The sequence below is a fragment of the Sus scrofa genome, chromosome 16, assembly GCF_000003025.6.
Source record: "Sus scrofa isolate TJ Tabasco breed Duroc chromosome 16, Sscrofa11.1, whole genome shotgun sequence".
Taxonomy (NCBI): Eukaryota; Metazoa; Chordata; class Mammalia; order Artiodactyla; family Suidae; genus Sus; species Sus scrofa.
In genome coordinates, this window is record NC_010458.4 from 16564980 (window position 1) to 16637068 (window position 72089).

Below are 72089 nucleotides of genomic sequence, written 5' to 3' on the forward strand. Positions count from 1 at the left end.
AAATCCCATACACTCTATCTATAGATTCAAAGCAATATCAAAATCTCAGTGACATTTTTTATAGAAATAGGAAAAAAAAATGATTTTAAAACTCATATAAAACACAAGAGTCCGGAGTTCCCGTTGTGGCGCAGTGGTTAACGAATCCGACTAGGAACCATGAGGTTGCGGGTTCAGTTCCTGCCCTTGCTCAGTGGGTTAACGATCTGGCGTTGCCATGAGCTGTGGTGTAGGTTGCAGACGCGGCTCGGATCCCGCGTTGCTGTGGCTCTGGCGTAGGCTGGCAGCTACAGCTCCGATTGGACCCCTAGCCTGGGAATCTCCATATGCCACGGGAGTGGCGCAAAGAAACAGCAAAAAGACAAAAAAAAAAAAAAAAAAAAAAAAAAAACAAGAGTCCAAGTACCCAAAGCAAGCTTGATAAACTACAAAGCTGGAGGCATCACATCCTGATTTAAGATATGTATTACAAAGGAATAGTACTTACTACCACTGCATTGGTATAAAGACAGACCAAATGGATTAAATTAGAGACTTAAAGATAAACCCACGCATATACAGTCAACGGATCTTCAATAAAATTTCCAAAAATGCACATTGGGAAAAGATAAATTCTTCAAAAAATTGTATTGGGAAAATTGTTTACACACATGCAAAATAATGAATTTGGACAAAATTTACAACATACACAAAAATCAACACAAAAGGGATTATATACCTAAACATAAGACCTAAAACTGTTAAATTCCTATGGAAACACATAGGGGGAAAGCTTCATGACATTGGTCTTAGCAGTGTACACAGATATGACAACAAATGTGGAGGCAATAAAAGAAAAATTGACAAGAATTCATTAAGAAAATTTTGCATTTCAAAAGAAATAATCAACACAGTGGAAAGTGAAACTATGGAATGGGAATAAATATTTGCACATCATATGTCAGATAAGGAATTAATTTCCAAATACATAAAGATTTTCTACAACTCAATGGTAAACAAACAAATAAAAACTAATCTCAATTTTAAAATGGGATAAAGATGACAAAAGACATGGAGGAATTGAGTGCATATCACTAAGTGAAAGAAGCCAATCTGAAAGGCTAAAAACTGTATGATTCCAATTTCATGACATTCTGTAAAAGGTAAACCTATGGAGACAATGAAAAGATTCATGGTTTGTGGGGGTTGGGAGTATATAAGCCTAGCAGAGGATTTTTACAGCAGTGAAAATATTCTGTGTGATATTATAATGATGGATATATGCCATATATATTTGTCTAAATCTGTAGAATGTACAACACCAAGAATGAGTCCTAAAGTAAACAATAGACTTTAAGTGAATATGATATATCACTGTAGATTTATCCTAGGTAAAAACCATACCATTCTTGTGCATGATGTTAATAATGGGAAAGACTGTGCAGATATAGGATAAGGAATATATGAAAAATCTCTGTACTTTCTTCTCAATTTTGTTATAAACCTAAAACTCCCCTAAAAAAAGAAAATCTTAAAATGTGGTAAAGTCTCGAAGAAACATTTTTCCAAAAAAAAAAAAAAAAGACTTATATGTGACCAACTAGTAGTATGTGAAAAGATGCTCAATATTACTGGTCATCAAGGAAATCCATAACTAAACGATAGTGAGATATTATTTCACACTTGTTAGAATGACTGATATGGAAAAAAAAAAAGACAGCAGTTGTCAGTGAGGGTTTGGAAAAAAAGGAACCCTTATACACTGTTAGTGGGAATGCAAATTGGTATAGCCACTATGAAAACCAGTACACAGGTTCATCAAAAAATTAAAAATAGAGCTACTAACAATAGGATCCAGCAATCTCATACAGGTATTAATCTAAAATGATTGAAAGCAGGATCTCAAAGAAATTTTTAGAACCTCAACATTCATTGCAGCACTATTTATAGTAGCCAAGCTGTGGAAACAAACTAAATATCCATTGATGGATGAATGGATAAAGAAAATGTAGTCTTTATGTACAGTAGAATAATATTCAGCCTTAAGAAGGAACCCTTGCATTATAACAACATGGATGACCTTTGAAAACAGAAGTCCAATGAAATAAACCAGTCACAGAAGGACAAATACTATATGATTCCACTTTTATGAGGTATCTAAAATAGTCAGAAATCAAAGAGTCAGAGGGTAGAATAGTATTTTCCAGGAGCTGAGAGAGGGTGGGAGAAGGGGAGGAAAGGGAAATTGCTAGTCACTGTATATACGGTTTCAATTATGCAAGATGGATTTGTTCTAAAGATCTCCTGTGCTTATGGTTAACACTACTGTATTGTACATTTAAAAACTTAAGAGAGTGAATCTCATGTTAAGTGTTCTTACTATAATAAATTTTTTTTCAAAAATCTCTGCTGAAATATTTGTGTAAATTTGCTTCTCTGAAATGTTTCATAAAATGATATAAAATGATAAAATCCTCTTTACCAGTCACTATATTTTAGGGCTATTAAAGCACTTTTACTCTCAACTGGAATCTAACAGGAAAGTTTCTGCTTCAATTTTCCGTTTTGCAAAGTCACACTATTCAACAAGTTTCCTCAGGAGCATCTTTAATCATTTTACTGCCCTCTTCGAAGTTTTACAATAGCTTTTCATTGCCTATCAATAAAAGGAAAATTTTCTTATCCTAGAATTCAGAAACATCTATAATGTCTTAAAATCTGTCATAACTATAGCCGGATCATCTACCAAACAATCAGACGCTCAACTTGAGCCTATAAAGAAGGGGAGGATGCTGAGAGCAGGTAGAACTAAAATCAGGGATGCCATAATTAAACACTGGTCTCTCCAAGCCAAAATATATTTTTTCTAACTTAGTGTCCATGTCTTGATCTGTGTCAGTGGCGATAGCCAGTGGTGGCAGGTAGGGCATGTTAGCAATTGTCATATCCAACATGAAAGCAGAAGTGACAAGGAGACAGACAGCCAGTAAGTAGAGCTTCCATTAATGGTGAGAAGATTCTTCCTAGAACTAAGTAAGTGGCAAGATCCAAGACAAGAAAGTCGCTGTGTGATGGCAGGGATATGCAGTGTTATTTAGAAATAGGCATGGCATGGAGCAGTGGGGATGCCAAATTCTATGGACTGAGAATCCTCTGTGATTATAATTAATAACTTCAGCTAAGCAAACAGGAGCTTGCCCAGGACTCATGTGATTAATTCTGCAAACTGGCATTCTTAGTCACCCATCCTAGCTCACAGCCACTATTTTGCTCAAAATGCATAAGATTAAGGATATTCATCAGTGGCTGATGAAGAAAATAATAGTACCTACAGCAAATTTATGCTTTTGTTCTCCTGTAACCAAGCTAAAATGAGGGGTCTGAGGAGGGGATCTTAGGGTAAAAGTGAACAAGGCTTTTAAAATTCAGGGGTCTTTCTTTCATCAAAATGATTATTCAGGTGAGTAAAGTGCATTTCATCATATGCAGATTTTGTTCCTACCTATGTTTCAGTAGATCTCTTGGTGGGGATTATATACATTATTGGAAGAACACAGGCATAATCACGTGGCTCATTTCTTCGATGTAAAGAAAGTAGAGACTCTCATACTGAGTGAAGTAAGTCAGAAAGAGAAAAACAAATACCATATGATATCACTTATATCTGGAATCTAATATAGGGCACAAATGAACCTTTCCACAGAAAAGAAAATCATGGACATGGAAAACAGACTTGTGGTTCCAAGGGGGAGGGAGGGGGGTGGATTGGGAGCTTGGCTTTAATGGATGCAAACTATTGCCTTTGGAATAGATTAGCAATGGATCCTGCTGTGTAGCACTGGGAAGTATGTCTAGTCACTTATGATGGAGCATGATAATATGAGAAAATAGAATGTGTACAGGTATATGTAACTGGGTTACCATGCTGTACAGTAGAAAAAAAAATTGTATTAGGGAAATAACAATTTTAAAAAAATAAAAAATAAAAATAAAGAAAGAAAGAAAGTAAAGCAAGTTAATTTACAAAAAAATCAGCCTTAAAATTCAATCAAATTTTTACTAGAATCATCAGGTCAATGTACGAAATTAAAAGAGCAGCCAAAAGAAGTATGTCATCTTTTGTTTTACTTTTTTTCTATTTTTGTTTTTTATTAAATTCTGTCATGTTAAAGAGAGGAGCAATAAGCACTATCTGCAGGGATAAATAATGATTTTTTTTTTTTACTGACTCTATGATATTGAAGATACATTGCAAAATGAAGAACAGGAAATAATTTCCTTCTTGTAACAGTTTTAACTTTTGGGCTCAGAACCTAAATTCCTATAGGCATTTGCCATGCAGGTAATAAAAATAGTGGGGGGGGTCTCAATGCCAAATCATAATCACTATTTCTATTTCATTAAATGCAAATATAAGCGTATTGTTTACACAACTATATGTGGTAGGGGGTTAAATTTTAAATTGAAAATCTCAGCAAAACACATTTGAAAATTAAAATTCTCAATTACTTTTGTTTTAATTCTATAATACTTCCATTAGCAACAGAAATGTTTTTTTTTCTATTTACATTAGTCAGATCTTGTATTTTGTGCTGTACAGATTTAGACTCAGATCTTTTAGGGGGTAGTAGCAATGTATACTTTAATCAAGGCTTAAAATTGAAAGTAATAAGACCTTCATATAGTGGAGCTATTTAGGAGCATGGGATAAAACCCTGCATAATATTTTTTAAAGTTATTTTTAGAATCCTGGCAAGTAAACATCATCACAGGAAGTTGTCAGAGTCCTTTATTATCACAATAAATACCATTTGTAGTGTTTCATTTACCTAATCAATATTTATTGAGAGAGGCAAACTGATCAATATTATTCATAAACAGTTTGTAAAATTCTGATTTGAACCCCCATGCTTTAAAAAATATAGTTCAAATGATTCTTCCATTCACCAAATCAATGCTGAGCACATATTCTGTACCAAACATTATTCCAGACAGTCACTGAAGGTACCTGATAAAGATGAAAAGTTCCTGATCTCATAGAACTTAAATTCTCATAAAGAAACAAAAATTATAAATGTGAAAGGTAACGGAGGGTCTTTTCAAGAAAGTAATTATTAGGCTAATGAATAAATGACAAAAAAGAACTGGTTACATGAATATTTAAGAGAACAGAATTTAAAGATGAAGAGATACTATAGTTGGTTCTTGATTCCTATGTTAGAATAGGAAGAATCAAAATTTCATAATGAGGTTCTCAATTTACAGTTAACGCCAGGAGAGAGTAAATCATAGCAGACCAATGTAGAAAGTGTTTATAAGGGATGTCATCTCAAACACAGAGTTCAATCTACTCTTTGCTGGTGAATCAAAGTGAGATTCTCCCTTGAATAATATTAGTATGACAGAATTTTAAGAACATTCCTAAATGCTGTTAACACATCTGATACTAGCGCACAATAATTTCCTCCACAGTCTGGAACAGATGGAACAATATATTATGGCCATTTTTCTTAAGTGAATTATGCTAAGGGCACAGCATACTCTTTAGAAGATGATTCACAGGTGTATTACCAGAAAAACAAAGCTAATTTTTTATTAGGAGTTATCTTTATTTATGGTTAATTCATATGTCTCCATAGAGTATACATTTTTAGCCAAATGAGGCAAATTAAGTTCTAATCGGATTTTCACTATCTATCCTTAATTTTGTTTCTCTGGAGAAAGTAGTAAAATCTACCAAAGTAACTGGTTATTTGCTGAAAGTCTCTCAGTGTTTATCACATATATTTGTCAGTAGACACTATACGCCTAGTAAGCTACCCCTGTTTGATCTGCTGAAGAGTCCTACTCCATTTGGATGATAAAACTTCCTACTTTTAGATGAAGGGAAGGAGGTAACGGAAAATGTCTTGATATTGTTTAGAATTGCACTATAATGTTCCCCATGTAGAAACTTCCCTGGAAAGTGTTATTTTGCTGAGGGTCAATGTTCATTCTACTGATGTGCACTGAGACATGAAGACCCCGAGCTTGTAAACTGCACTAACTGAAGGAAAGGTAATGGCACTAGGAGTGACATCGCTCGTTGAAAAGTAAAATGAGGCTTTCACATATGGTGGGTAAAATTTCCATGGGGAAAACTTTATCAAGTCCTGTTCAAACAAGATATAAACCAAAGGTAAGGGAATCAATTAGAATCTTGGGGATGATCCTTAACCACTGTAATATGGTTCTCTTTTATCAGCAGCATATGTAAAAATGTTTTCATATATGTAAAGTTTAGAGAAGATACATCATAAAAAATATACTATCACTCATTCTTATGGTTCATCGTTCAAGTGCAATCTTCTTTCTCTTTAGAGTGTTAAAGGCGTCAAGTCCCCTTCAAGGAGATTAAACCCAAAAGCCTCCGGCTATGTCTCATTGTAATGCCCCTTTCCCCACCTTGACCATCAGGGCTGCTCACTCCTTGCTAGAGAAGGAATGTTGCCCAGTCCTCACTCTGCCACTATACAACCTGTTTCCCATGCAAATAAGGTATCCTGCCCCAAACCAATCAGAGCATCAAATTGGGTCTCCATTCAGGTCCACATGCATGGTGGGGTGTAGAGACTATTGCATAATGAGTCAGGCCCCTCCTTTTAACCTGCGTGCTTGTGAGTCCTCTCTCTCTCTCTCTCTCTGAAAATGTACTTTTGCTTTAATAAATTTGTAAAACATCTGCCATTCCAATGCTTTACTACAGCGAGATGGGGACCAAGGAAAGTGACAGTATCAAGAAGATAAAATGATTTCTCTAACTTGTGCAGTTGAAAGACAGTGTGACAATTGGTTAAGATATTGAATTTCAGAGTTAAACATTTAAGCTTAAATTTTTGATCCTTCACTTATTGACTGTGACTTTGAGCAAGTTATCTAAATTCTCTAGTTCAGTTTCCAAATCTTAGAATTATAATAGCAATTACCTTTTAGGACTGTTGAAAAGCTTAAAATACTTAAATATGAAATGTGCTTAAAAGATGCCTAGAATACAGTAAGCACACAATAGATATTAGTTATTTTCATCATTATCATTCTTAGACTGAATGAGGATGTCTATCAGGTGCTGGTAGGTGTCAGTTGGTCAGTTAGCAATAAGGAAGTCAAGAAAGCAATTAATATTCTTTGAGAAGTGTTGGTAAAAGGAAATAGAGCCACTAAAGAATAATTAAAAGAATGCCTAAGGTCAAATGGGGAGGCATCTGAATGTGATTAGGGGAAATTATCATTGCAAAGGACAAGGAAGATGGAAAAGAAAACTATATAGCAAAATACTTTAGAAAACAAAGTAGGGTGGAGAGGTCACAGTGAGGCAGCAGGAAAGAGTTACTCTTTAGGTTAGAAATTTTGAATTGTTATAAATATATTTTGGTAAGGAGGTGAGAAGATGATGAACTCTCATTTGGTGACCACATTTTTAATTTTCAGAGAAAGAATGACAGATATAGATGAAATGAAATAATAGTCTCATGCTAAATTTTGTGTGAGAAAATAATAGTTTAAAATTGTATTGCATAGGAATGAAAGAGATTATTAAGGAACATTAATACAGTGACTATACCTTGAGAACACAGATATGGTTGTAGTTCATTAGTTTCAAATAACACCAGTCTGTAAGTTGGATTATATTCTCCGACAGAATTAAATTTCCTTGTCTACAAGTGGCAGGAATCAGACTGAAATAGTGACTTGGGGCTTGGATTGTCATAGAAAAATGGGAGAGAAATGTAAGCATTTTAAAAAATGGGGGTGCTCTTTATAAAAGGAATTGAATAGAAAGAGACAAGCAACAGGGTAAGGTGGTAGAAAGATTTAAGAAAATTTGAAGAAACTGGTCATCTAGATCTTTTTGATATTAAAATATACGTTAATGTTAGTGAGGAAATGGAAAGTTAGAATTGTATATTAGGAGATCGCTATCTTGAGATACACAGTTTCTGAAGGGTGTGTGTGTGTGTGCGTGTGTGTGTGTGTAGATATAACACTAAAAATCCAAGTTGTAGTCATTCTGCACATAACCATCAGAAGGTATTGTGTAGGAGATAACAGTCACTGAGGTGAAGAGGTGTCAGGCATTTTTTAGTTTTTCATGTTTTTTTGTTGTTATTATTTCGAATTACAAGAGTAATGCATCATTAGGATTTTTATCTAAAGGATGCAAACGATGCAGAAGTTTAAATAGAAAAATATGAATGTCTCCACTCATTGCACCTGTCCCTCCAACCATCTTTCTAAAGACAACTACTGCTAACAATTTTATAAGTACATCCTTAAGTGGTACAGGACTGTATGTGTTCTCTTACAACTTTTTTTTCCCTAACAATTAATATTCACTGGGCTACTTCATATTTTTTTAACTTCTAGAGTACCTCATGCATACCATAATTTGTTTAACTGCTTTTCTAATTACATCAATCTGTATTCAGTCAGTGAAAGAGAAACACACTGTAAACCAGATAATTTTAATAGAATGACCTGGGGTAACAGCATGGGATGTCATGGGAAGCCAGAGAAACTAGGCTGGTAGCTTATAGAAGGAGACACTAAGAATCTCAGCCTGAAGCACTACTGCGGAAGCTGCCATCATGTTCAAGAGGCTCTGTGAGAGGTTCCACTAAATATCTCAGGTGGCAGCAGCCCAGCTGGTAGCTCTGGGGCAGTCACCAAGAAACTGCTCTAAATCTCTCACTTCTCCAAGCCTCTGGCTACAACCAACTCAAAAGAATAAAGGATTTATGCCTGTCTTCTGCCTTCCAAATATTTTCAGAGTAACACTACTTGGCAAACACTATCTTAGACCATAAAAAGGAAAACTGGAAGCTTCTCCTTAGCAAGGTGACTTTAAAATAGAGGTGGGTACTGCCAAGTTGGCAAGAGGGGATAATAACAGACTGACAATAAGAAATTAGTTTGTTATTAATTTTTGATACTATAAAAGCAACAAGTAAATTTTATACACTCACCATAACAGGAACGTGGAAGTAATTCTTTATGACATAATACTCTCCAGTCGATGACCGCTAGCAACACTCCAATTCTTCAACAGAGTTAAGTATTTTTGCTTCATTGGATAGCACACTGTAGAAAACCACAGGGAATTTCAGTAAAAGCATTTCAGAAGAGGTTCGATATTTGTTTGGAATTTGTACCAGGTGACTTGGGGGAGGATTTAAGAAAACACAATTTTATTCTGCATTGAGTGCTATCAGAATGCAGGGACAATGACTGGGTATCTTAATAAGTTTATCCACAAGGCATAAGGACTAGAGCACGGCTGTTGCTAGAACAGGTAAGGAAGTAGTTTTATTCATGTTAGCTAGGAGAAGGAATTTATACATGTTCAGTTTGGACAGTGTTCTTAGTTATGAATTCCTTCATCATTGTCCAGGGAGATCTTTGATGTTGCATCTGGCAGATGTAGGGAGGGATAGTTGTAGTCAGATAATTTCTCCTTGTCATTTTATTTTATGTATCTGAAGCAGGAGGCATCAAATTCAGATCTTATAGAGATCCAGGACTTTAAACTAGAGACTGTAAATAGATGGCACAGAGGTGCCATTTCCCTAAGAAGGGTCTTGGTGAATTCCATTTTATGGGAAGAATGGCCATTTTTAGCCATTCCTATTTACATCCTATTTTTGTCTACAGTAAGTTTTATTTTCCTTTATTGACTCCAACCAATTCCTAAGAATAATGTGGAAAAAAAAAAAGTAAAAAAATGGAGTTCCTGTCATGGCTCAGCAGAAGCAAATCTGACTAGTATCCATGAAGATACAGGTTCAATCCCTGGCCTCGCTCAGTGGGTTGAAGATCCAGTGTTGCCGTGAGCTGTGGTGTAGATCACAGATGTGGCTCAGATCTGGTGTTGCTGTGGCTGTGGCATAGGCCAGTGGCTACAACTCTTATTTGACCCCTAGCCTGGAAACCTCCATTTTTTCCTTCTGTGACTGGCTTATTTCACATAGCATTATGTCTTCAGAGTATATCCAGAATGTAGAATGTGTCATAATTTCCTTCCTGTTTAAGGCCGAATAATATCCTATTGTTATATGTCACACTTGTTTACCCATTCATCCATCAATACATACTTGGGTTTTTTGTTTCTACATTTTTGGCTATTGTAAATAATGCTGCTAAGAATATAGGTGTACAAATATTTGTTCAGTTCTCTTATTTCAGTTTTTTTAGGTGTATACCCAGAAGTTGTATTGTTGGATTGTATAGTAATATGGTAATTCTACGTTTTATCATCTTACTATTTTCCAACTGTTTCCATTTATATCCCCCATTAGCAATGCACAAGGGTTCCAATTTCTCCATATCCTCTCCAACACTTATTTTCTGTGTGTATATGAATATGTATGTGTATTTATAACACTGAGCCTAACAGATGAAAAAATGTATCACATTCTTTTTAATCTGTTGTATTCCCTAATTATCAGCGATGTTGAGAATCTTTTCATGTGTCTCTTGGTCATTTATATATCTTTAGGATAATGCCTATTCAGGTCCTTTACCATTTTGATTGGGTTATTCGATTTTTGTTGTTGTCGAGATAGAGGATTTTTGTTGTTCTTTATATAGTATAGATGTATGATTTGAAAATATTTTCTTTCTGTGGCTTGCCTTTTACTATGTTGATAGAGTCTTTTGGTTTACAAAGTTTTAAATCTTGACTTAGCTATGTTTTTATCCTTGCCTATGCTTTTGGTGTCATAGCCAAGAAATTGTTACCAGAAAGCTATTTATTTTTTGTACTTGATGTTCACTCTGGCTCCCCTATTGAATTAATTATCTTATGTGTTTACTGTTATTTGATTGATTCTCTTAGACTTATTGTGTAGATTATCATTGTATATATCTTCCTGTAAAACATTTATCACTTATTTCCTTTTCATACCTTTTAGCATTGGATAAAGCCCAGTAATTCTCAAGATTAATTGCTGGAAAGCTTATCTTCATAAATTTTGAAATTTACCTTGGAACAGGGCAGGATTTGAAGGAAGCTGAAGTATATGAACCAGACCCAAAATATTTAAGGAATAATGCCAAGGTAATTTCAGAGAGCAAAGCAGAACTATGTTGAGAGGGAAGGGAGAAAGATCAGTTGGATAATTCATCAGGTAATGAGAAGTATATTGATAAAGAATAATGATTCAAAAGACACTGCAATATTGCTAATGAGGATGGAGAAATGCTTGGTTTCCCTGGACCATCACATCTTATAAGAAGGATAGGTGATAAGAACCTAGTCTCCAGTATCTTTACAATTTATTGTAACACAAGAATTGCCTGAAGGTTCCAAACAGTGTTGAGATTGATTGCAGAAAGGGTAAAGATTGACATCATTTTATGCATTTTTGTGATAGTGGTGTTAGAGGGAGGCTTAATTCTTTGCTTTCTGAGTGATGGTAGGAAATCTGTTTCATTAGGGGACATATTATTCTAGATCCATATATGGTATTTTAATAGTTAAATAGTATTTAAATAAGTGCAGTAAAAATAAGTTATAGAGAAAAAGTAAATTAACATAGTCATTATCATTATCACATGCCAAACTACTGTTCCACCATAATCCTGCTTCCCTTTAGACCTAGCAATACTAGGTCGTGGTTTATTCTTCCAGAGTTTTGAAAATGCATTTTAGTAATCAATACATACATAAAATCATAAAATTAACTTACCGTTTTTTACACACATGGAATTACACTATGCATACTGTTTAAAGCGTTCCTTTTTAAATAATGTATGATATATGTATATCCTCCTATTACAAACTGTATATCTAATTTATTTGTTCCATTTATATAATTACAGCTTATTTATCCATTTTCTTTTTGATTGACATTATATAGTTTTAAACTTTTATATTTTTGAACATAGGGAGTAATGATTATATTTTAATATATCTTTGGGAATATAAATATATAGGATAGTATACCTAGAATTGGCATTAATAATTAAAGGGGTATTCAGATTTATAATGATATAAATTGTCTGACAAAATGTATGTATTTTTTAATTTCTTGCCTTTTGAGTTTCAATTCATCCTTTAAGACCAATTCAATGTCATGTCCCCATTAGACCACCTACAATCTCATTTATTTCTATTGAATTGTCTTTGAGATTCCTTGAGAATTTGACTATACTTTAAAAATTCATTATCTTTAACTTATAACTGAGTTGCATATTAACGTTAGAATGCTTTTATTTATTTCTCATGAGGAGGGCAACATAAATGGAAATAAGCATGAACATTGGACTCCTATGGATTTACTTGTATTCCCCACTGCCATCATTTTCCATTGTGTTTTCTGAGTAAATTTCTTAATCACACAGAATGTCAGCTTCCAGCATTCTCTGTACCAAAAAAAAAAGAATTACTGATGCAAACCTAGAATTCCATACATAAAATGTTCAAATATATTTCCATTTTAGTTATTATTCTTTTGAATTCCATCTACTTAAAAATAAATATGAAAAATGACAAAATTTTAGTGAAAAAAGTATTCATTTTGAAAATCTAATAGTTTATGTTTTTTGTCTCATTATATAAGAATACTAAGAAGAAAAAATATAATTTAAATTTTAAATTTGGTTGTGATGATTGTCATACAACTATAAATGTAATAAAATTCATTGAGTAATTAAAAAAAGGAAAAAAGGAAAAATCAATAAATAAGAAAATTTTGTATGGATGTATTTTTGTTAATGTTTTGATAAATTTTATAAAATTATTTTGTTGAAGGATATATTTATATTTATAAATGAATACATATACACAAATCCTTTGCTACTGCTTTTGTCTGGCATGAATACAATAAATATTTTCACCATGTCAGTAAAAGAGAGTAACACAAGGAATAAAATACATAGGAATAAGCCTATGAAAATAGATAAAACATCTCTACTATAAAATGTATAAGATGCTGATGAAAGGAATAAAAAAATGATACAAACAGATGGAAAGATATAACATGCTCTTGGATTGGAAGAATTAATATTGTTGAAATGACTACATTACCAAGGCAATCTACAGATTAAATGCAATCCCTACAAAATTACCAATGGGATTTTTCTCAGAATTAGAACAAAATAGTTTAAAGTTAATATGGAAATACAAAAGACCCTGAATAGCCAAAGCAATCCTGGGAAAGAAAAATGGAACTGGAGGAAGTAGGCTCTCTGACCTCAGACCATACTACAAAGCTACTGCAATCAAAACAGTATTGTATTGGCACAAAAACATAAATATAGATCAATGGAACAGAACAGAAAGCCCAGAAATAAACACACATACCTATAGTCAACTGACCTACACCAAATGAGGCAAGAATAGACAACAGAGAAAAGACAGTCTCTTCAACAAGTGATGCAAGCTACATGTATAAGAATAAAATTAGAACATTCTCTAATATTACACACAAAAATTAAAAAGGATTAAAGACATAAACATAAGGTCAGATACTATAAAGACATAAACATAAGGTCAGATACTATAAATCTCTTAGAGGAAAAGATAGGCCAAAGACTCTCAGACACAAACCAAAGCAATATCTTTTCAGATCCACCTCCTAGAGTAATGAAAATAAGAGAAAAACAAACAAATAGGACCTAATTAAACTTAAAAGATTTTGCACAGCAAAGGAAACCATAAACTAAACGAAAAGACAACACAGAGAATGGGAGGAAATATTCGCAAATGAAGTGACTGATAAAGGATTAATCTCCAAAATATACAAACACCTCCTACAGTTCAATATAAAACATACATATACATAAAATGTGAAGAAGATCTAAATAGGCATTTCTCCAAAGAAGATATACATTTGGCCAAAAACCACATGAAAAGATATTCACCATCACTAAGTATTAGAGAAATGCAAATCAAAACTACTATGAGGTACCTTATACCATCCATAATAGCCATAATCAAAAAGTCTACAAACATGGTGTGGAGAAAAGGAACCCTCTCATGCTGTTGGTTGGAATGCAAATTGGTAAAACCACTGTGGAAAACAGTATGGACGTTTCTCAAAAAGCTAAATATGGTACTACCATATGATGCTGCAGTCACACTCTCAGGTATCTACCTAAAGAAAACCATAATTCAAAAAGATGCATGCACCTCAATGTTTATTGCAGCACTGTTTATGATAGCCAAAACGTGGAAGCAATAAAAATTCATCAACATAGGGATGAATAAAGAAGTGGTACATACATGCAAAGGAACATTACTCTGCCATAAAAAAGAATGACATAATGCCGTTTGTAGAAACATAAATGGACCTGAAGATTGTCATACAAAGTGAAGTTATATAGTGAAAGACAAATATCACATAGTATCACTTACATGTGGAATCTAGATACAAACAAATTTATTTGAGTCAGAGAAACAGACTTACAGACTTTGAAAACAAACTTGTGGTCACCCAAAGGAATACGCAGGGTGAGGAGCAATGGACTGAGGGTTTGGGATGGGCATGTGCACACTGTGGTATGTGGATTGATAAAGGCCAACAGGGACTTTCTGTATAGCACAAGGAACTCTACCAAATATTCTGTGATAATCTATGTGGGAAAAGAATCTGAAAGAGAATGGATGTGTGTACATGCATAACTGAATCACTTTTCTGTACAGCAGAAATTATCATAACACTGTAAATCAAATATACTTCAATAAAACTTTTAAAAACAAAAAATAATGAAGATGATGGAGCTACCTAATTTGTAAAGTAAGTAATAGATAATGTAAATAAGGCTTCCAGGAACTTTTAGTCAGGTTAAATTTGTTGTATATATATGTACCTGTGAGGCGAATATAATTTGTGTTGCCTTTGCCAGCAGCTAATAATAAGATACTTCTGCATGAAGTAAAAGGACATCATCTATATTAAGTGCAAATTTAGGAACAAATGTTATAAACATTCTGCTCACATTTTTTGGTGAATAGGTGTGGAATCACTGAGATCATTGCAGAAAATTATATCATACATACAGTGGTTTGATTATAGGTCATAATTTAGAGAACATTTTTCTTTAAACCTGTTGCATTAGAGCACAGTATTTTAATAGCACAAATAGTATCTAACAAATTCTCTAGAACATAATCTGAGATAAGGAATCCTATGGAAATGATTTATTTAAAAAATGCTCCAAGGAGAATCTGGTAAGAGACTGGAGGAATGTAAATTGGAGAAGGGGGAAGAAACCATCAGGTGATGCTTCTGCTGATAAAGCAGGGATCAGGATCATACAAATCACCAGTTTTTTTCTCTGTTAAGTTGAGGGAGCTGGACTTTCACAATTGCTTTCACAAGTAAAAACCAGTCAATTTTTGGGGAGAGTGGGAGAGCTGAAATTCTAGACAGTTATCTTTGGGGGCATCTGACTTTATTTAATGGTTCTTAATTCTTAAGAACCATTAAGCAGATCTGAGATGATCTGGACAATAGCACTGACTATAGCTACTAGAAAAATATTTCAAATAATTGAAATAGTGGATGCACCTATTTACACTTCCACCAACAGTGTACAAGTATTCCCCTTTCTCCATATCCTTTCCACATCCTCATTAGCATTTGTTATTAGTGTTCTTTTTGATGATAGCCATTCTGACATCTGTGAGGTGATAATCTCATTGTGGTTTTAATTTGCATTTCCCTGATGATTAACAATGTTGCACATCATTTTGTGTGCCTGTTGGCCACTTGCATGTCCTCTTTTTTTTTTTTTTTTGTCTTTTTTAGGGCCTCACCTGGGGCATATGGAAGTTCCCAGGCTAGGGTTCAAATCAGAGCTACAGCTGCCAGCCCATGTGACAGCCACAGCAATGTGGGATCCAAGCCACTTCTGCAACCCACACCACACCTCACGGCAATGCCAGAGCCTTAACCTAATGAGTGAGGCCAGGGATCAAACCCGCAACCTCACGGATACTATTCCATGAGGAATTCATTTCTGCTGAGCCACAACAGCAACTCCTTGCATGTCCACTTTGGACAAAAGTATATTTAGGTCTTCTGCCCATTGTTTTTTTAATCAAGTTTTTTTGTTTGTTTGTTTGATGTTGTTTTTTGATGTTGAGTTGTATGGACTCTTTATATATTTTAGATATTAACTCAGTATTTTGAAGTCCTGTATTTGTGTTCCAAGCAATGGAAAAGAGCAATATAGTGTGGCAGGAAAAGGACTGAATTTTTTTTTTTTTTAGGGCCACTTCCTTGACATATGGAAATTCCTAGGCTAGGGATAAAATCAGAGCTGCCAACCTACACCACAGCTCACAGCAATGCTAGATCCTTAACCTACTGAGTGTTGCCAGGGATCAAACCTACATTCTCATGGATACTAGTTGGGTTCATTAGTGCTGAGCCATGATGGGAACTCCAAGGACTGCATTTTAAAGAATAATAAAGTGGACCTAAACTGCAAGGAACCCTGGGCAATATAGTCTCCGACTGATCAGGACTTCCAGATCAGCATTAGGAAGGGAGGTATGTTTCTCAAATGTATTAGTTTCCTAGGGCTTCCTTGACAAACACCAAAAACTGCATGACTACAAACAACAGAAATTTATTATTTTACAGTTCTGGAGGGTAGAAGTCCAAAACAAAGCTGTTAAAAAAGCCAGTCTTCCTCTGAAACCAGTAGAGGAAAATCCTTCTTTGGTTCTTAGCTTCCAGTGGTGGCCATCATTCACTGTTTTTCCTTTGTTTTTATCATTTCGGTCTCTGCCTTCATCTTCATAGGGTGTTGCCATGTGTGTCTCTGTCTTTACTTAGCCATCTTACACAAACACCAATCATATTGGATTAAGGGCCCCTCATATCCAGTACAACCTAATCTTAATTAGTAGCCTCAAAACCAACACTATTTTCAAATAAGATCACATTCTGAACTACTGGGCATTAGGATTATAACATGTTTTTTGAGGAGAACACAATTCGCCCTATTACATAAAAGGAATATGGGGAGAAGACACACTGTGTGGTAAATCATAGTTTTTCCTGTGGTCTTAATGAGACCCAAGGAGACATGAAGTTATTGACTATGCTTCCGTGTTTTCCCTATTTTTCTTTTTTTTTTAATTAAAAGCAAGTCTCAAGTTATGAAAGAGTAAAGAAACATGCTTTGTAATAAGCCAGGCAAAATAATCAACTCTTTTTTAAAAAATACAGTGTGATATTTAGTGCATAATCTAGTAATAAGGTGATAAATGTATTATATTTATTGAAATTGTGATTCTGGAAACAACATTTCTCACACTCTATTTATTCTAATGTGCTTCATACTAAAAACCAATATATACTTATTAATTATAATTTATAAATTCTCAAGGGGTAATAGATTATTCAATTAGGAATGGTTCTGCTTTAGAGTCATAGAGATAATTAGGACAGTGTGACACATACAAAATAAATTGATTAATCACCAAAACTTTTCTTATGAAGCTAATAATTTAATTTATTTTCATTTGCCCATTTTGGGAGGCAACTGTCTTACCTTTGTTCTATTGAGAAAGATTTCTTTTTTTTAAGAGTATATTTTAAAGTTTGATCTGAAAAGCTTTAAAAAAAAAACAGTTGTGCCTTGTCAAATATTAAGAAGAAAAGATGAGAAGTGATTCATTTTAAGGGAATAATACTAGTGACAATGAGCTGTGAAGGGTTTTATTTTTATAATAGAACTAATTCAAGAAGTAACTATGGAAAAGTTGAAACCCCTTGAGCTTGTGAAGCATACTGCTGTAATTATCTCAGTTTTCTTCTTCTTTCACAGAAATGAAATCACTTCAAATAAAACTATTTTAAAAAGAGACAAGCCCCCATGTAAAATATCCTCAAGCCCAGGAAAAGTCAGTTACTTTAATGAATACAAAACAAAGTCTAAAGACATGAGTGACATTAAGCAGTGCAAGCATGATTTCCATTTTTTTTTTTTTTTGCTTTCCTTTTAGGAAAAAGTCTTTATACTTCATTTTTTAAAATAATAATCTAAAAATAAAGTAAGTTTTTACAATGGCAGCTGGCATTGTTAGTAAGCAGATTTTTGCTCCCACAGAAGAAAGTTTTCTCTCCTTATCTATAGGGAAAACTTGCTTGATTTATTAATATAGTGTAATAAAATATAATTCCAAAATTTTGCTTTTAATTATTCAAAAGTTAACTTTGGAGAGTAACTGAAATAGTCCTTAAATGTCATTCTAATATAATTACCATAATTCATTCAAAATAATTACATGGCAACTTGCTTAAAGCAATGGAAACCTCTATTACAAATAAAGCAAATAATAATGGTGTTCAAAGAGAATAATTGATGATTATATTTTTATTAGATTTTATTGAGTTATAATGGACATACAGCAAAATTCACTTTTTATTGTAGAGTTTTGTGTTTTGAAATCATATACAATTATGTAACATCACCATAGTCAAGACATAAAAAAGGTCTGTTACCCCCAGAAATTCCCTCATGCTACCATTTTCCAGTCATTCCCTCGTACCTACCTCATCCATCCTTGTGTCACCATTAATGAGTTTTCTATCCAAATACAACATGTACATTTTCTAGAAGGTCATGTAAATAGGATTTTATAGAATAAAGCTTTTGAAGAAGTCTTCTCTTGACTTATCCATGATCTTGCACTTTATCAGCAGTTCACTTATCTTCATCGTCCAGAAGTATTCAACTATAGGATTATACCATATAAATGTGTATCTATTTAGCAGATAAAGTACATTGAATTATATCCAATTTTCATCATTAGGAATAAAATTACTTATGAATAATACTTATAAATATCACACAGGTTTTTGTGTAAGTATAGCCTTCAGTTCTTTAGGAAGACATCTGAGAGTGGTATAGCTGGATAATATAAATGCATATTTAGTTTTATAAGAAATTGGCAATCTGTTTTCCAAAATGACTGTATAACCAGGAAGATATGAGGGCCCAAGCTGGTCTAAGTTCTATGTCAGAATTTGTAAATGTTATTTTAATTTACCTTTTTTTTTTTTTTTTTACATTCTACCAGTCATATAGTCTATACCCATTTTAATAGAAAAAGTAACAAGAAAAATTTGTTTAAATGGAGGTCTTTAATTGAGCATAACGAATAATATCTAGAATAGTATCTTTGTTCTTCTGAAAAGTAAAGCTAGTCCTCTCAGAGTTCCCACTGTGGCACAGGAGAAACGAATCTAACCAGGAACAATGAGGTTTCGGGTTCAATCCCTGGTCTTGCTCAGTGGGTCAAGAATCCAGTGTTGCCATGAGGTGTGGTGTAGGTCACAGATGCAGCTTGGATCTAGCATTGTTGTGGCTGTGGCATAGGCCAGTGGCTACAGCTCCAATTAGTCCCCTATCCTGGGAACTTCCATATACCACAGGTGCAGCCCTGAAAAGACAAAAAGACAAAAAAAAGCTAGTCCTCTCTAGAATAAATTAATAGATATTCTATTCTCAAAATTCCTAAAAGTAGCAATTCAAGATATTTTATAGTTATATGAATTGATAAATTTTGTTGTCAGGGTACATCAGAACATCCAGGTCAGTGGATTGCAACAGCTGTCTAAAACTACTCATTGTATTTGCATAAAGAAATGCATAAAAGACTGCATAAAACAGTTTTTTTTTCTTTTTTAAGTGGGAAAATTTACTGAGAATCCATTTTTTTTCTGAATCCATAGGTAATTTAAATGGAATTAAACTGATAAAAAGCACAAGCACTTCTTTGACTCTATAACATATGGATCAAGGAATGAATAGTTTTTCTCATAGTAGGATTTAAATTATAAACAAAATTATTATAAGATTGAAACTACAATGTTGAATCAATAAACAAATGTCTCTAAAAATTAAGGCAAATAAAACATATCTGATCTACAGGTGTGCTTTAAATATCAACTAATAAGAAAAGGGCAACATTCCTGAAGACCATTCTAATTCTAATTTGGGGAAAGTTTTTATCTATTTTTTTTTTTTTTGTCTTTTTAGGGTTGCACCTGTGGCATATGGAAGTTCTCAGTAGAGGTCAAATCAGAGTTGTAGCTGCCACAGCAATGCCACATCCAAGCCACGTCTGTGACCTACACCACAGTTCACAGAAATACCAGATCCTTAATCCATTAAGTAAGGCCGGGGATTGAATGGAATCCTCATGGATATGAGTCAGGTTCTCAATCTGGTGAACCACAATGGGTACTCCAAAGTTTTATCACCTTAATCTCATTAGTGATAGAGTCACTCCTGTATTGTGATTTTGTCCATTTAGTAGATAATTCATGAATCTAACCCTCAAAGAGGGTAGCATCAGAAATTAAAAGTTGGCAAGGTACTTTTTCAATATTATTTTAAGAATTCAGGGATCTGTCACTGTGCAAAAGCTCACCAAATATGATAATTCCACTTAATTAATATTTAGATTTTGATTACATGCCCCTCAAATGACCTGATTAAAGAAAGGAAAAAACATAAATAGAGCATCATATTGGGGAAACACACTTGATAAAAGAGTTCAATTGGTCTCATAGTTATCTTCTTCAGACTCATTGCTATATGAGAGTGTTCACTAAAAACATGTGGACATTTTTGAGACTAATAATAATAATAATAATATTAACAGAGCTTGATCAACTTTTAGGAGTAATTCTACTTAATGGTTTCTGTGGTTAATTTTCACATAGCTGATGAAAAAATGTTATTTTATATAAAATATATTTAAATTTGAAAAAGTAATTAATTTATTTGTGTTAATTAACATACTTTTATAGAAATATTGAAACATTTATTACTAAAGATGATTTTTCAATTGATTATATTCATACTGTGTACAAAGGGATGCACAGAAATGGATTTTGTTGCTGTACTTTTTTCTTCCTTTTTGTAGTGCATGATCATATAAATAAACCTATATCAGTATTATGTTGAAATCATCAGAAAAATGTTTTCTTGAAAGTTACTGTATAGATTGTTCATGCAAAAATATTCAATGGAAAATTGGTTAAATCTCCATATTTTTATCCTCTAAGTATCTTCTTCCTAATGAAGAAGACTGTGACTGTCGTTTCAGTGCTCCAGAGAGGCTTGCGTTTACCAGAGACACAGTGGCATATTTTTTATGTTTTAAGACTAAATTTAATGTGCCAGAATATAACAAGGGCACAGAGACAAGAAATGCTGATACCTGTCAAACTCAACTAAGTTAATTAGGATAAACTGACATGCAGGAAGCTAATTGTGTCAGATAAAATATCATACTTTAATTATGTATTTAAGAGATGTGATACTAACTTCAACCCAATCATTTATTATTGCAAAAGTTCTAGCTGCTTTAATATGTGGATTCTGAATTTGTTCTTTGATGTCTTGAAAAGAGGTATAAAATTCAAAAATCATATTTTGATACATAAGACTACAGGTTTATGCTTTTGCTCATAAATTAGATAAGCTAACAAAAGAGAAGAGGCCAGTAAACTCTCAGAAATAAACTCTGGCCCCAATTTTTACTTTAAAAAACAAATGGAAAATGCTTTTTTTTTAGTGAGTGAAATTTAGAAACAATTAACATCCAAAAATTAAATATCAATTTTGTCTTCAATAGGTATTCAATAAAATTATGTTGAATATAATTTTATTCTTTTAGTATTAAATCTAAACTGAAACATGGAGCCACATATTGAATTCAAAATTAACCTTAAAACAAGAATCCACTGAGAGATCTTCATCTAAAAATTAACTATCAGATATAGTCCCCAGAGGAGGGGGGGGACCTTTCAACAAGCAAAAATGACTCATGTTACTTTGATATGTGTTTTGCCGATATGGCTAATACAGGAAGTAGAAATGGTAGAGGTCTGAAAAGAGAAATTGACATTGCAATTAACATGTTTTTACCCTTTTATGTTATAGTTACAGAATTTGTGGTTAGAGAGGTTAAATTAGTGAGCTGAGATTGTGTATTTATTGGGCTGTAGAAGAATGAACATAGCTTTGAGCTAGATCTGAGCCAGAAAAATACTCTGTCATCTATTAACTATGTGACATAGGATTGACTTGGACCATATTATCTTATCCTAAAACATTTGCTTTTTTTATTGTAGGCTCAATCATTATTAACAATGCCTGGACAACAGCGAAAGACCAAGATTATCCCAGGAAAACTGGGAATTGGTGATCACCTGGCTTACAACATCTCAGCTTCTTTTTCTTCATCTGGTAGAGCAACCATTAGGTGGATTATCATACCAGGAATCTTAGCTTAGTTGGGCGAATACTAATCCCAGATATTGACTGGCTGTGAGGTGGAGTGACACATCCCAGATTAATCAGATACTGCCAGCAATTAAATGAGTTCATAGAAATAGCCTTTGAAGACAAAATCACCTGTTAATGTCTAGAGCAACCTGTCTCCAAATGACTATGAAAACTTCAAACCTCAATTTTACAAACATTTAACATATACCCCTGGCAGAAGGATATAGCCTGGCAGGTGACTGGTTGAGATAGCTTTTTTCCTCAGTAGACAATGAGGCACAGCATTGGAAACTGTCTCCAAATGCCAAACCATTCAATGTGCCATTAACATCAGTCACCATGTACTGCACTCCCACATCCACACTCACAGTCTCTTTTCTCTCTTGTTTAAACAAAAGGAATGTCCTTGCACCGTTCAAGACAGGGATTTGTTCTTGGGTTGAGTAAACGTTCAACTGTACATTCTCAAGGTCTTCATTTCTCTTCCCCACATCACTAATTTATCTCTGCCAGTCTGAAAATACACATTGGCATATATATAGCTATAGCCTGTTCTGATGTTTCTTCTTATTTTAAACAAAGAAATATATTTTAACCCTATATTCCCTTGCAGTCTCTGTTGCCCTTCTTTGTACCATTTCTCTAAAGTTTTGTTGTCAAGTGTCATTTCCCATTTTTACCTGCATTTATTCAACACCCTTAATAATTTCTCACCTCAACAACTGTAACATTCTCCTTGTTTTTTCCTTGCTACTCCAAATTTGTTTTTCACTAACCAGCCATAGTAATAAAAAAAAAAAATCGCATTCTGATTCCCTGTCATTGCTCTACTCAGTAGCTTCCCACTAATCTTTCTTTCAATGGACCTCCAGATTCTTTGTGATGAGAATCTGCCTTATCCATTGCTCTCTTTTCTTCATAATCTCTAGAAAAACTAATATGCTTCTTTTCCCTAAGGCAATCTAAACTCGTTCTAACTTAACAATGTTGCACTTGCTGTTCCCTCCTTCTCCACACAACTCTTGGAGTCATCCTTTTTCATCAGTCACCTCTCTGAAAGAACTCCCTCATCACCCGAAAGGACTGCCTACCTCCAGTGTGTCTCCATCCTATTACCCATTTAATTGTATTCTTGCCATTTTCCACTTTCTGAAATTATGTGTTTATTTGCCCACTTTAATAATTTGCCTTCTCCTATGGGATAAGCACCAAAGGAAAAGAAGGGAGAACTTCATTGTATTCTAAGTGTTTAGAACAGAGCTTGACATCTTATAAGCAATATTTCTTTGAGGATTTCACAGTTATGTGTTCATGTTAGGGTAAATATTACATGATTACATTAAGATCACACTTAAAGAAATCTGGATAAGTTAGGTAGCTTGAGAGGATTTCTTTACTTCTAACACTGGGAAAGAAGTATCTTCTAATTTGTTAACAGATTATAAAGGCTATAGGTTAAAAAGTGATTTCTCTTCAAAATCTATGACCTATTTCACATACTTTATAACATGAAATATCCTAGGAAATCAAAACCAAATAACCCAAGGAAACAAATCTACTAATCCTTGCCTAATAATGCACCATTTGCTTTCACACTTTGATGACACAATTACAATTCTATTCACCTAAAGCCAAATAAATTCTTATATGTTGTGACATTTTTTTTTAAGAAAAACTCAAGTCAAAGATGAACAGCAGTGCAAATACACTTCCTTGACTTCCAACTTTAGTAGATTATGTTTTATGAATTTTCAAAAATCATGGAGTAAGTGATAAATTAAAGATAATTAAACTTTATAAATGACTATAGACCTTCGAAGATGTGCTAAGTGTTTCACTAAGGGTTTCCCTTAGAGACATTTCATGTATCCACAAATATTCCTTTGATGAAAGAAAGGATAAACATTTAACTCTCAAGGTGATGTGAGAGTCAGTATCAAACCTAATATTTTGGGGGATTTCACTGATATTGAACTCAGGAGGTTGAGCACAGTTGGGAAGTTACAATGTCTGAAGTTAGCCATTTGGAATTTCACTAAAAACAAATAAAAACAAACCTAATGGCTGTTAAATAGCTAGTTTCACAGGGAGAAGGAAATATATTATCAAACAATAACAGCTCTTAACAGAAGATAGTTTATAACAGAAAATGTCAGGTCGCTCTTTCAAAAGTACTGAGTAAGATGAATGAACTGTTAGTTATTAAATATATTTCCATTTTTAAACACCCAGGGAAAATAATTTGAACTTTTGAATATGAAAGTTATAAAAGTATTAACTGTAATGAAAAACAAATGGCAATATTCTGCTTTCTCTTGCCATCAAATGTAATGAAAAGATAACCATGGTATAGGACGTGATGGAAATGATTCAGTGAGCAGTAGAGACAGGGTTAATTTACTATTAGGCTATCCATCACATATGTTAACAGATCTGTACAGCAGATATCAAATAACTGACAAGAAAGAGATTGAACATTTAACTGAATAGAATATTTTTCTTTTGGTATGTTTTGCCTTGAAATATGAATGTGACATTTGAATTTACCAGGAAAAAGTTCCAGCTGTGGCCCTCTACCATATGGATCAGGGGTGTTATGCATTAGTTGTCTCTATAGAGGGGAAAGACCTGGTATCCTAAAATATTGATGTTTACTTAGCAGTGTTTGCCGGTCAGGCATTCATGACCTCGTGTATACATTGTATGTAAGAGATTAGCAAAGATGATTTTAAAAATTCTAACTTTTGTTTATCTTCCTTACAAGAGAGGAAGGGAAGAATGACTAGTCATTCAATGACTAGTCATCATATTCCTGTTGCCTGATAGAACACAGTAGGCCTGTTATCCCATGGATTTTTCCTTACAGCCATGCATATTATATTACATTACATTATATTATATTATATTACATTATATTATATACCCATTTCATGGTCGATAAGGAGAAGTTCAACAGTATAAGTAATTGTATGAAGCAATCCTGCTGGTTAATGCCTCAGCTATAGTTTCTACACAGCTCTTCCCAACTGGAAAGTACACAGTACAGCTTCCACATAATCTGGTGGTCTCATTCTGGGAAGGATCAAGTAGTGAGCAGGTACATAAATAAGCCATTAATCATTATCTGGTGGAAGCAGGTAGCAAGAGGTCTCAAACTTAAAACCTCTTTTTCTTTCATTCAAATTGTTCAGATGAGCTAGCTCCATTACATAAGGTTCTAGAAAGTGAATGATACAAGGAACCCTGCCATTCAGCAGACCTGTGTATGACTTGCTATGGCAACTGTTGTAAGGCAAAGAGCATGGCCTCTCACAGGAGACACAATTAGTTTAAAACCTTTTAAAATGTCAATTCTTAAAAAAAAAAAATCACCCTGTCCAGAATTTTCAAGTAGTGTCTCTTTTATCTTCCTAGCAGTGGTAAGAATATGGGAATATTCTTTTCCACCTTGTTATAGATGTGGCAAGAGTTTCTTAATCAGAGGCCTCAGTTTCCTCCTCTATAAAGTAAGAACAATACTGATCTCAAGAAGTGTGGGAGGGATAAGAGAGTGGAACTGTAATGTGCCAAGCGTGTAGTACTCGCACCATAGATGTTACTTCCTTTCCATCTTCTCCAATTAAGTCGGCTTATATAGAACACAGAAAATATAAATTTGTGCTCCTTTCAGGGCACTAGTAATCTCTTTGATAGCAGAGTAATTATTCACCCAAGTGCACAGCTCCTTGAGTCCTCTCTGATCTCTGAGATATAGACTGAGTAGAATAAGCTGTTGGACTAACTAAAGAGGAATTGGTTTGCTTTGTAATGAAAACAAGAACTTTTCTTCACCAAGTAGTGCCATGAAACTGCAATTAGCATGAGAAGCATTGCATTACATCAGATGGAAGAAGAGCAAACATAAATCACAGGCAGATTACTTAGGGCTTTTAATGTAGGCATTTATACTTCCCATTAACAAACCATAATTAAAATAGCTTATACATATAGAGAAGAGCAAATGCATCTATATAGAACTTATTAGTTTGATGCCCTATTGACTTTTGCTGTTACGCATATGGGTGCTTGATATGTAACCTACTTCATTATTACAAACATATGTTGACTTACTTTAGATACCATTATTATGCAAATTGTATGCCAAGATACTGAAGAAGCATTTTAATATATTTGTGTTTCTCTTTGGAAGATTTTCTGGTCACACTGAGTTTGATGATGGGGAGCTGCCTTTATTTAATTTATTTTTTTGGCTGCCCCCATAGCATATGGAAGTTCCTGGGTCAGGGATTAAATCCAAGCCACAGCTATGACCTATACCACAATGTATCAATGCCAGATCCTTAACGTGATGTGCCACTGTGGAGCTCTGATGCTGCTTTTAAATACCCCTGTGCCCAACCCAAAACTACTACTGTTTTGATTACATTATGACCAAATTAAAGAAAAGCTTTTTTTCCAAAAAAAAAAAGAAAGCAAAGCTTTTTTCTTCCTAAGATTATCATTCAGATTCAATTTGTGAGCCTACCCTTTGAAGATTTGGTTGATTTTATGTGATAATATACTGCCTAGCAGAAGAAGAATTATAAATGTCAGTAGTATTACTACCTGGTATATACTCTCAGTTACTGTGTTTTCTCAATATTGGAATATCTAAATTTTAAGGATTTCATTATTTTGTAAATATGTAACAATAAAATATGTTAAAGCAAATATTTTCTAAAATATTCATTTTCAATTTCGGATGCGCATTTCAAATACATGCACAGGGAATACTTTATGATCCTCATTGAAATTGTGCATTCAAATTCCTTGTTTCTGACATCCATTGTACTGACATTTATTAATATTAACCCCCTATCCCCCCCCTTATTTAATACATTCCATTTTCCTGATATCCTTCTGCTTCCCAAGTTTCTCCAAGCTATTTTCACAGGGATTGCACTATACATTATTTTCTTCAAATTCATGTTGCATTTTGTGGCTTTTCCTGTTTTTTTGTTTTTTTTTTATTTCAATTTGACCTCTTCTGTACCACAACTCTCTCTCAAAATAAAAGTATGGATCCATTAAAAACCTGCGTATGTGCAAATCCAATATATACATGGTTTATTCAATGCTGTTCACAATATTGTATAAAAGATGATAACTGAAATATTATATAGTCAGTCTTTTTAGGATATAACATATAGAACTAACAAAATCACTAGGGGGTTTCTTCTCTGGAAACAAACATTTAAGTTAGGAAAATACACATGTAAGTGCACACACACACAGAAATACACACCCCAAATCCCTCTGTCGCTTGTAAAGAACCTAATTCTTTGTACTTAAGTGAGAATATAAGTGATTTCTTCAGTCACAGTTTGAAATAAATTACAAAAGCTCTTTTCAGTATAAAGCAATTTCTAACCATCTATCTATTCATCTAAAATTATAGAAACTTGCTATCTCTAGCGATTCTAGCTCTTACCATTCTGCTCTGGTATCCTCAAATATGCCTCTCAGATCAGAATGGTTGCTAGAACTACAGCCATCATCACAGACTTCAAGGCGACAGAGTGGAAGAATAATATCCTATTATAAAAATTTCCTGAAAACCCTATACATTATTTTTTCTGATATTTCCTTATCCAGACATTAACACACAATTACAATGGGCTGTAAAAATCCTGGGAAACATAGTGTTTTATTCTGGCCTATAGTGTGATGAATTAAAATTTCCATTTCTATGATTAATGGAAGGGGATAAAGGATATTGATGAGTGTCTATGATTGCTACAGTTATGTCAATTGAAATTTTTAGATAATGTATATATTATATATATACATATATTTTTTTTTCTCTTCAAAAGAGGATTTAATCTAATGGGAAATATATATTAGTAATGTTCATTTCATGGCATAGGCCAAAAATATTAACAAATTTATAAATATAACATTATTGCAAACTGAAGAAGACCAGAGAAACTTACTCAGGTATATATAAGTTCAGCTGGGTCTTGAAGGATGGATTAAAACTCAGAAGTTTATTCATTTGGAATTATTAAATAGTTCAGGAACAGCAGAATGAAATCCAATCTTGATGACACCATTAGCCTGTTTAATAAAGACAGAGCATTCCTATCACAGGAAATCATTAGGCTTTTGCAATCCTGTATTTATTTTATGGTTATAACATGGCTACACTAAATTTTATTTTATAAATACACCTGATTTTCTTTCTTTTTTTTTTTTTTTTGTCATTTTGCCATTTCTTGGGCTGCTCTCACGGCATATGGAAGTTCCCAGGCTAGGGGTCTAATCGGAGCTGCAGCCACCAGCCTACGCCAGAGCCACAGCAACGCAGGATCCGAGCCGTGTCTGCGACCTACATCACAGCTCATGGCAACGCCGGATCTTTAACCCACTGAGCAAGGGCAAGGATCAAACCCGCAACTTCATGGTTCCTAGTCGGATTTGTTAACCACTGCGCCACCACAGGAACTCCCCTAAATACACCTGATTTTTAATTAAAATAAATGGATATTAGTTATATCTGTCACCATGTTTTAAATGTTACCACTATTTAGGAAATGACAAATAAAGGAAAATCATTTCTATGATAATACCTCTCAAAATTTATTCAGGTGCCAGTAAGAAGTAGGTACTTGTTATGAAACAATATCTAAAAGAAGGTGAGGACTGCGAATTTTCAGCTGTAGTTTTAAATACACTGCTCTTTGGTCTATGTGAGTCTAGGAAGGAAAGAAAATCTCTAATTCCATGTTTGATAGAAAGCTTAGGGGAACTGATTCAATAAAGCACTAATGTATCAGAATATAATAAATCCAAAAATAAAAGGCAAATCCTTTGCAGTCTACCTGCTTCCTTAAATCCTTTCTTTGATTCCTTACAGGATGTTTTGTCTTTCATTTCAGGAGTCCACATAACAATGTCACTGGCAGTTAGAGCATGTTGACACTCTTGACATCCAATTTAGTTAATGCTGGGTCAGTCTGGGAGATGCAGAAGCACTGCTGTATATGCAGCAGAGAACGCTATGTGTGACTACTGAGGAATACCCTCTAATTCCCAGGATACTTGTTAAACAATTCTAATGTCAGAATACCAGTAAGAGAACTCTAACAATCAGTGTCACAATAAAATACATAAGTAACAGGTTGTTTTGAAAGTAAATGTGTTAAAATATACTGCCTTTTTTTCTCTGTCTCTGAAATGAATTCTTTCCATAGCTCTTACCATTACTTGAAGATTCAGAGAGATGACAACTGACTTTACATAATACTATTGGAATAATCATTACAGTCATTTTTTTAATAGAGTGCAGTATTTATTTATTTATGTTTTGTCTGTAGTACTGTTTAATTTATCTAATGCCTGTCAACTTTCACAAGAACTAACTTGGAAAGTGGACTTAGTTGTTGCAGTAACAAATCTATAAACACACAATGATGCATGTTGCCAATGCAAATTAATATCAAGAGAACTGTGCACTGAAACCCAAATATTAATATTTGTGTATGCTGATAAAAACTGGTGTTGTTGTGGTGGTTGTTTTTTCTTTTTGTACAAATTCTACATAATGGGGGGAGTAGATCAAGATGGCCGTGTAGGAGGATGTGAAACTCATCTCCCCCACTGGACACATCAAAACTACATCTACATGTGGAACAATTGTCACTGAAGACTAACTGGAAGAAAGACTCGTATACAACCAAGGCTATAAGAAAAATCCATATGGAATTGGGTAACAAGAGAAGAGATATAACCAGGGGACTTGGTGGAAAATGGAGATCCACCCTGAGGAGTGAGCTGTTCTAAACATATATTGGGTACTCCAGTCCTAGGGTCCAAAACAGGAAAGATGAGCTTCCTTGGCTGGTTGGAGGGCAGGTGGAACTAACTGGAAGTCTATGGGAAGACTAGGCTCTGTTCAGGAGGAGCATAAGTGCTGGCTCGCTCCCAGGGCAGGGCAGAGAGCGTGGCCAGGGGGATGTTCTAATGGCTGCCTGGTTTTCCCCAACTGCCCTGGTGTATACCCCTCAGCAGGGCAAACAGTCCATCTCTACTTGTTTATCTCACCTTGCTGCTCCATACTGGAACAAGGGATTCCTTGACTAGGAAGAGAGCTAGACATAGGACACAGAAGCCACATGGACCTGGGGCAGCATCTGAGCACAGTGAGGCTGGCCACTGCTGATGTTTAATCAGGCAGTACATCAGAAGCAGATCTGATCTCAGATAGCAATTGGACTAACCACAGACTGCACCCCAATACACACCAAGAGCCTACTCGGGCTCCACCTACCTTTTTGCCTGGTTCCACAAGAGGGTGGGGACAGCATAAGCTGTGGGGTATGATAAACTGTGAGTGACAAAGAAAACTCAGATCCAAAGCTAAGTCTGGATATGGAAGAGGTTGTCATTGCTGGTGCTTTCACAGGCGGTAAAGCACTGGAGGCAGCCCAGACCACTGCCTGCAGTTGGGTCACCACATCTAAGATTCCATCTCTAACCAAGAACCTGCATCTGCACCAGCAACTTAAGGCAATATGTCACCCCAAAAGGGCGGTGATGCCACTGAGAAAACAGGAAACCTTGCCACATACCTGGCTCCAGCCCTAGCCTCTCCATCTCCAGTTCTACCCTTTATCAAGCTGATATCTGCCAGTATACCTGTAGGAAAAACATGACTTGCTTTCATGTCAAATTCAGCTCTCCCACTAAAGGCACTGAACACATGCAGACTGTATAAGGACACTCCCACATGAAGACATTCCTTCAAGACTACAAAAAGTAACTGTTTTACCTAAATTCACAGAGACAGAGAAAGTTAAGGAAAATGAGAATTTGGAAAAACTGGCCTAAGTTGAAAGAGCAAGAGAAAAATCCTGAATAAATAAATAATAAAACATAAACAACTTACCAGATTAAAAAAAAATCTTAAGTATTAGTAATAAGAATGCTAAGTGAAGTAGGAGAAGAGTAGGTAAACAAATTGGTACTTTTAACAAGGAGCTAGAAATAATAAAAATAGAATCCATTGGAACAAAATAATACAATTAATAAAATGAAAACACACTAGAAGGAATCTATAGTAGACTAAGTGATACAGAAGAAGGTATAAAAGATCTGTAAGATAGAATAATGGAAATCACCCAATTGGAATGGCAAGCAGAAAAACTAATTTAGAAAATGAGAATAGCCAAAGATATCTCTAGGATAAAATCATGTATATTAATATTCACATTATAGGGGACTCAGAAAGAGAAAAGAGAAAGAAGGGGAGTCAAAACTGTACTTGAGGAAATGATGTCTGAAATCTTCCCAAAATAGAAGAAGGAAACAGATATTTAGTTACAGGAAGCATAGAGAGCCACAAACAAGATACACTCAAACAGACCCACATAAGACATATCATAATTCAAATGGAAAAAGTTAAAGATAAGGATAGAATTATAAGAGGAATTCCAAGAGTCATATACAAGGACACCCTAATAAGGCTATGAGCTTGTTTTTCTGCAGAAACTTTGTGGGTCAACAGAGACAGATTCAATGGGCTGAAAGAAGAAAACCCATAAACTAGGACTTTATCCAGCAAGATCATCAATTATAACTGAAAGAGAAATAAAGGACTTCTCTGACAAGCCAAAACTAAAAGAGTTCACAAATGCTAAACTTACCCTAAAATAAATGTTAAAGGGTCCTTTCTAAATAGAAAGGAAAAGGCAATAACAAGAAGTAAGAACCTATAGGAAAGGAAAAAATACCACTAAGAAAGGTAAATACATAGTAAGGGTTGAAGGTCAACCATTTAAATAAGCTATTACAGTGATTAAAAGACAAAAAAAAATTGTAAAAGGAACTATAACTACAATAAACAGTGAAGAGATAAACATGAAGATGTAAAATATAACATCAAAAACAAAATGCAGAAGATGGGAGTAAAAATGTAGATCTTTTAGAATGTGTTTGAATTTAAATTACTACCAGTTTAAAACAAATAGATCCAATTATAATTCAACATATATGAACACCATGGTAACCACAACTCTAAAACCTACAGTAGCTACACAAAAACTATAAGGAAAGGAACACAAGAGTAGTACTAAAGCAAATGATATAAGCATAAGGGAAGAAGAAAAAAGACTAAATGTAACTACAAAGATAACTGGAAAAAAGCAATAAAATGGTAGTAAGTACATACCTATCAATAATTATCTTAAGTATTATTATTAATAATTATTTATTATTTTAATAATTATAATTATTATGTCAAAGGACTAAATGTTCCAATCAAAAGAGACATAGGGTGGCTGACTGGATGTAAAAACAATACTGATCTATCTCTGTCAACAAGAGACTCATTTCAGAGCTAAAGACAAACAGACTGAAAGATAGAGGATGGTAAAAAATATTTCAGGTAAATATAAATGAAAAGAAAGTGGGAATAGATAGTAATACTCCATATCAGCCAAAATAGACTTTAAAACAATCTATAACAAAAGACAAATAAGGGAACTGTGTAATGATAATGGACTAATAAAAGAAGAGAATATTATACTTGTCACATATATGTACACAATATAAGAGCACCTAAACATATAAAGCAAATACTAACAGACCTAAAGGGTGATATTAACAATAATACAATTATAGTAGTGGATTTTAACACCTACTAACATTGATGAACAGATCATCTGGACAGAAAATCAATAAGGGAAGAGTGGTTTTAAATGATAATATAGTCCAGCTGTACTTAATAAATATCTACCAAATATTCCATCAAATTCCATCCAAAAATAGCAGAATACACATTCTTTTCAAGTTTACATGGAATGCTCTCTATAATAGATCACACACTAAGCCACAAAACATGTCTCAAAAAATTTGAGGGAACTTATTATAACCAAGCATTTTTCCAAACACAGTTGTATGAAACCAGAAATCCATTAAATGATGAAAAGTGGGAAAAGCACAAATATATGGAAACTAAATAACATGCCACTAAAAAACCAATGGGTGAATAAAGAAATCAAAGAAAAACTCATAAGATAACTTTAGACAAATGAAAAGGGAAATACAACTTTGCAAAATCTATATCATACAGCAAAAGAGGGAAATTTATAGCAATACAAGACTTTCTAAAAAACCAAATAACCTAAAAATACCACCTAATGGAAAAAGACAGAAAAATCAAATAACCTAAAATACCACCTAATGGAAAAAGACAGAAAAATCAAATAACATAAAATACCACCTAATGGAAAAAGACAGAAAAGAACAAAATTCAAAGTTAACTGAAGGGAAGAATTAATAAAGGTCAGAGAGGAAATAAATAAAATAGTGGTTAAAAAAAAAAAAAAAGAAGTGATCAATGAGACCAAAACCTGTTTTTTTGAAAAGTTAAACAAAACTGATAAACATTTTGTGAGGCTCATTAAGCAGAGAAGAGAAAGAATCCAAATAAATAAAATAAAAAAATGAAAGAGGAGAAATAGAATTTGGTACCACAGAGATACAAAAAAAAAAAAAAAAAAATCATAAGCGACTGCTACTGTCTTATGCCAAAAATTGGACAACCTAAAGGAAATGGATAAATATATATAAACATACAAACTGCCAAGACTAATTCAGGAAGAAACAGATAATCTGAACAGATGATCACCAATAGTGAAATTGATCAGTAAGAAAAAAATTCTCCAGTAAAAAATTTCGGGACAGAATGGCTTCACAGGGGAATCCTACCAAATGCATGAAGAAGAGCTAATACCTACCCTTCTCAAACTATTACAAAATTAGGGAGTTTCCATTGTGGTTCAGTGGTAAACAATCTGACTGGGATCCATGAGGATGCAAGTTTGATCTGTGGCCCCATCAGTGGGTTAAGGATCCAGCATTGCTGTGGTGTAGGTCACCTATGTGGCTTGGATCTAGTGTTGCTATGGCTGTGGCAATAGGATGGCAATTGCAGCTCAGATTCAATCCCTAGTCTGGGAACTTCCTTATGCTGTGAGAGCAGCCCTAAAAAGTCAAACAAAACAAAAAACTATTCCAAAAATATTTAAAGTTATGGAACATTCCTGAATTCAGTCTACAAGGCCACCATTACTCTGACACCTAACAGAACTCAAAGAATAAATTTACACTAATAATGAACTATCAAAAGGGAAAGCAAAAAAGCAATCCCATTTAAAATCACATCAAAAAGAATAAAATACACAGGAATGACCTTAACCAAGGAGGTGAAAGATCTATACTCTGAAAACTGCAAAACATTGTTGAGGGAAATTGAAGGTGATACATAGAAATGGAAAGATATCCCATGTTCTTGGATTGGAAGAATTAACATTGTTAAAATGTCCATACTACCAAGAGCAAATTACAGATTTAACACAATCTCTACCGAAACACTCATGACAGTTTTCACGAAACTAGGAAAAATAATCTTAAAATTCATATGGGACCACAAAAGACTCTGGGTTGCCAAAGAAATCTTTAAATAGAAAAAGAACAAATCTGGAGTTGTCATTGTCCTTCACTTCAGGACTATACAACAAAGCTACCATAATCAAAGTAGTATGGTACTGGTACAAAAACAGACACATAAATCAATGGAACAGAATAGAGAGACCAGAATTACACTCACTCACTTATAGTCAATTAATCTATGATAGAGGAGGCAAGAATATACAATAATGTGTGCCAGGTAAACTGCACAGCTCCATGTTAAAGAACAAAATTAGAAAGTTTCCTCATACCATACACAAAACTACATTAAGGACCTCTAACATAAGACCTGAGACCATAAAAATCTTTGCAGATAATATAGGCACAACACTCTTTGACATAAACTATAGACATATTTTGGATCTCTCTTCTAAGACAAAAGAAATAAGAGCAAAAATAAACAAATGAGACCTAATTAAACTTGAAAGTTCTTACACAGCAAAGGAAACCATTGACAAAATGAAAGGACAACCTACTAAATGGGATAAAATATTTGCAAAATACATGTTTGATAAAGAGTTCTTATCCAAAATATATAAAGAGCTTATACAACTCAATATGAATGAAACAACCCAATTAAAAACTTGTCCAAAGAAGACATATACATGGTTAATAGGTACATGAAAAGATACACAACATCATTAATTATTAGAGAAATGAAAATCAAAACCACACTGAAATCGTACTTCATACCTGTCAGACTTATCATCAAAAAGGCTACAAATAACAAATTTTGGTAAAAATGTGAAGAAATGGGAATCCTTGTACACTTTTGGTGGGAAGGAAATTGGTACAATCATTATGGAAAATAGTACAGAAGTTCCTTAAAAACTGAAAATAGAAGTTCCATATGATTCAGCAATTCCACTCCTGGGAATATATCTAATAATTCAAAAAGACATGTACTCAAATGTTCATTAGCAACATTATTTACAAGAGTCTAGATATGGAATCAACCCAAGGGGCTTTCAATGGATGATTGGATAAAGAAATAGTATCTATATATATATATATAGATATTCAATCAAATGTTAGTCATAAAAATAATGAAGTTCTGCCATTTACAACAATGTGGATGGACCTATACATTGATGCTTAGTGAAATAGACAAATACTGCATGTTATCACTTACATATGTAATCTAAAAAATAAAACAAGATAGTTTATATAACAAACAGAAATAGTCTCATGGGTAAGAGAACTAATGGATACAAGTGGGGAGAGGGAACACAGGGAGGGGTAAGATAGAGTTAGAGGATTTAGAGATACAAACTACTATGTATAAAATGGACAACCAACAAGGATATATTGTATGCCCAATGAAATAATCACTATTTTCTAGTAACTTGAAATGGAGCATAATCTAGAAAAATATTGAATCAATATGCTATGTAACTGAAATTAATATAATATTAAATCAACTATACTTCAGTAAGAAAACTGTACCTTAGGTATATACATTTAAATTTTTAGGTAATGTCTTATCTGTAACTCAACAATTTTATAATGACTGTTGAATTAATAAGAATATAATTTCATGTTATAATCTTTTCATTTTTAAATAACATAAATGACTCCCAACAAAATGACTTACCAACCTGTGAATTCATCTTTAATATTTCTGAACTTTTAAGGCTATTTTAAGGAGTTCCTGTTGTGGCTTGGCCAGTTAAGGACGCAATGTTGTCCCTTTGAGGTTGAGGGTTCAATCCCTGGCCTCGCTCAGTGGATTAAGGATCCAGCTTCGCCACAAGCCTCAGGTAGATCATAGATGGGGCTTGAATCAGGTGTTGCCATGGCTGTGGCATAGACCACAGCTGCAGCTCTGATTCAACCCCAGAAGGGAACTTCCATATGCAGGTATGACCTTAAAAAACAAAACAAAACAAAAAAGCTATTTTAAAATTTGAGTTCCAACAATATACCAAGCACTCTACCTAGGTGATGGGAATAGAACAAAAATATTTAAACCCACTGAGATTACTGAGAGTTATTTTGATATTCAGGCAATTCCATCTTTAAAGTTGGTTTGATTCTTACAAGTGAAATGAGAGGTATATTTCACCCAAAGCTGATTGATAGAACAGTGAAAAACAAAAATGTTTAAATTTTTGAAAAAACTCTTAATTTAAAGAAAACTGCAAAGATGGTACAAAAATTTCCCATATACCCACACATAATTTCCCCTAATTGTTACAGCATCTATTTTACAATTACTAAACTAATATTTTTAACTAAAGCCCAGACTTTATTTAGACTTACTCAGTTTTTATGCAATAAGCCCCCCCCCGCCCCCAGCCAGGATCCCATTCAGAATACTACATAAAATTTAGTGATCATATCTTTTTAATCGCTTATGGGTTTGACACTTTTACACATTTCCTTGTTTTTGATGACCTTGACATTTTGGGAAAGTATTACTCAGGCATTTTGTAGAATGTCCCTCAATTGATATTTTATTTTTCCAGTTTGTTAGTTTGTTTTTCTTAATAAGACAACTAGGCTGTAACATTGTTGTTTTGTCTTTCCGTTGGTTTTGGCCAGTGGAGAACCAGGTAGGAAATCAGAGGGGGATGAGGTTATATTTTATATTTCCATGGTCTTCTCCATGTGAGGAACTTGGGCTGAATGTATTCCTCAAACATAGTCACAACTCCACTAACGGTGTCTGCCTACCATTCTTAGGTTCTTGCATATCCACTCCCTCTCCTTGTCACTTCTGGAACTAAAAGTAACTGCATCTTCACTCTCACTGTTCCTAAACTATTTTATTACCCCTCATGATTTCCCAATCCCTTACACCTATCTTTGTAAGCAACCCCTTTATTAAAACATCCTTGAATGTTCCCAATGAAGGTATGCCATTTTTTTCCCACTGGAACACAGTCTAGTACATTATGAATCAAATTCAGCTGCTTCAGGAGTTCCCGTGGTGGCTCAGTGGAAATGAATCTGACTAGTATCCATGAGGACGCAGGTTCGATCCCTGACCTTGCTCAGTGGGTTAAGGATCCAGCATTGCCGTGAGCTCTGGTATAGATTACAGATGTGCTCAGATCTGGTGTTGCTGTGGCTGTGGCATAGGCCAGCAGCTGTAGCTCGGATTCTACCTCTAGCCTGGAAACCTCCATATGCCGAGGGTGTGGCCCTAAAAAAGAGAAAGAAAAAAAAAATTAGCTGCTTCTGACATTGAGGCAGAACTAACTTTTTAAAATACAGTTTTTTTGGGGGGTGGGAGATGCACTAGGGTTGTGGGATGGAAAGACTATAAAACTGGATTGTGATGATCATTGAACAACTATAAATGTAATAAACTCCTTGAGTAATAAAAAAAGAATAAAAAAAATAAGGGCTCAAAATTCCAGGCTTCATAAAAAAGAAATAAAAAATAAAGTACATTTTTTTTGTTCTGTAATACCTTAGGTGAGAAATTATTTGTTGACAATTACCGCTATTCTTGGATTAGCACTATTATTTCTTTGAAATCCTCCAGAATGTGACAAATATTTATTTATTTAATTTTTGATTTCTTTTCCCTTAACTACTGACTACTATTCCAAATAATTCCATTTTATTACTTCACTTCTCCATACCCCTTATGATTACTTAAACGCCTGCTTATCAAGACAGAATTAACTGCTGCTATGGCTATAGTAAAAGGGGATAGCCACAGGCTGTTGGTTTATAAACCTCCTTTTGGACTGATCTGTCATGTAAGAAATCCAACTAACTTGTGTCCGTCAAAATCATAAAGGAGTCCCAGATGAGCTCAGCCTTCCAGTCATCCTCTCCAAACCACTGGACACGTAAGTGGAGTTACTGTGTACCTTCCAACGGAGCCAATTTGTCAGATGAATACCACAAAGTTTTCTCGTGTGATATCACATGGGAACTAACCAGTCAAATTTTACCCACATGTCAGATCTAGAAAAATGAGATATAATGCTTAAGTTACTATTTAAAACTCCAAGGATTGGCTGGTTTGCTATGCAGAAACAGAAAACAAAAGCAGAATCTAGTACTTGAAAGAAACATTCTTTTTTTTTTTTTTTAAAGTAATAACTGTTTTTATTTTGTTTGGGTTTTTTGGGGGGCAGTCTTACAGTATATTTTATTTATTTATTTATTTATTTAATATAATGATTTTTATTTTTTTCCATTAGAGTTGGTTTACAGTGTTCTGTCAATTTTTCTATTGTACAGCATGGTGACCCAGTTGCACATACCTGTACACATTCTATTTTCTCACATTATCACACTCCATCATAAGTGACTAGACCTAGTTCCCAGTGCTACATAGCAGGATCTCATTGCTAATCCATTCCAAAGGCAACAGTCTACATCTATTAACCCCAAGCACCCCATCCATCCCACTCCCTCCTTGCCTAACATCCTTAACATATGGCATTGCTTTTGGGTTGGAGCAGAGGGCAGAAGCTACAAGGGCTTCAAGGGGGACTGATAGTGAAAACTGGAAAAGAATACTTGATGAAGTCTTTAAAGACAATAAGAAAAATGTTTTTGAAGCCTGGAGAAAAGGGAATGATCTCTGTTATGTGATGAAAGGTTTGGCAAAACTATCACATGTAGAAAATTAAAACAATGGATAGATGTTTATTATACCTGTGTTCAGGCTCTGATAAGACTATTAGTAGTGTGTATTTCAACATGATACAAGGCACACTAAAGCAAAAAATTCTTTTATTCATGAGATTTTATTATAATATATATCTTAGTATAAAATATACATATGTGAATTAATTTAAAAAACTGGGAATGTGTATCATGATGGTATTATAGTAGCCCACCCAGAGGTATTTGTGGATTATAGCTGATTTAGGAAATACTACACCCCTGTGACTTGAAATACCTCCTTTCCTTTATGTTTATCTTCAATTTCTCCCTTTAAACTATTTGTTATTTAAGTACTTCTTTATGTTACTTGGCTATACAAATCAGTAACCATAATTATCAAAGATTTTAATTATGCATTAAATCTAAATGATACATTCCTCTATATAGCTTATATACATTTCTAGAGTTAGTGATCATGGATGTTAATTATAATTGTGGATTCTGGGTTCTAAGAATCACTGAAGATTTTTATGCTCTGGCTTTAAAGTGCATTTGTAAATCAGTATACCTGATGCGAGCAAAATAAATGAGCTTAAAATTGTATTAGCTCTTCTAATAGTGAGACAGTGTCTAAATCGATCTCAAAAATGCTCAATTTAGCTGAAATCTTCTTTGTCAAGTAATCAATGTGTTTACTGAATGATAAAAGTGGTGTCAAGAAGCTAGCAAGACTCAATGTTATTTGGAAGATAGAATGCAGGCCAGGGAAAATTCACCAACTTGAACTTTACCATCATTAGTCAGAACTGATGATATGCTAGAGAAAAATGGAACAGCTGTTTGCATGGTTCCAAAGTATAAGAGTGAGGTAAGTCATTGACCTCATAAGAAAACACTGAGAAAATAATCAGTAAAAATGGGTATGTACAACAGATGGTGTCCCCTTTTTTGACCGCATTGATTCTGATTTGAGAGGCATTATAAATATTTTAGGAATTGAATTGATACAGAAATCACTAAAAATAATGGATAGGTGATATTTAATTAAATGTAGTTTGTTCTAGTCTTCTCCTTTAATCTGCAATCTTATACACACAAGAAAACATAGAAGGCATATATTATTATGGCTTAACTATCAGCTACTGTTCAGCAGAAGTAGATAACTTTCGCTTCTCTACACTATTTTGTTATAGTGATCACATTAATCGTTACTTAAATTGTGAAAAACAGACATCAAGCCATGAAACGAAAGAAGCCTTGAAGAAATGTCCTTGATGCTGAACAAGGCGTACACAAATGGCAACCTATTGAGTACAGAATAAATGAGGTAATTACCATTCAGTTTTACAGATGGAAAAGCTGAGTCACCAGGAGGTTAAGAGACTTGCCCAAGGTCACAGAAGAAGCTATTAGCATTGTTATGCAGTTCTCCTTATTCTTTTTTATTTCTTCTCATATTTTATCTAGTAGAGCAAGAAGCACTAAAAAATAAATATTCTCTACATATAAAGCAAGTTCATTCTTTAATATGGTATTGACACAAAAACAATGAAAGCAAGTTTAGGGTTTTGTTTTGTTTACTTTGTTTTTTTTCCCCATAAACCTACTTTGCTCTTTATTTCTTTTGTCCCTGTCATTACAGAAATTAGTTTGTTCCCTTACTGTCACTAAGACAGCAAAGATCAACTAGAATATAAGGGAGTTTTCTGCATTAGTATATTGGAAAGTGAAAGTGTGTCTATAGAAATCCCTCTGTAAGAAAAATAACCTTCTGATGACTGATTTCTCTTCTGGTGATTTCTGAGAAATCACTTTGCCCTATAAGAATGACAGAAAAGCCAGTAAAATAAAGCTATTTTGATATTATATTATATAAATCTACTACAACATATGTGTATATATATTTTTTTTCTAAGTGGTTAGTGCTCTGATTCATATATTAGATGCAATTTAACAGAAATGTTAATTTAGTGTAGCATACATGGAGTAAATAATACCTAGATAACACTTAACTTTCTTATGGAGTCAAAATTAATTATTTTAACTTGATATAATCTATAAGCTGTATTTACAGATGTTTTGGGAACAAATCTGTTCTGTCATATATGAGTTCACTACATAGATGAGCATGAAACTTTTAGCTTTTAAGAGGTTTTTAAATAGAAAATGACTCCATCTTTCTACCCCCAGATAGCTCTATATATACATATTATCTCTCTTCTCACATTATTGTTGACCCTAGAACATGTCAAAATTTACTTTCTTGATGTATTCGCCATAACTAGATATATAACTCAGTAAGTAAGTTCTGTTTGTGAATGATGCCAAATGTGTCCATAGGTATAAAAATTTATACACACACACACAAACACACACACACACACACACTCACACATCTCCATCAGTGTGTCACTCTTTTCTTTCTCAAGGGTAGATAGTTTCTTTTCTGCAGCATGTCAACACATACCCAGATGTCTAGTCATACACATCAAAAGTACACAATATTTTTATAACAGTAAGGTTTACATTGTACTAAACAGATTTAGGGCCAAGAAGAATGATTCCACTAACAGCATTCTGTATCAATGTGAAACCCTAGTCAATAGTCAAGACTCTACAATTGGTGTAGCCTAAGAATTGCCCTATGACTGTAATTTATTACTAAAGTTAGCTTTTTTAGGTCATTTTTATCTTAATAACAAAAGCCTTTTCTCCCTCATTTCTTGAAATATATTCTCTCTTCTCTCGGCTTAAAGATGGCTCCATTCGATTCTGGTTTGCTTTCTATCTCTATGTCTATCAATTCTCAATTGGTCATTGTTTTGTTTTTTCCTGTGTTTTTCCCCCCATCTTTTTTTCTTCTGATTATGGACCCGTTATATCAAGTTCTGTCTTCTGCCTTCTTCTCTTCTTTCTCTATGCAATTTCCATGAATAAGACTATCAAGGATTTTCTGATATCCCTAAGTCTATAGTTCCAGACAAATTTGGCTGCATAACACTTCTGGATATTTTACAAGTGCCTCAAATTCAAAATTGAACTTAATACCTGTCAATCAAAATATTTTACATTTCTTATGCAATCTATCTGGGAAGATGAGGCTACTTACACTCATGTTAGTCAGATCTCACTAGATTATGTTACTTTAAAAAAAAAGAAAAAATAACCCCTCAAACTTAATTACCCAACTAAAAACATGGCTGTCATCATTGACCACTTCTCCTCATATATAACCCACAGCCTATTAGTCAAAAAGCCTTGTTTATTCTTATCTCTCAATAACTCTCAATATTTCTTCATTTTTTCCTTATTTTTTTACCAATACTACCTAATGTATCATTAACCATTTCCTGTTTAGTAATAATCCAACATAATCCTGTTGGATTACTCTAATAGCTTTCTAAACTGAATGCCTTCTCACCAACTCTGACGCTGTACAATCCTATTTCCCCAAATATCAGAGAGACGTTTCTGAAAATTATATTGTTGCATTAAAAATATGTATAATTGGGAGTTCCCACTGTGGTGCAATGGGATGTGCAGCATCTCTGCAGTGCCAAGACACAAGTTTGATCCCTGGCCCGGCACAATGAATTAAAGGATCCAGTGTTACTGCAACTGCAGTGTAGGTTGCAAATGCAGCTCAGATCTGATCCCTGGCCCAAGAATTCCATATACCACAGGGTGACCAAAACAGAAAAAAAAAAGTACTGAAATATTGTCTCTTATATTTCCTCTTTCTGAAGGAGGACTGGGAATTTCGAACTCTGTGAATTCAAGTTTGAACATATGATTTACTTTGGTCAATGGAATAAGTAGAAAAAAATTTGGTTGGGGGGATGGTTTAAGAACCAACATGTTTTTAGTACATTCTCTCTTACTTCTGCCACAGAAATTGGTGATGTCCAGAAAAATGATGTATTGTTGCTCTGTCGGCCTGATTCTTGGACTAAGAAAGTGACAGTGCCCAGTAGTGCCCTCAGCACCTATCATGTACACTTCACAAGGGTAAGAAATGTCCCTATGCTGTTTAAAGACATTAAGAAATAAGAGGTTTTTGTTATTACAATATAATCTCTCCTACACTGACTAGTGCAACATTAATCACTGAACATCTGAAGCACTTACTATGTTTAAGGGATTCCCTTCCTTATAAGTCTTGGTGAATCAGAGCCTATGGCTCACTGTATTTTTTTTTTTTTTTTTTTTTTTTTGCCATTTCTTGGGCCGCTCCAGCAGCATATGGAGGTTCCCAGGCTAGGGGTCGAATCGGAGCTGTAGCTGCCGGCCTAGGCCAGAGCCACAGCAACGCAGGATCCGAGCCGCGTCTGCAACCTACACCACAGCTCATGGCAAGGCCGGATCGTTAACCCACTGAGCAAGGGCAGGGACCGAACCCGCAACCTCATGGTTCCTAGTCGGATTCGTTAACCACTGCGCCACGACGGGAACTACCTGGCTCACTGTATTTGTCAAGATTCGACAGAGAAGCAAACCAACAGGAGATAGATAGATAGATAGATAGATAGATAGATAGATAGATAATAGAGAGACAGATAGATAGACAGATAGATAGATAGATAGATAAAGTAGCTGGAGATATAGATATAAGTAGATATATATGTATCTGTATATGTAGATATTAACATAGATATAAATAGATACATATTTTCTATCATCTATCTATCTATCTCCTATCTCTCTACCTAAGAAGAGAAGAGAGACTGATTTATTTTATGGAATTGACAAGTCTACCTGTGGAGGCTGGCAAGTCCAAGTTCTGTATATTAAACTGACAAGCTGGAGACTTTGGGAGGAGTTGCAGCGTAAGTCTGAAGGCTATCCCCTGGCAGAATTTTCTTTTCTTTAGGGAAGGTCGCTTTTTTCTTTTAAGGCCTTGAACTGATGGAGTCTAACACACATTATGAAGGATTGTTATAGTGAAAGTCTACTGATTTAAATGTCAATCGCATCTAAAAACATTCCTTCCCAGATATATCAAGAATAACATTTGATTTATTATCAGGGTGTTCCATCCAAGTTGACACATAAAATTAACAATAGTCACTATAGAAGCTGGAAATACTAGACATTTTCTTTCCCATTGCCCTGAGCAGCAAGGATGCAACATGGGCTGAAACATGAGATGCGTTTGATCCGGACATTGAACTGAGAATCAATGATGCACAATAGCAAGAGCTGTAAGAAACTATCTCTGGCAACTGTGATGCTTTCAGCAAGATCAAATCTCTTTTGTCTAAGTTTCCCTAAGTTCAGTGTGGTGGTTCAAGCTTCAGCATTCAAAGCATAAGAGGCAGTGGCAGTGGAAAGATTTTGTACTTTCTTCCTCGTTTCAAACCCCAGGACCTGTTCTCTAGATTTCCTGGTGAGACTAGGAGGAAATATCGCTCTATAACTTCCTGTTTTAATGAACTAGAACTGATTCTGTTATAAGAACCATGAGTGATTCTCATACTGTATTATGTTAACAATTGTCACAAATTTGGAGCTTTTTCATTAGAAATTATATCTGACTACAGAAGCCATTAAACCATTATCTTTTCATTTCCAGCCTCTATGCAATGACTAATATTTAATATATGTTCAATATATTTAAAAATACATTTTTAGTGGATTAAAAATATCACAAAAAATTTAAGAAGTAAAAGAAAGTTCAAAGAATAGAAAAATGAAAGAAACAAAATGACTATGGTTAGAAAACTATTATTAGAAAAGTTGATTTATTTATTTATTTTCAAGCCAGGAATCAAAGCTGCACCTCTGCAGTGACCCAAGCCAGTGCAGTCAGATTTTGAACCTACTGTGCCACAGTGAGAACTGCAAAAATTATTTTATTTTTAGATGTGCCTAAAAGTGAGTTGGATTGGGGTATGAAGAGATGATGGGAAAGGGTCTTATTCATTTTCCTCTTGAGAATTGAATCAAGTACACGTAGAGAAATTATAACATTATAATATGTTCAATGTAATCAATTATTTGTAATATTCTTATAAATTATAAAATTATTCAATATAGATAAATCACTGACAATATATTTAGAACTTTAAGTTTGTATTGAGAAACTAAGACTTTGTAATTAGCTCTTTCACTAAATCTTTAAGTCATCAGAATAAGTGACACTGAGAACAAGGTGAAAGTTGGAAAGGAGGTAGGAATGTTTGAACGGTTAGACAAATATGCTCTGCAAGGTGTACTTGAAATCAATCACTATTAATCTTGTTCCATTAGGTGAGCAATTGCTTAACTAGACTGATTTTCTGAACTCAACACTTGCTTTAGCCATTTTTTTCTATGTCTTTATTGATTGCCAATGGGGTTGTCATTTTGACTAATGCATTTATTTAAGGGCATCAAGTAATGATGATCATGTCCCTTCAGCTTGTGGAAAGAGATACCCCTTTGGATTTCAGGGAGGAGCTATACAAAAGGAAGACATATTTCTAAAAATCAGACTAGATATACAATGTGTAAGAATAAGGAAAGGGGAGATGCAAATGGACAAAGCATCACATGGCAGGTGACATGTAGGGTTTTGGGGGTTTATTTCATTTAATATATGTTTATTGTCTTCTTAGTTTAATAACTAAGTTTAAAATTATGTAATACTCATACCATTTCCTTAATTCCACATTTTTTTTTTGTCTTTTTAGGGCTGCACCCACAGCACATGGTAGTACCCAGGCTAAGGGTCAAATTGGAGCTGTAGACACTGGCCTACACCACAGCCACAGCAATGCAGGATCCTTAACCTACTGAGCAAGGCCAGGGGATCGAACCCACATCCTCATGGATACTAGTCAGGTTTACCACTGAGCCATGACAGGAGGTCCAGATTCCACCTTTTTACTTAATATATTCAAGTGTCTAATGAGATGATTTAGAAATGGAGGAGGGGTTACTAAAATGCAAATTTTATAATTGGATCACTTTTGGCCCACTTTCTGGAGGCTCACTGACTTCCACTGTGGTGTTCATCACTACTTGAAAGTTTGAAAGTGATTATATCACAGTGCAAACCTGATTATTACTTCCTTGCATACGTTCCTCAATGATACGCTCCACCACCCCCATCTTGATAAAGAGATTTCTCAAAGCCCTAATTAATCGTACATCTCCATTTTGTTATCTGTGCTTCAGGTTTCTTGTTTTCAGAAGTCTACATCTTCTTCACGATAACAACCTTCAATTAGTGCCCCCTTTATTTTTTTTTTGATATTGTTTTGTATGACCTTTCCTTTGGTCCATTATATAGCTTTTCCTCTCCTATCTGCTTTTGAGTATCTACCAAAATGCAAAAGATTGATGGCCAACTCTCTTGGCATAGCAAACTCTGAATACAGTCTTTGCTTTTCTCACTTGGTTGTATTTCATTAATTTCCACAAAGGTAACCAGTTTTAAAGTCAAGATATTTTGTAGAGTATTTTTCCAGGTACAAAAGAGGGCTCTAAGCTACAATGGCTGAGCACTGATAAAGGATTAATAGAATATATAGATGTAGGAGGGCAAAGGGTGACTTGTATCCTGAGCCACAGGTTGGACAAAATATCATCAAAGTAGTCTTACTTCTTTCCATACCACACGAATGAAATCAGGAGACTGGACTACGTGATTTCTCATGCTCTGCAAGTTCTGAAATGCTCATCTCAATGACCAGATATTGTGTTTAATAAAGAACCCTCCATTACATTTGAGGAGAAGAAGCTGCTGCAGAGAGAGGCTGGAGGAGAGAAAGGACATATCTTTTCAATGTTCTACTGCAATTATATCTAAGGAGTCCTTCTCTGATATCTATTATTAAGACATACTCTTTGTGGTCTATTAGTGTTGTCCAAGATAATAATGATACTAATAACTATAATGGGGAATATGTTAGAGTACTTCTTATTACCTCAGAATTTCCATGAGTGAGGGAGGCAATTATCATGATGTCTATTCTACAGTTAAGGAAACTACAAAATGCTTTACTATAAGGAGAAAGAGATCATTTTTGCAGGATTGTGCAAGGGTCATATGAAATATTTTACAAAATTCTGCTGCTAAGATAATCATTTATGTGAAAATATTTTACCTGAATAATACCTCTTACCACAATAAGATTTGGAAGCTATCATTTGGGATCATAGTGAAAATATACAATCTGTGAAAATGACAGAAATAAGCAGAGTCTAGATCCACAAAAGGACAATATGTCATTTGATGGACATCATACTAATACAAGTACATGTACTTAATTGGATATGAATAACTCTTTCTTCGAAAAGGGTCAATCCATTAAGGGAAAACCATGAAAAGTTTTCATTTTTGCAGTAACTTGCCCATCTGTGATATATTGATCACCGCTCCCCAATCCAACCCACCTTCATCTTTCCAATGGGGATGCTCACTTCCTAACAACATCTTACTTTACATCCCCACCTTCGCAGTCATTCATTATCAAGCAGTCACTGTTACTATTTGTGACTTTAGGAAAGCCTCAGTATCATATTCAATTCAAATCTCTTCGCTCCACCAGCTAAGATTAGACCAGTACCTATTGAATCTTTGTATGATGGTCTGCTTTTCAGTGACAACTTTTCTCCCTTCCTGCTTCCATGTGTTCTTGCTACTCAGACAAAGCATGGAACAGGCACCAGACAGACTCCTTACTGACTACATAAGCTCACAGTGGCCCTTTTTATGGGATGTCCATACTATTCCAGGGCATTTGTCTATAGGGTGTCTCCCCACTTTCTTGCTGATAAGGAGCACCATCATGAAGGGGAGAACCAGCTTCCTCCTGGGGTGGTCACAACTCTTTCTCACCAACTTCTCCTGAGTATGCAGATGGCTATGCAGAGGAAGAAATGTCAGTCTATCCCATATACATTACTTCTCTCTTCAAACACCACACTCTCTAAAAGGCGACTTATTCACTTCTCCCAGATATATTTTCATGTTGTTGGGGGTGGGGATTGTATGGGTAGGAGTGAAGATATTGGAAGACAGCTATGCCCACCACTATACCACCAATGCATTACAACAGTGAAGATATTGGAAGGGTAGCTTATAGTGAAATAGAGATTATCAGAAAATACTTAGAAATATGGTTGGCTTCATCCAATGAAATTTCTCTGCATTTAGAATGAAGATCTTTTCGTCTTTAACTGTAAACTTGGTCACAACTCTGGGCAAACACAAATAATCTCCCTTCCAAAGTTAATACCTTATGCTAACTCAAATATTTGTAAAATACATCACAAAATAAAAAAATATGGAGTGCCCATCTTGGCTCAGTAGAAACAAATCTGACTAGCATCTATGAGGACACAAGTCTGATCCCTGGCCTCGCTCAGTGGGTTAAGGATTTGGCATTGCTGTGAGCTGTGGTGTAGGCTGCAGATGTGGCTGAGATCCTGTGGCTGCTATGGCTGTAGTGTAGGCCAGTGGCTACAGCCCCAATTCCACCCCTAGCCTGGGAACCTTCATATGCCACAGGCATAGCCCTAAAAAGACATAAAAAAAAATTTAAAAAAAATAAAAAATATATGCTGACAATATTATAATTGTTCAATTTAATATGATTATTTAAAGTTTTCTGGAGATTCCATAAACTTTTGCAACTGTACAAATGCACTTCTCACAGGGAGTAAATTTCATCATTGCAGAATATGAAATGAAGTGAGCATATTGAGGGTACATATTTTAAGTGATTCAATCTAACTTAAATTTTTAAAATTAGCCAAACAAAAAGTTAGATAGAGTGAAATAAATAATCCCTATCTTACTCATATACACACATGCACTCATAAAACTATGTTAGAAATATATACTAGCTTGAGTTAGTTATTAAACATGTATATCCTACACAAACTTAACATGTTGGGCCTGGGGGACAAAAAATTATGATATAACTGGGAAAGAACATATCACGTTCTTTCTTTTGTTATTTTAAAATTATTTATTTATTTATATTTTTTGCTTTTTAGGGTCACACCTATGGCATATGGAAGTTCCCAGGCTAGGGGTTGAATCGGAACTGTAGCTGCTGACTAGCCTATGCCAAAGCCACAGCCACCTGGGACCTGAGCTGCATCTGCAATCTACACCACAGTTCATAGCAATGACAGATCCTTAACCTACTGAGCAAGGCCTGGGATGGAACCAGCATCCTCATGGATACTAGTTAGGTTTGTCACCACTGAGCCACAATGGGGACTTCCTGCTATTTTTTTTTTTAAATCAAAAATTTGATGCTGAAACTTTTACAAATATAATTTGAAGTTAAATACTAAGTCTTACAGTATAAAATATATGTTTTTAAATCAACCACCTAGGTAAATAGCTTACACACAGAAAAATTAAGGATCCTATTCTAATGTATAACTTTTAAAATGTATTTTCCCATTCACTAAAAAAATGATATGCTAATTTGAATTTATTAACTATGCAATTGAGAAATAAATCTCAAGCTAGCAGAAATAAACTAATAATGAAATAATTTATCTTTCAGTTTTTTTAATACTAGAGTGCAAACATTTGTTGGAGAATTGAATCACCATATTAATCAATTTGACTATAACTTAGCATGCTCTATTCCTCCCATCCACCCAAATTAAACACAAAAATGAAAAACTCTGGAAGTGTGAACACATTGGGTAATTTATGAAATACACTAAGTGAGGAAATAAGTTAATTTCCTTTAATTTCACTTCCATGAACATAAATAAGCATTAACATAAGTATTAGATATTCTTCATTTCCAGAGGTTCTAACTTAAGAACATACTGTTAAAACAATATAGAGCATTTTTCCTAGATATGGCAATAAACAGTACTTTTTTGCAGATTATTAATTCAATCATTTAGATGAAGTGATTAAAAAAAGTAGTTGCCATAGACATCTATTGGCAAGAATTGCAATGATGAGAGTCAACAAGAATCCTTTTGGATGTTGAGGAGTTAGAGAAGGCAGCCATTGCCCATGGAGACTGAGAGATTTGTACTTTGTATGTGTTCATCACCACCCATGTGTTATCAAGGGCATAAATACAAAAGTTGGAATCCAATAGCAGCACATAAAGAAAATCTCTTCTTATGAGGAGTAAGGGTTGAGTGAAATGAGAAATTTGAGTAAGTAATAAAGCATTAGACTCCACATGGACAGCCGTTAGGTAAATGAAAACTAAATTCGTTTGTTTGTTTGTTTAGGGAGTATGAAATTATCAAGAAAAGATGGCTTTACATTTTTGTCAGTGGTTGAAAGTGAAGAATGCAGACGTGCCTGAGAGAAAGAGGTTTTGAGTTTAGTTTGTATTGTGCTTTTATTATCATTAAAAATTACCTATATTACAAGGAGATCCTGCTGAGTAGCATTGAGAACTATGTCTAGATACTCATGTTGCAACAGAACAAAGGGTGGGGAAAAAAAATGTAATGTATACATGTAAGGATAACTTGATGCCCTTGCTGTACAGTGGGAAAATAAATAAAAAAAATTACTTATGTTATCAGTTAAATAAGTTTTTATAAGGGCGCAGAATGGAATTTTTTTTTTCTAGTAAATCTCCCTAGATTTTCTTTTATCTGGACTGGGATAGCCATTGCCTTAGTTGTTGCTGAAAATTCTGTCATGCAAATCTGGCTTTAGAGAGACATTAGAAATAAATACCACATCCTTAATGATGCCTTAGCTGAGTAATTATTGGGCATTGTGGAATACTCATGTCAGATCACCACAAAGACATTTTTGGAACAGAAACAGATATTAATCTGGGATAATGTATTTATACTTGATTTACAATGTAAATTTTTGTACCACCAGATGTTAAACTAATGGCTAGTATCTGCTTCTTTTTACTTTTTAAAACTATAATCAAATACTCATAAAAAATTAAGAAAATAAGGAAAGAATAATTAGTAAGTTGATACAATAGTGAGTCTCCTGTAACATAATAACTAGTTGGTGAAGATGTACTTCTATTTCCAAAGATTCATTTGCACTTCACACATTTTCTCTTAAGATTTCTTCTTCTTCATCCTCTCCTTCCCCTTTTCTTCTTACCTGTCTCCTTCCTCTTCCTCCTACCCATATCTTCTTATCTTTCTCCTCTTCACCCACCTTTTCTTTCTTCTTCCATAATATCAGCACTATAATAGATTATACCATGGGGCTGAAATAAAGATGTTTAATAATCTGACACTTTTCTCCAAAAATATGCATGCTAAAATATATTAAGATGAAAATATCCTATGCTGAATATCCTTAGTTTTGATTGGTCAATCTCCCTTTTTGTCTCAAGTCTTTTTATGATCTTCTGACTAGAGTGTCCTACCATTGCCTTCTTACTCATATTTGACAAATCCCACCCCATCTTTCAGTTCATCACATTATCTAGAAAGATTTGCCTAACTTGTCAACCTCATTAGATAGGTAATCTTTCCTTTTGATCCAATAGATTTCTGGATATAGCTTTGTCATTATATTTAACCAATTCTAATATAATTATTTATATACCTTTTCCCATAAAATTATGGAAACTTTATGAATCATTATTTTGTAGTATTATTTTATTTAGAATCTGGCATGGTACCTGAAACATGTCAAAGATTAAAATTTATGTAATGAATGCATAAATGTATAAATTAAAAAATATAATTGAATTAATATATTTCTATATGTTCTGTTTAAGAAACCATATTAGTTATTATGCCAAAAAAAAAGCATGAAATAATTCCCTGGTCCAAGTTTTCAGGAGGAAATCTGGCACATATTTTTAAACAAAAATTGATAATATATTTCAAAAATACGTAGCTTGATTCACTGGCAAATAAAAATATATGCCAATGATTAAAAATTAGTTTTGTCTCAGTGACCAACTCCAATGGTCCATAATAGTTGCTCAGTAATTACTTATCAAATGCATTATTAAATCAAAAATCTATATCTTAAATATGGTTTTCTTTCTGGTTGATAAACATCTTTCTCTTTTTCATCTTGATTTTTCAAAAGAAGTTCTTCATTTTTGTTAGTTAACAAATTGTAGGGGCTTATCTTGGACCAACCACAATGATAAAACAATAAAATTGAGGTTGGGGGTCTTTGAAGACTTCCAAATTAAAGAGACACTGTATGCTTTAATTTTCCATGGGAGATAAATAAAGTTGATTTATTATTTGTACTCAAGTCATAAAACATATATTCCATTTAAAATACTCAGATTACGGAGTTCCCATCATGGCTCAGCAATAATGAATCCAACTAGGATCCATGAAGACTTAAGTTCCATCCCTGGCCTTGCTCAGTGGGTTATGGATCTGGCATTGCCATGAGTGGTGGTGTGGGTCACAGAAATGGCTTGGATCCTGCATTGCTGTGGCTGTGGTGTAGGCTGGCATCTACAGCTCCAATTTGACTGACAGCCTGGGAACTTCCATATGCCATGGGTACAGCTCTAAAAAATAAAATAAAATAAAATATTCCTATTGGTTAACATGCTCTTACTAGCACTATAAAAGAGTTCTTGTAATTTAACAACTATTTTTACATATTCTAACTTCTTCCCCATGAGATAGTATGAAACAGTATTTGCATTCTCTGGACAAAATAGAAATTTGCCACTATTTTCCCCATGACATTTCTAATGCAGTCTGAATTCTGTAGGCATTGCTTGTGCATTACATATCAAATTCCTTCTCAGAGTCGAAAGTATCTCTTTGGACTGCTTCAAGATGCCACTTAGTTAAAAGAAACTTTTATATTAATGCAATCAAATTAATTAAATTTTTCCTTCATGATGTTATCTTTTAATATCATGTTTAAGAAATCTTTTCCTGGAGTTCCTGTTGTTGCACAACAGAAACAAACCCAACAAGTATCCATGAGGACTCGGGTTCTATCCCTGGCCTTGCTCAGTGGGTCAAGGATCCGGCATTGCCATGGGCTATGGTGTAGGTTGCAGACATGGCTAGGATCCTGCATTGCTGTGGCTGTGGCATAGGCTCTGATTCCACCCCTAGCCTGGGAACTTCCACATGTCATAGGTGTGGCCCTAAAAAGCAAAAAAATAAATAAATAAGTATATCTTTTCCTAACCAGGTATCCTGAAGAAATGCTTCAATAATTTTCAATCTCATTTCTAAAGCTCTTTCTTTTGATTTAGGTCTTTACTCAACCAGGAATTATTATGTGTGTATGATGTGAGATAAGATATATTCACACATGTTTATCTATTTATTTCTATATAAATGGCAAAGTGGAAAGGGACCTAAATATATCCTTCACTTACATTAAATATTTAGGGGTTGAAATAAAGCGTGAATCAATAAATGTGTATTAGAATAAAACTGTTAAGAATCTGAATTAACTTAATGGTAACCAGAATAACAAAATGATGTGGGAGTTACTGAACCATTACAAGGCAGAATTAGCCAGACTTCATAGCTGGTCAATTTTGTTATTGCATGATTAGAGAATGGGAGTAATGTTAGAATAAAACATGAATAAAACATGGCCTAGGCAATAATAAAGAATTTATTCTGACCACATTAGAACAGATTATTCTAAAAACACCCAGATCCTGGGTAAGCACATTAATTCTTTGATGTATGGGAAGCATAATGTGGGTATCCAGTAAACCCTGAATGAATGTGAATTGTTTAATGAATAAAAGCATTAAACTACAGGATAGGATTAACTTTGAGGTGTTATCAGATAGACAAATGTTGTTACCTTGAGAAACTAGAGTTTTTAAAGTATCACTGGTTATCACTACTAGTTTGTCAATGTCCAGAAAGCCAGCTAAGACAGATCTCCATTTATGGAACTAGAATCTCAATTCCAAATGGTGAAAAAGGATGAAATTTGAATTTCTGTGCTGTTGATGCTAGGTTAATCTGTGAGTTTAGAGCTGACTTTCCTTGCTCTCTAATCTGCTTTATTCTTGCTGAATCTGAGGTATTCTGGTTCTCAGGCATTATTTGTTGTCAGAAGGAGGCTATGCAGCTATGTTAAATATTGATCCTAGTGTGCAGAAGAACAGAGAAAACACTGAATATGATGTAGAAGGTGGGCCCTCAAGGGGAAAGATAGAGATTGCCAAGGTTATTGTCCTGGACATAGATGGCCACCTAAGGTGATGGATAGTTCAATAATTTCTAACATATTGTATAACAGTGGATAAGACAGGCTTTGTTTTATTAAAATAATAATAATTAAAGGTATATTGAATACCCAACTCCTCAACCAAAACCGGGCTAATGCAAAAATAATAGTTACATTTATTAATTCATTTATTAATTATATACTTTTGTCAATAATCTATTCACTTCTCCCAGTAGCCTTATGAAGTAGAATTGATTACTTAGCTCACTTAACGGAAATGAAAGGTTAAGTGACATATCCCAGATCATTCACAGAAGCAGGGATTCAAACTCATGTCTGCCTGTTTCTAAACCGGTGATTTTATTTCTGAGCTATTTTGCCTTCCCACCTGGAGAAGCAACTACAGAGAATACAATTTCTGAGAAACAGAAAAAGGATTTGCTCATAGAAAACATACCCCAGCCTGCCAAGTGATGCTTAAAATCCCCTTAACAGGGTGTTAAATTCTTTGCTTCCACAGTCTGAGATAAGGTTTAAAATGCAAATAAACTTTGCAGAGATAACATTTGAGTGTAAATTCATGAAAAAAATAATAAAATCTTTTTGTGAGCAGATTTGTTGAGGGAATAATGATTATGCGCCACATGGCATTGGAAAAAAGGGGTGATCTGGGGCAAGGGAAAGAGAAGGGGAAAGAAACAGATGAGGAAGATAAAAGTCCTGCATCACTATACTCCTTGTGTGAGAATCTGTCCTGAATTTTGTCTTGGCATGACTGTTAGGATGTTTAGGGAAATAAAACAACAGCAGAAGGAAAAAAAAATACTAACTTTTTCATAAACTGACATTTTTTTTTTGAACTCTGAGAAGGGAATAAAAGCAATAATGTGTAAAAGAATGTAAATATACTTAACTCCCTGCTTTTGATGTCCTGAAAACTACTGCTAAGCCATAATGCTAACCTCTGTTTCCTCTCCCCTCCCCCACCATCATAGTCATCATTTAAAAGCTGTTCATTCAGTTGTGCTCAGAGAGCCATTTCTACCTGCCGGTGTTGTCTCTGAGGAAAGAGGCAAGTTACAAGAAGGACATTTTGCTGCCCCTGTAATATTAGAAAATGTGCACAGCTGCTACAAGTATGCTCCAAGGGTAACATCTGGAAAAAGAGTTACCCAGTTGATTAAATCATTGTCATTTAGTTGCAAATACACACCTTTTCTTATAATTTGCCCTATCCCTCCTTCAATCTCCAGGTCGTAACTCAAGAAAATCATGATTTAAATATGCCTGCATTTCTCCTAAATTTAGAATCCTCTTGAAGTATTTGAATTGAAACTTACATGTACTCGAGAGTGTTCAATATTTTTTTTTTTTTTTTTTTTTGAAACAATACATCTATAAAGATTTCCTGAATGCTAGTCATTCAATACTAATGTTTGATAGTCTGACCAAACAATAATGTAACTCTTTTTTTTTTTTTTTTGTCTTTTTTTTGTCTGTTGTTGTTGTTGATGTTGTTGTTGCTGTTGTTGCTATTTCTTGGGCCGCTCCCGCGGCATATGGAGGTTCCCAGGCTAGGGGTCGAATCGGAGCTGTAGCCACCGGCCTACGCCAGAGCCACAGCAACGCTGGATCCGAGCCGCGTCTGCAACCTACACCACAGCTCACGGCAACGCCGGATCGTGAACCCACTGAGCAAGGGCAGGGACCGAACCCGCAACCTCATGGTTCCTAGTCGGATTCGTTAACCACTGCGCCACGACGGGAACTCCGAGAGTGTTCAATATTAAACTAAGATAGTTTTGATAAATTCTCAAATTGCTTTCTTAGAACATTAAATGACCTTGTGTTAACTAATGGGGTATATTTAATAACTGAATAAAGTACTGAGCAATTCCCACTATAAAAGCTTCAAAATTTAGTATATGCATAAGAAATGTCTATGAGAATTTAATTGATCAAATAGGGAGATCTAGTTTACATTAAACAACACTTGAAGTGTTTCCAGAAGTTGATAAAGAAATCTCTAGGACTCTTGACTTTTTTTCAAACAAATATGTCTCATCAACCAGAGTGAAGAAGCACCACACCTCTACTATGAGTTAAAAAAAAAAATGAAATGAAAATATCTATCTGTGGGAGTTCCCATCGTGGTGCAGTGGAAACAAATCTGACTAGGAACCATGAGGTTGTGGGTTCAATCCCTGGCCTCACTCAGTGGGTTAAGGATCCAGCGTTGCTGTGAGCTGTGGTGTAGGTCACAGATGCGGCTCGGATTTGGCGTTGCTGTGGCAATGGTATAGGCAGGCAGCTATAGCTCTGACTGGACCCCTAGCCTGGGAACCTCCACATGCCATGAGTGAGGCCCTTAAATGACAAAGACAAAAACAAAAACAAAAACAAAACAAAACAAAAAACTACCTCTGGAATTTCAAGAACTGCTTTAATCAATAGAAACTGCTTTCACATCAATTTTAACTCTGCCAATTCAAATTAGTTTATATCACTATAGGCTTAATATAACAGAAAGATCTCTATTTATCATGATGAAAAGATAAAGTAGAAATAGAGCAATAGAGCAGTTTATTCCAGAATGAAAGTAAACTGAAACATTAGTCTCTCTCTCTCACACACACACACATTCATGCATGCACACACACACACAAGCTCCCTATCAAATAATTCACATAATATTAGCTTTAATAAATACATGAAAAAGACCATAAATTTTCAGAGAGCACTTCATTAGCCATTGCACATTCTGAGTTGCCAAAAGATAGATAAAGTATGGGATATTGCCCAAGCATGCTGGATTATGGAACTATTTTTCAAGGAAATAAAGTACTACCATTTATTATTTATTTTATGCCAGGTACTGGGTTAAGCACTTCTTGTATCTCATTTGATCCTCTAATAACTATATCACTTCATAAATAATGCATTTTTATCATTTCAGTTTATAAAGGTGAAATCAAGTCCTAAGTTATAGACAATTTGCCAAAGAAAGACAAAGTAGAAAAATGAGTGAACCCCTGATTCCCACATTCCTTCTCTTTCCTCCTGTACTCTATTACCTCAAAGAATATAACATGAAACCTAGATCGAAATAATGTGTCAATCTCTAAAAGGGATGTTCACTCATATCTGATCATTTTCAATCACAGAAAGAAAGCTCATTAAGAACTTACCGACTTTAGACGCCACTTAGCACATATAGTCTACTGCAATTTACTTATTAGTTATGCTTCTATTTTCAGGTGGATAAAATTTTTACCTATACAAGGAATTTTAATGTAAAGTGAAGAATTACATTAATTGTATTCAAGTGTACATAATTTTCCATGCAATATAATTCCACTATTAACTATTACTTACCTTTGGATTTTTCATCCAATATTTATTTTAATAAGAATAAAACAATTGAGGGAAATCCAGTGATAGAAGTATAATGCAGGTACCTCTATTCACAGATCTATATTCAGCAAAACAAACTGGAAAGAAGGAGAAGAAAGATGAAGGGATAGATTTAAGGAAGAAAGAAAAGAAATTCAAAGAGAACATTTTATTTCCTGTATTTAGAAGTGATAAAAATTTGTAAGTAACCAAAGAAGCAAATATATTTTGAGTTTCTTTTGTAGATCAGAATCACAACTTGATTTACAAACAGTGTGTTTAAATAAACCACAAGCCTGAATTGCTATTAATTAATATTTCCAAGGGGTCTGTACACCATTATGCCAGGCCACTGCTAGCTTTGCACTGGTCAAGACTTCTATATTCTAGCTTAATGCCAGTATAATACATGTAGCAGAACTTCAAAATAAGTAAAATTTATATTGTAGCATATGTTTGAGAAAGAATGCAATATATTACTTTATATATACTATAGGATTGTGATATTTACAGGACTGTCCAGAAATGATCAGTCTTTTTTGAGTTACTCTTCTAAGTTTGGATATTAAAGATCAATGTAAAGCATAGGAAGTTCCCACTGTGGCTCAGCGGGTTACAACCCTGACTAGCATACATGAGGACGTTGGTTTGATCCCTGGCCATGTTCAGTGTGTTAAGGATTCGGCATTGCCATGAGCTGTGGTGTAGGTTGCAGATGCAGCTCAGATCCTGTGTTGCTGTGGCTGTGGCTAGGCTAGTAGCTGCCACTCTGATTCGACCCCTAGCCTGATTTGAGACCCTATATGCCCTAAAAAGCAAAATAAATAAATATCAAGGTAAAACATCCTATGTTCATCTGATGAGTTAGTGGTAATTTATCTAATTTACAGCAATTGTTAAGAGATTTGGAAAGGTAGACTAGAGATTGTCGAGAAAAAAATGTGGCAAAAAAGAGAAAAATCTACCACATGGAGATATTATTATTAGAGATGTAATTATTTAGTTTTTTGATCCTTTGTAGCTAAATCATAAGTCTTATAAAGCCATCTCCTCTGAACTCAAAAGAAATAAACTGGAAAAGTAAATTATTGCTTCTTTTTTAATTATTTTATGGTGCTAACATTTCCTCTAGGGCTGAATTCTTGTCAAAATACTTTCTTAAATAACTCACTGCTCTTAAATTCTTGTCTTTTAATTTACATTTTAGAAGGATTTGAACACTAATACTGTGCATTTTAAATTGTTAACGGATGGTGTAGAAATTGCTGTTTAGATGGACAAAGCTACTGACCATCTATTATGAATGCAATATTCTTATTTCATGCTGTGCAGTTGCACATTCTAATATGGCCCTGTAGTGTACCTCGCTTATGTAAATGCCTAGCCTGAAATGCGAGTGAGATGTGTGAATCTGATGAGATATGACTTCAGTGATTATGTTATGTTACCTGATAGAAGAAATTTTTCTGATTTAATCACAATCTCTACTCAGTTGATTTTGAATTAACTGAAAGGGCTACTATGCTGTGCTTAAAAGGAGTCAGAAGGATACCTAGGCCAGCACTAAAGAAGCAAGATGCCATGCTTTGGAGGGGATCTCATGACAGGGAATGGCAGGCAGCCCTAGGAGCTAAGAACAGGACCTAATGACAGCCAGAAAGATAATGGGTACCTCAGTCCCACAACCACAACGAAATAAATTCTGCCAATAACTTATGAGCTTATAAGAGATCCTTGAGTCTCAGTTGAGACAGCAGACTTAGCTGATTTCAGCTTGTGACACCCAAGCAGAGGGCCCAGCCACAAAGTGCCTAAAAAACCAACCAACAGAACTGTGAGATAATAATAGTTACTAAAGGTGTGGTAATATGCCACTCAACAATGGAAAATAAACACAATACTCTTTTTTATTTGATGGGGATCTGTCATTATGAAGGTCTTTGTAGAACTTTGAAACATTCAGAAAGAGATGGTAAGAGGAGTGTCAAGTGGGAAACTGTGCATAATTTTAGAAACATATCATCAAATGCCCACAGGTAGCAGACTGTTCATCTTCTAAGAAAGTCTGGCTGGACACTATCCAAATTTTATTTAATACATATAGTTTAGGGCATGGAAAAATTAAAACAGGTCATGATTCAGTTATGATCTAATTCCTATGAAGATGCTGAACACAGCACTGCTCTTAGCACCCTCCTCAAAGATCAATGCCTGAAGGAACTACAGTAGGAAATCAAGAAAACAGACAATGGTAAGAAAGCCACGGAGAGCCAGAGGTCTGTACTGAATAGGTGTGGCTGGAGTATGGCTTTAGATTAGAGAAGGAGGTAGGCAGGCATCCATCTGGCAGGATGATACAAGGTGATATGTGATGGAGTCCTGCTTTATCTACCACTTCCACTTTGTCCTGTAAACATTCACCCACCACCCACCTGTCCAATCTCTGCCATTTCAGCCCCACCCCACCCCAACTGGCTTTGGACAACTACTGCCAATCACCATCCACCAGACAGTGATTTACTGCTCTGGTCCACATGTCCTCCAGTAAAATCAGGACATCATGGGACCTCTGTGATTTAAGCAGCTGAGAAAATGAGTGGGGCTCAGTTAATTAAGTCAGTCAATTTGCTCACCGTTCTTTTCCAAATCTTAATGGCTCATGAATTAAAATCCAAAGTAGACCTTCCAAAAGTCACTTCTCTGGTGGAGGAAAGGATGAAACCCTGAGATAAAGGACTTAGAGAAATGACTCAGTATGCTTTTTGGTGCTTGGGCTTTTTATGTTGGGTCCAATCAACCCCTGTACTAAACTCCAGAGTGACAGATATGATGATATGGCCCTTTCCCTTATGCACTGATCTGAAAAGTAGCCAGGGACCCCAAAGGATTATAAACTCATGGATCTAAACACCAAGACATTTGAGGAACACAGTTATTTCAAATGAAAAATGATACTGGATCATAGCCTGCCAAGACCAGCTTGGCAGATGAGGGCTGAAGAACGGGTGCTGTGAAACTTAAGGAAAAAGTTAACATAAAAGAAGACACAGAGACATTTATCTTAATTAAAGGTGAGAATTGGGGACTCAAGGTCTCAGGGACCAAGAGCACTGCTTCAAGAAACCACACTGCTTTTATTGTGCTTTTTAGGATTACGTGAGGAGGGGGTTGTAGGTGCAGGATAGATTTTTTTAAAGTTATTTTAAAAGTCACATAGCCAGTAGCTGATTAAGCTTTTATTCTGACCTTTAGGCCTTTAACAATCATTAGCATTGAGAAAGCTTGGCATCAGCTATCTTTGCATAGCATTCTAGAGAATCACCATTGTGCTTCTGCAGATGGCATGCCTATCTGCAGCAACCTGGCATGCCTATCTGCAGCAACCCAGTATGCCTAGGTCTGCACCCTGGTTCTCCTTGCTAATGCATATCCTGCTAACGACCCCCTCACAAACCCCTTGGGGCAATGAGGCTCATCTTCATCTTATTCTTTAGAGGACATATGCTGTGCAAACAGGGTGTCTATCTGCACAGGTCTGGCATGCCTATCTGCACAGGTCTGGTGTGCCTGGACCAATGCATTATGTCCTCATTCAGCTGACCACACGAATAACTCATGCCTTTAGGTCTTTGTTCTTAAACTTAAGTCATTTACCAGCACTGCAACAGTTTTTCAAGCAGGAATATGGGGTAAAGTAAGGCAGGACAAGATGGAGTTTTCAGCATAGAAAATAGAAGCAAAGAGGCTAAGAAAATATTGTAGAAACATGTCTCATGACAATAGCCTCCATCCAAAGCAGATACAGTAGAAAAAATGCAACTGTATACTGTGTCATTCATATTGGTATACTGTGAGGAGTTAAAGTAGACAGTATTAATAATTACAGTGGGGCAACAGGCACAAAATTGGGCAGTCTCATGTAAATTGACTTGTGGTGAGGTTGCTAATAAATATACTAAAATGTATAAAGAAATTTTAAGCAATATGAAGAAAAACACACAGCATTAAAAAAAGAAACAAGCAGCAATATTAGGTAAGAAAAATTTACTTGTTGAAATCCAGAAAAAGGAGGATAGATTGTCTTAAATATATGATATGGTTCTGTAATCACATTTCACCTCCCAGCTTTTACATCTTATGAAAATTACTTGTAATATATAGCATTTTTCTTCATTTGGAAAATGGTTAAAATATCTCGGTCTACTACCTCTTTTGAAGCTGTGGGATCTAACTAGAAATATTACAATTATTTTGTTTTCATTGTATTAACATTAATAATTAGCAGTTATTTATTGCAAAAGTAATCATCTTAGATAGCATTGACATACACTTTTTAAAAAAATGCGTAAGTGAAAAACAGAGCAAGCAACTTAAAAAAAATATTAAGTAAACATAATGTCAGTAGAAAAGAAAAAATTTCCATGAATTGAACTTCATTTAGAGTACATTCAAAGCTCAGGAAGTAATTTAGTATAATGAAATTACAAGTTACACTGAGAGCATGGCAAGAAATAGAACAGATTGAGAAATAGAGAATAGATCATTGTGGGTCAATATGATGATGCCATACTAAGAATTTTGTATTTTATCTGGAATATAACAGATATTTTAAGTGGAAGAGTAATATAAATTAAATGTGCCTCTCTTATAAAGATTACTTGGCAGCAATATGCAGTAGAAAGTGGAGAGGTGTGATAAGTTGAAGATGCCAAGATCAATTTGGATACTATGGCAACAGTCCAAACCAGTTATAAGGGACTGACCTGCAGTGTTGGCATAGGAAGTACATGGGGGTAATAAATAAAGACAGCATATGAAGGTGAAAATGGGTAAATTAAGTAGCTAATGGCACAAGAGACTTAGAGCTAGAGCATGAAGTCTGAGGTATGCCTTAGGCTTCTAACGTACATGACCGCTTAAATTATTTGTAGTTATATTTCAATTCTTAGTTTCCATTCTTCTTATAATAGGGAATATACAAAAAAGCTTTTTCTTGGGCAACTATGTGCCAGGGTGTGTGCTAAGGATGTTTCTTTTTTTTTTTTTTTTTTTTGCTATTTCTTGGGCCGCTCCCGTGGCATATGGAGGTTCCCAGGCTAGGGGTTGAATCGGAGCTGCAGCCACCTGCCTACGGGATTCGAGCCGCGTCTGCAACCTACACCACAGCTTACGGCAACGCCGGATTGTTAACCCACTGAGCAAGGGCAGGGACCGAACCCTCAACCTCATGGTTCCTAGTCGGATTCCTTAACCACTGCGCCACGACGGGAACTCCTGAGGATGTTTCTTACATTAACTCATCTAATCTTCAGAACTGGCAAGCAAAGGTGGAGATATCATGATGCCCATTTTACACAGAGGAAACTAAGACTAAACTAAAACTAAGAGTGGTTAAACAGCTGACCTGCAGTATAGGAATGTGAATCTAGGCTGCCTTACTTCATCTTACCTGGACTTTGAAAGTCTACCTACTATGCCCCAAATGATGCTGCTTGTAAACTCAAGCATGTAGGAAAAGAATGAGGAATTTGGGGGAGATAAAATGACTTGTTTCGTCAGACTGAGTTTTAGAAGTCCGTGTGGCACTCACATGCTTTGTACTTCTAATAGACAGCGTTGGAGGAGTGAGTAATATTTCGATAGGCAACTTTAGAAGGATTAGAGCTGGTTGCTAAAATTTAAGAATTACCAATAAATAAGTGGCAGGGAAAGCATGGGTGTACAATAGGTAACTCCAAGAATGTAGAATTTAAATAAATAAGAAATCCAGAGATTGAACAGAGAAAGACTGACATTTCAGTGACAGGTAGAAAAGGAGCAAAGAACTGACACTGAGAGGAAGTGAAGAGGATAAACAGGAGAAAAACTGGAATGATGTTACAAAGCATGTGAAAATTGTATAAAATGAATGTTTAGCATTGAAAATGCCAAGGAAAATGAGTATTTTAAAGTGACCTTTGGATATGGCACTTACATGGACACTGACAACTTCAGAAAGAGCAGATTGGAAGGAGTTCGGAGGGCAGATTACTCTGGGCTAATGAGTCTTTAGACTGTGAGAAAGTGGCAGTTACTTCATTAAAAAACTTGTCCGTGAATGGGAAGGCAAGGGAGTGATATAATTATAGAAGAAAATGGAATTAAAGAATGGATTTGTTTTAAAGATGAGAAATAGTGAGTATATCTTCCTAGTAAGAGCATATCTTCTAGGAGAGAAGGTAGGAAGAAATATGCAAACGAGGGAGGAAAAAGTTGATGGAAAAAATTCCTAAAGGAAAAGTAACATGAGCTATTGATAGGATGAATAAGGTTTAATGGAGAGAAACTAAGGCATAGGGTATGTATCCAGAGGTTTTTGGGTTGAGGGTAAGAAACTTGAAAGATCCTTACCTAGTAGTCTCCCTTTATGTGTGGAACATAGGACACAGTTTTTATTCTGAGAGAGCAGAGATACACAGGAGTAGGACAGATACCCATTAAAATTTTTTAAAGATCTAGAATAACATGTCAGAGAAAGAAGAAAGGAAGCTGTCATAAAAGCAAAGATTACTTTCTCTAGTCATGGAGGCTAACTGCAGGCACTGAAAGGCGAGGTGATAACACCGACCAAAGCCATAGGACTGGTTAAAGATGGGACCTGCAGGTGGGACTTTTTAGTGAAAGAAAAGCTACATATAAAATAATCCTAAATGATGGGTAATTTACTGTATAAGTAATGCAATTGAATAGAAAGGATCATGTTACCAAAGAGAAGTTTTAGGAGGACAATTTTCAGTGTGTGGCATAGGAATGAATTGTGAAAGTGGAGTAGTGGTGAATTTTAGTCAAAAATGTAATGAAGATAAAATCCATTAATGGAGGTAAAGGGCACATCAGTGATGGCAGCCCTATGAATCACAAGCGTGATTACTGGCTCGTCCTAAAATTAGGAGCTTTCCTTTATGTAAATTATATAGTTATAATGTTTACAATGAAATAGTCATCAGAACTGATGCTACAAACCTATAGAAATATAACTTGAGATGAAAATCCAGTTGCCAAAGACCCTGGTGGAATCCAATTTTCCAGTAGAGGATGATAGAACTGGATTTCACAAGGCTAGAGGATAAATATATTTGCCTGAAGAAGGAATGGCGATATTTTGAAATAAGGATCTGATTTCCACTGCCTCACCCAGCCCCTTGATATTTTAGGAGAGAAATATTTATTGTTCTTTGTATAATCATTGCAGTTTGGGGCTGTCCTAAGACAAAGGCTGGGTGGCAAATTACAAAGTCTAAAACACCAGTGGTAAAGGACAGACTCTGTCAGGGCATATCAATAATGGCAGCCCTAAGAATCACAAGCGCGTGATTTTATTTGCTCTGATCCCAAAGTAAACTTCCTCCACCTCAAAGACTTTTCAGAGGATAGTTCTCAATATAAGCACATATATAGAATTTCTTAGCTACTCTATTTAAAATATTATCATGTTTTATTCTTCAGGATCTAAATTTAAATTTGGGGATAATGCTCATCTCAGCAACTTAATATCTACAGCCAACACACGAAAATTAGAACACAAAAGCCCATGCTGCTATTTATTGGGTGGGAAAATCTACTAGGTGAAAAAAAAAAAAAAACAGAATAGAGTGATTATAAATTATATATTTGTGTGCAAGAACTTAAGTTGTGCAAAATATGCTATTCCATCAGCAAAACTTATAGCATTTATAGATCAGTAAAACATCTTTGAGCATTCTTCAGATATCCGGCTTAGCAAAAACTTGAAAAAGCACTTAGTCATGTATTTTTGTGCTGGATAGTAAAGCCTATGAATTCTTCACAAGGCAAATTCAATCTTCATTTTTCTATATCATCTCTGTCAGCCCCCATCCATGCTGAATTTGTAGAAAATGTTACCATTTCCAAATCATACATTTACTTTTAAGAGTAAAGATGGTCAGCAGCTGTAAGAGATTTTAAAGGTCAGCAGCCTATCCATACTACTGGGCAGACCTGGTGATGTTTAGAGTTTTCATAAATACTTGCAGTTTTCTAAGGGAACTCTAGTCCTACTACTCACCCATATGAGACACAGCATACTGGGTGACAACTCTACTGCTTCATCACCATCAGCCATGGGGTGAGGTCACATTAGGAGCATTTCTGTTCTAATGAGAAAGTTTATTGAGTGTGCTATGAGCTGAATTGAGTCCTCTCCCAAAATTCATTATGTTGAGTTCTTTACCCTCAGTATCTCAGAATGTGACTATGTTTGGAGATAGGATCTTTAAATGGGTAATCAAGGTAAAATGAGGTCATTAGGGTGGGCCTTAAGCCAATATGACTGATGTCCTTATCAGAGGAGAAAATTAGGGTACAGATATGTCCAGAGGAAGACCCCATGAAGACAAAGGGAGAAGAGATGCCAAGGAGGGAGGCCTCAGAAGAAACCAACCCTGCTGTACTTGATCTCAGATTTCTAGCCTACAGAATTGTGAGGAAAAATAAGTTTCTGTTTACGATAAAGTCTGTAGTACCTCATTGTGGCCATCTTAACAAAACAGCACAGGAGGTAAAAGGGAAAGAATCCCTAATATGCCCATAAGCTCTTTGTAGATAGAGATTTCAAGACCCTTTGCCTTGCCAAGTGACAATCCAGTTGTCCTTACATAGAATATTGATACAAACGATTCAAATATAGAGGCCAAGTTTGCTAAAGATTCGTTCTGTCCTCGAATCTTGAATTTTTATACTATTTTCTGCCCCCCCATATTTCAGAAGGAGGGTTTGCAAAACAAGCTTAGCATTCCCTGGAGCAATACTGATGGGAAAGAAAAAGAATTTAAATTACCTGCTAATGAGTGAAACTCCTTGGTGTATAAAGCTAAACTTTAAGTTACTAATTCAAAGATTTTCTGTTTAATGTATGATTTCAGAATACACTCCAATTTAGTGTTTAGGGCATTAGGAAAACTCAGAAGCACAGCTTGAATGCATTCTAATTATAAAATTAAAAGATGGGATATTGAACTACTTAGTATGCCACTTACATATTTTTGAACAATAATGAGTGTCTCAAAATAAGCAGAAGTCTTATAAAATTCAAATGGTTAATTGTTGGGTTATGGTAAATATTAACAAAATGAGATTTCCTTATCTGAAAAGCAGTACATAGAGTGAGAGCATACCAAATATGTGTCTGCAAATGTCAACAATATAGTGAATTTCAGCAATCTTTTGAGGAATTCTAGACAAAGAGAAAATGACTCAGTTGTAAAGCAAACAGTTTATATTGGTAAATTTTTAAATGGAGAAAACATTTCCTGTAGGTAAACCTTAACATTTTCCAAGTCTCTGTTCCTGTATGATATGGTGAAAGTCCTTCAGTAATGCCACACAACTAAACTGTGGGAAACTTGATAATCTTGTCATGATGTAAGAAGGGCTCTCCATTTAACAAAGAAATGGATATTAAAACTGTTGTGTGAGCTGTTTCTAATCATGAATCTTTATACTACTAATAAATAAATAGCAAATAACATCTCCAAGTTGGAAAAGTATCCACATTTTCAGTTGGAAAACCTAAATCAGAAAGATGTTTTCTGATGCTTTTGCTTTTCAACTATATCTCTGAATCCATGTAAAGTGGGGCATTTAATAATACCGTCAGTGAAGGAAGGAAACACATAATCTAAGACATAGGGAAGGATAGGAAGATACAAGAAATTGTGGACCCGTTTCTATTGACTTCTAGAATTAATTTAAAAATCTGATTAAAAGTAAAGAGTTTGTTCTTTTGCTAAATAATTTCTAAATTTTATATTTTGGCCAAATTAATTTGGAATTAAGTATGAGACATACTAAAAGCACACTTCAAATCGTTTGGTTGACAATTAATTTTGACATTACATTATGAAAACATTGTTTGCAAAAGATGTTCAATTATTTATGACTGTCTTCACAATAGATTTATTGTACCAAGTTAATATAGTTTTATTCAAATACATGCGATTTTCATTTTATTTATCTTTCTCTTTTACAACTTCTAGTTCAAGATGAAATATTATAACTTTAAAAACTGACTCAATATACATGGCTAGTGGTTTAGTGCTCATCTTTTTAAAACTCCCACTGAAAAGACATTAGTCAGCATGGATTTTGCTAAAGTTCTCATCTGTTTCCTCAAACAAGTTTTAAAACAAACAAACAAATAAACAAACAACAACAACAACAACAAAAAAAACACTTCTCAAGGACTAGTTCACCTCAAACTAGAAGAATGGAAGACAAAAAAAATCCAACAGGAATTCTGCCATCATTAACGAAATAAAAGCAATATTAACAAGAAAACTAGATTTGATGTGAACAATATAAATCCTTCATTTATCTGTGTATATTGGTTCCAGTTTTGTTGGATAGTTGTTCTTCACTCTCACCCCACTCCTCAAACCCCCAATGATATACCTGAAGAATTGAAGATGCTTTGGGTTGAGAGGAAGAAATGGGACCCCTGAGGGAGAAGAGACATAAAATTTTTGAGAAGACTATTCTGAATTAAAGGAAAAATAAGGGGTCACAATGAGCGGGAACTCCCTGATGTCATAGATGTGTACACTTAATGTACTCTGATGAGAATTAATATGTGCACTGAGAGAAAACTTAAAAATAAACAAAACTTCTGTAACATCCTCTGGATTCCACATATATACTTGTGTCTTTTTCTTATGGAAATATATTCTACTTTGATATATCTATTAGGGCATGAGGTATTAAACACTAAAGAATTACACAAATGAAAGGAACTTGATAACCGAATTGGAGAAGAAGAAGCAACAGCCATAAAAATAAGGCCAGAGAATGATTTACGGAAGATGTAAAGCATAGTGGAACAGCTTGATGGTAATATCCATCAGGGCCAAGAAATCCATGATCACCTATAAAGATGACAAGCTCATAAGAAAGTATATGTCCATCAAAATCCACAAATAATTCTACAGACAGAAGCAGAAGCACTAGAGGGAAGAAGAGACTGTGTGCCAGCCAAAAATACAAAATAGCAGAGCCTTCAATGCTCTGTCCTATAGCTATCTGAGCAGAGTGGAGCAAAGCAGTGACTCTGGAAATAGCACAGCAACAGGAGAGGCATTAAACTGGCACATCTAGAAGATATAATCATCAGGGAGTTAGTTCTTATAATCAGAATTTCATTTACCACAAATGCAAGAGGACAGTCTATTCCCATTTGGACTGAGAATTAATACTTATTAATTTTGCTCAAAATTACTTTTAAATACGAGGTTAATTTTAAAATATGAATAACCAGTTATCATCAAGCATCTGAAGAAAATATGCAACTATTAAAATTGGCATCAAAAAAGAACTCTCTCTGGTACTTCTCTCAAGAAAACATTTAAAAATTAAAATTAGAATAATCAATATTGAAAAATATTAGAGAGTTAAAATATCAATTTTATTCTTTAGGAATCATGGGTTGCCAAGAAAATGTAAATGGTCTAGGGAAAAGATAATTGCCAAAACAAAATTAAACAAAACATTATTTGATGGTCATAATTAAAATGGCTGGGGATAAACTAGGGAATTGGAAGTCTTTAATACAAAACTTAAGACTTGCAAAGTTAATCTACCTATATTTTCCCTACTTATCAGTAATGTGAGAAATACACATTTACCAAGTATTAAGGGTATGATTCCAGACAGTTTATGTATATTTTCACAGTATATTGTAGGTAAGATTATATTGCTATTTTATAGATGGAAATAAAAAGCTTAGAAAGACAAATAATTATCTTCAAGTAATTCAAATAAGATATTGAGCCACCATCCTGACTTTCAGAATCCTAAAGTAGTCAGGGATTTAGGTAGTATAACCTGCATCAAGTATAAATTTTGGAGTCGTGGATGTAAATCATGATTACAAGTCCAAATAAGCATACCATATTTTATAGAAGTCCAATACCTTAATATGCTGGAGTAATACATTTTCAAAAAAGAGAATCCAAGTCTCTAAAACACATAAATGTAATACACTGACGTAAATTTTAGAATTAACTTTTCTATTGGTTTAGTAGTACCCTGATATCTACTATAGCTGTATTTGCCAAAACTGGGAATCATATATCATACAAATAAGACAGTAACTATTCTCTTGATAATGAATATATAACTTGTATTACTGTTCGTAGTAATTTTGAAGCCATTTTCAATGAAAAATCTTTGTTTTACAAAATTTTATGCATTTCTTGACATGATTTGGGGTTTGACAATGGTAATCGTGCTATCCTTTCCTTTTCAAAAGGTTTCTTCCTTTTATTAGTCTTGTGGATAGAAGTTAAACTAGAGTGGCATAAGGAATATGTTTTTTTTTCTATGAAGAATATTTTATTTTATTATTTTATTTAATAATGATTTTTTTCCATTATAGCTGGTTTACAGTGTTCTGTCAATTTTCTACTGTACAGCAAGTTGACCCAGTCACACACCCATGTATACATTCTTTTTTCTCACATTATCATGCTCCAGCATAAATGACCAGATACAGTTCCCAGTGCTATACAGCAGGATCTCATTGCTTATCCATTCCAAAGGCAATAGTTTGCAACTATTAACCACAAATTCCCAGTCCATCCCACTCCCTCCCCCTCCTCCTTGGTAACCACAAGTCTGTTATCCATGTAAATTTTTCTTAACAATAGCTTTTGTTCTACTGTTATTTTAAAATCTTACTGACTCTTTCACTATCTTCTATTAAAAAACAAAATTTAGTTTAGGGTATCTTTTTTTTTTAAATGGAAATAAGAAAATTAAAAAGTTATATCATAAAGATTCAATAAATTCCAACTACTAATGAAAACATTTATTTTTGCAGAGATATTTAACAATTATAAGGCCATTTAAAAATAATGAATTGGAGTTGTTCTGGTGGCTCAGCAGTAAGGAACCTGACTAGCATCCATGAAGACGCAAGGTCGATTCCTGGCCTCACTCAGTGGGTTAAGGATCCTGAATTGCCATGACCTGTAGTGTAGGTCACAGATACGGCTTGGATCTGGCAGTGCCATGGCTGTGATGTAAGCTAGCAGCTACAGCTCCAATTTGACCCATAGCCTGGCAACTTCTATATGCCACAGGTGCATCCCTAAAAAGACGAAAAATATAAATAAATAAATAAATAAATAAATTTACAAGTAGAAAAAATATAATTCTTCCCTGTTGTTTGTCTATAAAAATTGATTTTTTTGAATTTTCAATTTTTTATTGAGGTACTAATTTACAATATTACATTAGTTTCAGTTATACAACATAGTGATTCAAAAATTGCATGAATTATATTCCATTTAAAGTTATTATAAAATATTATGTTCATTGAGTTGTACAATATATCCTGGTAGCTTTTTTATTTTATACATTGTATTTGTACTAATTAATATCCTACCCCTATTGTGTCCCTTCCCCCTTCTCTCTGATAATTACTAGTTTGTTCTCTGTATCTGTGAGTCTATTTCTGTTTTGTTATATTTATTTTTTAGATTCCACATATAAGTGACTGCAGTATTTGTCTGACATATTTCACTAAGTATGATACCCTCCAGGTTCATCTGTGTTGCTGAAAATGGCAAATTTCATTCTTTTTTATGTCCAAGTAGTATTCTATCATACTATTCCATTATACTATTCCACCCCATATATATCTGCATACCTCTCTTACCTTTTTTATCTGTTCTCTCTCCCTCTTTTTTTTTTTTTTTTTTTTTTTTTTGTCTTTTTAGGGCTCCACCTGCATGGCATATAGAAGTTCATAGGAGTCAAATCGAAGCTGTTGCTGCTTGCTTATGAGCCCACAGCAATGCCAGATCCAAGCCACATCTGTGACCTACACCACAGCTCATGGTAATGCCAGATCCTTAACCCACTAGCAAGGCCAGTGATCAAACCCACAACCTCACGGTTCCTAGTCAGATTTGTTTCTGCTGTGCCATGACAGGAACTCCTCTGTTCACCTCGTGATGGACATTTAGGTTGCTTCCATATCATGGCTGTTGTAAATAATGCTGCTGTGAACACTGGGGTGCATTTATCTTTTCAAATTACTGTTTTTGTTTTCTTTGGATATACCCAGAAGTGGAATTTTTGAATCATATATAGTTCTATTGTTAGTTTTTGAGGACTCTTTATATTGTCGTCTACATTAGATGCGCCAATTAATATTTCCTCTGACAATGTATAAGCATTC

General features: G+C 34.6%; 1 long non-coding RNA gene across 1 annotated transcript; it reads right to left on the reverse strand.

The window, feature by feature from the left end:
• Nucleotides 8983-28420, reverse strand: LOC110257326. The gene is made up of 3 exons (XR_002339797.1): nt 28248-28420; nt 18528-18709; nt 8983-9096 (listed from the first exon to the last, which is right to left on the reverse strand). It is a non-coding gene; the product is annotated as an uncharacterized LOC110257326 (long non-coding RNA).